General features: G+C 52.2%; 2 protein-coding genes across 6 annotated transcripts; one reads left to right on the top strand and one right to left on the bottom strand.

Moving 5' to 3' along the window:
* Positions 1-2,460: 2,460 nt before the first annotated feature.
* On the top strand, positions 2,461-30,452 carry STRA6 (signaling receptor and transporter of retinol STRA6; the record flags this gene model as incomplete). 4 transcript variants are annotated; one of them, XM_082648429.1, is made up of 19 exons in its annotated part: positions 2,461-2,505; positions 8,982-9,100; positions 14,027-14,093; positions 14,397-14,482; positions 16,021-16,160; positions 16,756-16,779; positions 16,963-17,129; positions 18,486-18,611; positions 20,328-20,395; positions 20,562-20,638; positions 20,911-20,972; positions 21,923-22,085; positions 25,743-25,818; positions 26,856-26,989; positions 28,120-28,237; positions 28,327-28,428; positions 29,055-29,218; positions 29,482-29,631; positions 30,283-30,452. In XM_082648429.1, 19 exons carry the CDS (start codon positions 2,500-2,502, stop codon positions 30,450-30,452), a joined length of 2,019 nt encoding a protein of 672 aa, XP_082504555.1. The 4 variants fall into 4 exon arrangements, with proteins under 4 accessions (XP_082504555.1, XP_082504554.1, XP_082504553.1 ...); XM_082648428.1 differs by lacking the exon at positions 2,461-2,505 and adding an exon at positions 8,792-8,847 and having other exon boundaries at positions 8,984-9,100; XM_082648427.1 differs by lacking the exon at positions 2,461-2,505 and having other exon boundaries at positions 8,985-9,100; positions 16,048-16,160.
* Positions 30,453-33,509: 3,057 nt separating this feature from the next.
* Positions 33,510-36,630, bottom strand: ISLR (immunoglobulin superfamily containing leucine rich repeat). Of its 2 annotated transcripts, XM_082648122.1 has the most exons (3): positions 36,526-36,630; positions 36,380-36,416; positions 33,510-35,550 (listed from the first exon to the last, which is right to left on the bottom strand). In XM_082648122.1, the coding sequence occupies exon 3, from the start codon at positions 35,540-35,542 to the stop codon at positions 34,256-34,258; it is 1,287 nt and encodes a 428-aa protein (XP_082504248.1). In that variant the 5' UTR covers positions 35,543-35,550; positions 36,380-36,416; positions 36,526-36,630; the 3' UTR covers positions 33,510-34,255. The 2 variants fall into 2 exon arrangements, with proteins under 2 accessions (XP_082504248.1, XP_082504247.1); XM_082648121.1 differs by lacking the exons at positions 36,380-36,416; positions 36,526-36,630 and adding an exon at positions 35,748-35,837.
* Between the last annotated feature and the right edge of the window lie 26,294 nt (positions 36,631-62,924).

The raw sequence follows: 62,924 nt of genomic DNA, 5'->3' as shown, positions 1-62,924 counted from the left end.
TGCTCCACTGGCTCCACGGACTCAAACCCCTGAGAGGGAGTCCAGCCTGCTTGGGGGCCAGAGGAGGTAAGTGGGGGAGAGAGGAGGCAGGAGCTGGTAGGGGCAGCACCAAGTCAGCACACAACACGACCCAAGAAAAGGTACCGCCTAAAACCTTTAGGAAGAGAGATGCACTTCACAGTCAGGCTCAGAGAGAGGGAGACAGAGAAACAATACAAGAGCAGGAGAGAGAAACAGAAAGGGAAAGACAGGAAGGGTAGAGAGAGACAGAGATTGACAGCGAAAGAAAGAGGCAGAGACAGAGAGTTAGAAAGAGAGATAGAAAGATAGCAGACAGGCAGACTGAGGCGGACAGAGAGACGATAATAGGGATGAAAAGAGGCGCTAATTGACAGGGACAGACAGGCAGACAGAAGGACAGAGAGAGAGAAAGAAAGAAAGAAGCCAAATAGGAGATACTGACAGACCCACAGAGGTTCTGGGCAGAGGTTCTGCTGTGTTCTCATCAGAGTGCTGAGAGGTATGTCCCAGGTCTACCACTTAACCAACCCTGGGGGCCTTCACCTAGTCCTCGGACTGGGCCCCAGAGGGTGTCCCCTAGCCACAGAATGGAGCAGCATTAAAGCTCTGGGAAAGGAAGTTTTCTGGGGAAAGAACCATGAACTCTGTGTGTGCATGTGGGTGGGGTGGGGGTGGGGGATCTCGGGCAAAACTCCTAGCTCAGTCACTGTCCCTGACACATCATGTGGCCTCTCTGGTCCTCAGTTTCCTCTGGATGTGAGGGTGAGTAGGAGTAGAACAGGGGTCTCTGAGGTCTCCTCCAGCCCTAAGATCTGGTCTTAGCTCAGACTTCTCCATCTTTGCAGCTCACTTACTGCTCTATCCTATTTAACTCATGACCTTCACCTCATAGTCCAAGATGGCTGCTTGAGAGCCAGCCATCACAAGCACATTTCAACCAATTGGAAGGAGGAAAGACTAAAGAAAACACCTCTCTTTTAAAGAACACCTCTTTGGAAGTTATGCTCAACATTTCTTTTTCCATCTTATTGGCTAATACTTCGACTCAGGGCTGCATCTAACTTCAAGGGAGGCTGTGGAATGTGCAATACTAGGTTGGAGACAATGTATTTCACACAGTTCAGTGATGCCATCACAGCTCCTCACAGCAGCTTCAACACAGCCTTACAATGTTTTCCTTTTGCTTACTAAAGATAGATAGATAGATAGATAATAGATAGTTTTTACTAGTGCAAATCTCCTTCATTTCCCCAAACTCATCCCTCCCCTGAGTGTATCACTGTGAACAGTTTTCTGTGTGTCTTCTAGATTCATTTTTTATGTATTTACACACACACACACACGTATACCTAGTTTAAAGGAACATAGGTGTGTATTATTCTGCAACTTGCGTTCTTGGTTATTGTTACATGGCATTATGTCTTGGAGGTTCTGCCATGCCAGTCCACAAGGAGGTACCTCATTCTTTGTGACAACTGAATAGTGCCTTACCATATAGACTTATCAAAGCTTATTGATGGATATCAGGCTTGTCAAATTTTTACATTACTAACAGCCTTGGGTATCTTCTCTGCATATATATGCAAGTGGTACTTGAGGATAGATTCCTAAAAATGGGCCAAAGTTTAATTCGCTCCTAGTGTCGTGGGTTTAACTCTTTGAAAATCCTTCTTCTCCATGGGGAAAATTGCAGTCAGCTCAGAGGCCCCTTCCATCTTGGTTTGGACTGCGCCCTCTCCCTTCCTCCCTCCCTCCCACTAAGCAAACACAGCCCTGGCCCCATCCTCACGGTGCCCTCTGTTTTGGGGTCTTTACCATCACTGGAAGCCCATCTCACATCTTAATGCTGCCTGGCGGCCCCACCCTTTTGTTGACTGTACACCCTTTCTCCTTTGAGGAGGAAGAAGACACCTCCCCTGGTATCCTTCTCTTGGGAATTTAGGGCCCTTCTTCTGGTCCCCACCTTTATCCCTTCCCTCCCTGACTACCACAGCACCATGTTTTAGCACCTTCTGAGCCCTTTTCTCCTCATTTACCCCCCTCCAGGGCACCCCTGCTAGGATGGGGAGGGAAGAGCATGGTGAATCTAAGCTAATCACCTCCCCTTCCAAGTTCTGGGATGGTGATCGGGGCGACTGTCCCTGCAGACCTGGGGGTTGTAGGAAGGTGCTTGGGGTGAGTAGCAGGCCCCAGAACCCCAGACTTCTTCTAGAGACAGACTGGGCTATGAGGAGTTGAAGAGAAAGCTCTCTGAGAGAGCTTTTTGGCCCTCCCCCTGGAATGGATCATACCTGAAATTTGAGCCCCAAAGCCCCATGAAAGTGTGACAACTTCCCCCCTTCCCATGGTCAGGGCCCTCAGCCCAGTTGGGCAGCAGCAGGGTGCTGATCGGGTTATTAAAAGCTTAGCTGGTGGTTCCCCTCCGGCTTGGTGCAATTCATCAGGCAATGGCTCCCCGGGAGTGATGGATGGTGACAAATGAAGGTAGGTAGGGGGTTCCTTAGCCCATCCTGGGCCACAGCTGGGGAAACTCAGCCATTAAAGCCCTGTGCAGGCTTCTCCACTGAGGTGACTCTGAGGGCCAAGGAGATCAAGTTTCGGGCAAACGGTTTGGGGGTTGGAGAGTCTCCGCCAAAGACAAGCCGCCCTGTGTGTTGTGTGGGGCCCCAGCTGGGCTGTGGCCCTGAGCTGGTGAGGTGGGGGTGGGGTGGGCTTCTCTGATGCTAGAATCACAGGCGGGAGGCCTGGGGGGCGGGAGGAGGGGCAGGGCCAGAGCTGGTGGGAAGGAGGGAGCTGCCTTTCTGGGAGGAGGGGATCAAACACCTTTTAAAGCAGGTGCTGGGGACTCTGCTCAGGGCCGAGTGCTGAGACGGCACAACCAGCCATCCCTCCGGGATCCCAGCCAGAGCTGGTGCTGGCGGCTCAGCGGAGGAGGCCCCAGGGGGCGGGGAGCACCTTGCCTGCCTGGAGGCACAGGACTCCCCAGGGTGACCACTAAGGAGAAGGAAGAGATACGGAAGGGAGAGGTCAAGAGAACGCCTGGTGGAGGTGGGGCTGGAGCCAAGCCTTGCGGGCCAGGTAGGATCGGGACAGGTGAGGGAGCAAGGAAGAGGCACGGCGGGGAGGGGGTACGACAGAGCACAAAGGTGAGGGCAGCAAGGGGGCAGGAATGGTAGGGTTGAGCAATTCTGAGGGATGAGGTTGGAGACCTCGAGATTGCTGTACTCGGGGGACCCTGGGGAGCTAGTACGAGCTCCAAAACGCAGGGAGACATCAGAAGAGTTGTGTCTGAGTAGGGTCTGCTGGTAGGCAAGAGACTGATGGAGAGCCCTGTCCTGTGGTCAGCAGGGAACAAGGAGGGAGAGAACTCAGGGGATCTGCCTGGGAGTTGGTGTCCTCAGTGAGGAAGGAGGGCAGCACGAAGCCCACATCTCAAGACCAGACCGTGGTGGCACCATCCCAGGGAGGACGTGCTGGGAAGGGAGAATCCAGGCCTCTAATAGCTGGGGGCATCTTCATGGCCTTTTGGCCAGTCCTCCTCTGAAGGCATCTTGATGTTACCAGCCTATTCTTGATTGCCTCCTCTGATGGGGGGCTCACTGCTCTGTGAGACAAAGAAAGCTACCTTTGTCCTGAGCTGAAACCTGCCTCCTCTGAGTCAGTTCTAGCTGGCACTCTGGGAGGGGAAGAACACACTGCTCCCCTGGAACAGTTGGCTACCCTCCTTCTCCCCACCAGTGTCCACACTCATACCAGAGCAGTCTGGCTTACATCCCTCATGCTATGATGATGTTATTGGTGAGGGGGGCAGGAGAATTCTAAGAAAGGCATGTCTTAGATGCTTCTGATGCTCCCACATGGCAAGGGAGGTAGGAGGTAGAGAGCCATCCACACTTCCTGTCGTGAGCTTAGCAGCCAACAGCACTGCCTTCCGGCCACTGAATGGGGTCAGGCTGGGTCTGGAGCCAGGGTCAGGCGCCTGTGTGTGCCGGGGGCAGTTCGATATGTGTGTATGTGAGTGTGCTGTGTAGATGGGGGCGGACCCAGAGCTCACTGGTCCACGTGGGGTTGAACCTGCCTTGGCTGTGTATCCATGGGTTCACGGTGGGCTGGGCTGCACAGGCAGGCACGTGGGCCATCCCCCACTCCTGGACTGAGGCAACCCTTGGCCATTCTCTGCTGTGCTGCTGGGAATTGGGGTGTTGCTGAGGCTCTGGGTGTTACTGAGGTTTGGGTGCTGTAGAACTTTTGGGGGGTGCAGTTGGACTCAGAGAGCCAAAAGCTGGGATGGGAGGGTGGTAAGCAATGAGGGGTCTCTGGGCCTTCTGCAACCGCGTACCATGGTTTTGACCATCTTGCCCCTACCAGTGCTTGATTTGCCGGAGTTTGAGGGTCCTTGGAATGTGGGCCGAGGTTCTGAGGTGTTTTAGAGGTTCTGGTGTGTTACTGAAGTTCTGGGGGCTCGTGGCGGGTGATTCGGAAGTTCTGGGAGTTCTTGTGGTGTTACTAACATTCTGGGGACACTGCTGACATCCTGGAGGTGCTCCGGAGGATCTGGGAGTCCTTGGGGGTGTCTCTGAGGTTCTTCCTCACGCCTTCAGGCCCACTGTCAGCTCCTTTTAAGCTGAGCACTTTACCCTTTGAGGATTTTGATAACCACAGGCTGCTGGAGGCACACACGTGGGCCTCTGTTCCTGGACGCCAAAATTCCTCAGATGTAATCAACTTGAACAAAAACATGGGGAGGAAGGAAGCCCTGACCCGAGGGCTTCGTGGTCCAGCTCCAGCCCAAGGGGAGCTCCGTGCCAGGCCCAGACGGCAGATGGCCTTCGTCTGCTCAGAGCCCAGAGGCTTTTTGCGACCCCCCAATCTGTGCTCAGCTAGGAGCCCTGCTGGCGTGGGCTGCTCCCTGGGTGCTGGTGTCAGCCTCATCTGAATGTGCCCGTGTGGGCTCACGAGGGCACAGCCAGACAGCCCTGAGCCCTGCCCTGCTCTCTCCTTGCCTCTCAGACTCCCCTTCTCAACTCTCCTATGACACTTACACCTCATTCTTGCTGCCATTGCTGACTCTGTCTGACCTCAGGGCCCTGCTCCAGGCCCCCTCCTCCAGGAAGCCTTCAAGACTGCTCAGTCCATCTCCTTATTCTTTCTCCTCTCTTCTCCCTTCTCCGAGTTTTTACTGTCTGTCTTCCAAGTAACTCCACCGGCCAGCTCCCCCTCTCCTGCAGGTCTCTGACTTTTTTGGATACGAGTCCCTCTATAACGGGTAGGCCCAACTCCAGAGGGTAGGCCCTGGACTCTGCCGCCAGGTCTTTGGAGAAATTCTTCAGGAGCACATCATTACCATCTTTCTCCTCTCGATACTTTTCCTTGCCAGCTTGCAGTCTGGCCAGGTGGCATCCTTCCTAACACCTCAGAGGCAACCTTCCATTTCACAGATGTGAGCTCTCCTAGTTTCAAGCTGAGGAGGTACTTTGGGCTCAAGGAGTGGGGTCCCCTTCCCAGCCTGAGCTATGCAGCCACCTAGTAGCCATGGATCTTTGACCCAGCCTGCCTCCCTGCCCCCATCAGAGTGTATAGGGGAGCTGGGGGCCAGGAGGGTGGGTGGAAGACAATGGGGGACTCCTGGGCAGTCACAGCTGCTCTCTGTAGCTTTGAACTTCTTACTACAACCAGTGCCTGGTGTGTTGGCTCCACATTCCTGGGCCGTGAAGTCATTGAGGGCAGGGAGTGGGGGCCTTGGGGAGAGGAGAGCCCACAGTCAAAGGATCTCCTGGCTGGATAACCTATTCCTCCTGGGAGAGAGGCAGGGCTGAGACTCAGAGAAGCCAAGGGAATCACTCAAGGTCACACAGCCAGTCCCAGGGCTCAAACCCAGGTAGGCTGCCTCCCCAACCAGGGCATTGCTCCCTGCCATATAGAAACCCAGCTCTAGAGGTACTGAACAAAAGACTGCCCTCTGTGCTTGTACCTGGGGAGAGAGACAAGCTCACACTTTCTCACCTCTGCTTAGGGCCTCCCTGAAGGTGGCCTCTGCATCTCCCCAGTAAGGAGGGAGGTGGCACCATGGGCACTGGGCTGGCCCGGGGTGGGGGATGGGGGGAGGCGCTGTCTCCACTTGAGATCTCTTTGGGGGCAGAGCAGGGTTTGGGTCGGGGAAGAGTGCAGTGGGGAAAGGACTGTGCCTGGACTTAGCTTGGGCCCCTCCCTGCTGGCCTCGCTGTAGCCCCTGAGGCTGATGGAGTCTCCTCCAGGCGCCCATTTGGGTACCGCCCCCCTTCGTTCAGGGGTCTGCTCAAATATCACCTTCTCGACTGTGCCTGTCCTCACCATCCTGCCTAAAATAGCCAACTCCCGTCTGTCTGTCTCTTCTCTCGTATCCCACTGTATTTTCCCTCTCAGCACTCATGACACATGTTTTGTCCCCCCCCACCCCCCACTACACATGAGGTTCCCTGGGGCACAGGACTTTATCTATCTTGCTTGCTGCTATATTCTCAGCGTGGAGAACCTTGCCTGGCACGTAATCGGCATGCCGTCAACATCTGTGGAATAAATGAGGGAATGAACAAACCAGACCGAGGAGGCAGACTCGCTCCCTGCAGGGTAGAAAGCAGTTTCCGACAGGGATTTATCCAGCTATGAACTTCTCCACCTTGTAGAGGGAGTGAGCTCCCCGGCACAGACTGGACTCCAACTGTTGGAGGAATCATGAGGGGGATTTAAAATCAGATAGTGAGTTGCTCCCTAAACTATGGGTCTAGGACTCCTGAGCAGTGAAGGGAATGCAGGGCTCTGGAAACCTGGCTGGAGAAACAGCAGGCTGCACGGGACAGGCCCATGGAGGAGCGATGGTCACCAGAACAAGCAATGGCTTTGCCAAACCCAGTTTAGAAAGTCCCTGTGGCCCCAGTGCTGGGTACTGTGCATCAGGGGAAGGAGGCATGAGGAGGAGAAGAGGTAGAACTCTGCCCTCAGGAGATCCCAGCCAGGTCTGATCCCTGGGATCAGATGGGCAGTGTGGGCTCCTGCGTCGCATCAAACAAAGTTCAGGTTCAGCTCTGAGTCAGCAGATGCTGACATCTCTGTGGGGTGGCAGAGGGGAGGCCAGAGCCCTCTTCCTGGAAGAGGGGTCATTTGGGAAGGAGGGGGAGGAACCAAAGCCAACAGAGCCCTCAGACCCTAATTCTGGAAGGCCTTGTGAGCCTGACTACAGAATTTGGATGGGGAGCTTTTAGGATTTCAAGCTCTGTCCCTCTGAGCATCCCTCATGCTGTTCCCTCTATCAGGAACACGCTTCCCTCCACTACCCACCCCACCCACCAACTCCACCCTCTGCGCAGCTGACTTTTCCCTGCCCTCGGATCTCCACTGAAAGGTTTCCTTCTTCAAGACACATGCTGCACCACCCCCGCCCCCCATTCTTTCAGACCAAATTCCATTTCCTGTGGTGTACATCAGGGCAGTCTGTGCCTTCCCTTTGTAACCCTCAGATCCGAGGTCATTTACCTACTTGGCTGTGTCCCCCTGAACTGTAGACTCTCCCGTCCCAGGACCTCAAACAGTGCTGGCACTAAGTAGGTGTTCAATGAATTTATGTTAAAATAATAAATGGATGAACGTCCTTTTGAAAAGCTTGTTGAATGAATGCCTTAGCTGGGTAGGGCCATGGCCCAGGCGCCCTGTGGGGTATTGGAAGGACAGGGACCCTCAAAGTTTCAGGGGGCCTGACTCCCACCCAGGGATAGGGGGCCTGAGAACTGCTCTCTGTCTCGTCTGCATCTTGCCATACCTCCACCCCCGGTTGGGGGCCAGGAGGGGGAGAGGAACCTCCATCTCCTGCCCTCACTCTCACCCCACACTCCGGGAGGAACAGGAGGCAGGCAGGGTTCTTGCCTCCCCTTGGGTCTGGTTCGTGTTTAAAGGACTAATTTCTGCCTTGTGGGGGTGAGTTATCTCCTTGTGAAATCAAGTTGGAGAAACAAAAAGATTTTACCAGTGAGACACATGTTCCTCCAGGAGAAGGAACGGACGGGCTCCCTCCCCTCCTTCTGGCCCTGGCCCAGTCTCCCTGGGTTGCTGGAATGCCTGACTTGTCTGTAAGGCCCTGCAGATGTGTGGGCGATTTGGGGCAGGCGCCGAAGGCAGGTATGTGCGTGCAGTCAGGTGCCGGCCCTCCTGGCCGCACTCCTCCCAGGCTCAGGCCGCCAATGGAGCCGGACCTCCACCTCCGGAAGGGGGTCTTGTGAGGACCACGATGTGTTCCCATCACTGAGGCCCAAGGGGGCCAGCGAGGGGCAGGCTGAGGCTGGGGGATGGTCTCGAGGGAGCCTGAACAAAGAGGGGGGATTGGACTGGACCCCTGAGAGCGGAAGGGGCTGGGAGTCCAGCTGGGAGGGGCCGGCAGACGGTGCTGAGCCCGCCCGCTGCCCGCTGCCCGCCCACCCTTTCATCTCCGCAGCTCCTTCCTCCCTGGTCCTTCCTTGAGTGTGTGTCTGTGGGTCCATCTGGGTGGGCTTGAGGAGGGGGAAGGAAGGGGGTGCTCTCTGTGGGCAGCTTGGATTGGACAAAACTTCTTTGAAAATGGTGCTTTGAGTCAAAACCTACCGGTGGCCAGTCATAGAGAGACAGACGGGTGCCCCAGCAAAAGCCCGAGGACCCTGAGGGGGCACCATCCCCAAGGGATAACTACCTCCTGCAGGACCTCGCGAGACTGGGCGGGAAGGGACAGGAGGGGACAGGAGAAGCCCTTCCCCTTCTCCTGTGCCAGCCGGCCCAGGCCCTCACTCCCAGGAGGGCTTTTCCCAGAGAGCTAAAAGCAAGAAAGTAACCTTTAGGATTAAAGAGAAACGTTTCTTTGTTTGAGTTTTCTTTCTCCCCCCCCCCCCCCGCCCCAAGCCTCTTTTCACATCTGTAGTGGCTTTTTCCCTCTGGTTTGGGGGTCAGAGGAAAAGCACTAGAGAATGTCGACCCAGGTAGCAGGGAACCAGACCTCGTCCGGGGCCACAGACGACGATGACTCCTACGGCAGCTGGTACATCGACGAGCCCCAGGGTGGCCAGGAGCTTGAGCCGGAAGGGTGAGTCGGAACCCCTGGCCCTGTCGGCTGGCGCATGGGGTGTGGCAGAGGTTACTGATGGGGGGGTGTGGGGAAGACCCTGAGCGAGGGCTGCTAAGAGGGGCTCTGCCGCTCATTTGCTGTGTGAACCCTTGGCAAGTCACAGCCTCTCTGGGCTTCAGTCTCCTCGCCTGTTAGGTGAGAACAGCCTTTGTGCTGGTGTTAAGAAACTTGAGGTGGAGGACCTGGGCCAGGCTAGTCACCTAAAAAGCACCTGTGTGGTGTGTTTGTTTTTTTGACTTTATTTTATTTTGGGGGCATGTGCCACGCGGCTTGTGGGATCTTAGTTCCCTGACCAGGGACTGAACCCCGGCCCTGGCAGTGAGAGCACTGAGTCCTAACCACTGGATCGCCAGGGAATTCCCTGTGGTGTGTTTAAAAAACAGATTCCTGGGCCCCATCCTTGCAAACTCAGATCCAGCTGGGCTGTGGTGGCTCCCTGGGTGACTCTGGCCTGTAACCAGGGTGGAGAGTCCTGGGTGAGTGGTTGAGGGAGTCGGGCCTGTCTTCAAGGTGTTACTGGCCCCTGTGGTGACCATCTGGGGTGTGCTGTTAGTAAGCGTCAGGTTCTCTGGGCAGGCCTGGGGCAGGGGGAGGCCTGAGGAAACATGCCGCCCCGGTTGGCTTTGGGGTCTGAGGCTCCGTGAAGCTGAGGAGGCCCTGTTCTCTTCAGCAGGAGTGCTCGGGCAGCCCAGGGGAGGGAGGCGGCCTCAGCCCAGCCCAGAGTGGCCTGAGGACTCGGCCCACAGCCGCCTCTGCCCAGACCCCTTCTATCTTTGTTTAGTCTGGGTACCCTGGTGGAGGAGCTGGGCTTCCTTGTGCCCCCATGCTGCCAAGGACGCCTTGCCTGCGTGGGCCCCAGAGCCCAGTTCTCCCCTTGTTGTCCCTGGCCCCGGCCCCATCCCCTACCTCCCTTCTCTGTCTGAAGGTTTGCGGAACTAGAAAGGTGAGGCTGGGGGTTGCCGAGCCAGATGTGTGCACATCTGTTCTCCATCAACAACCAAAACCGGAGAAGGGAAAAATGCTCGCGTGCCTCCCCAGAGGCCAGGGCTGTGGCCTGGCCAGGCTGGGGTCACCCGGCAGGGATGGAGACCCCACCCAGGCCTAGGGGAAGGAGATGTTGTTTGGAGGACTCGGGGTTCTGACCACCTGGAAAGCAGCCCTGCTGTCAGCAAAAGGGTGCCCTCTTCCCCTTCCCTGGCTGACCTCGAAAGCCCAGGGCTCCCCAGGTTCCTGCTGTGTATGTGTGAGGTGGGAGAAGCAGCAGAATGGAGAGGGGCCTGGGAGCCCCAAGAGGACACAGAATCTGACCTGAGTTAAGGCCCTGATTTGAAGCTGTGTCCTTAGCCACTTCAGGGCCCAGGCATTGGCTGGGGCCAGGTGCCTGCAGCCAGCTCTGTGGCTCAGGTATTTAGATATGGCCTTAGAATAAAGCTGGGTGCATGGCAGGGACTAGGTGATGAGCAGTACCACTCCTAAGGTGGGTGTCAGCTAGAATTTGTAGCTCTCTTCTCCCACTGCAGGTAAGAATGAAGAGCTTTGTTTGAATCTACTTACTTGGCCAAACCAAGTCGAACTTCCTGCCAAAGGTGGGAGTGGGAAGCTGGGATCCCAGGGGAATCCCAAGGAGGCAAGCTTGGACTCACTTCTCCCTGTGTGAGTCAGACACCCCGGCGAGGTGGTGCACCAAAGCTTTGAGGAGCTCTGCACAGTGGTCCCCCTTGTGCCTCAGCGCGCCCCAGCAGGCTGGAGTCGAGGTTGTGGGCACTGGTGACAGTGTCTGGGATGGACTCAATCTCCTGGTCACATTTATCCAAGTGCCCCCTTGGCACCAGGACCTGGTTGGAGAGGTTGGGGGTGGGGGTGAGTCTGATGGCGATGGGATGCACACTGTCTGGGGTCTTCTGTGGACATAGGATTGATGTGTGTAAGCCGAGCTGGCTCTTTTCTACCCCCAGAGGCTCCTCTGGTCAGGTTATGGGCCCTACTTGCCATGTGCTCATGTGTCATCCACTCTTATCATCAATACCGGGCTTCCCAGCCAGAGCCTGGGGATACAAATACATCTGTGGCAGCTGTCCAGGATGTCAGTCACCTCCCCACCACTTCAAAGGGCTGCCTGGAAGGCGGAATTGGGAGGCTTCCTTCATGGCCTGCCCTCCCACCAAGAGAGGTCAACGCCAGGGTGATCTGCAGGTTCTTCTGCTGTGGGAGCAGGGAGAGGGTGAAGCAGCAGGGCTCCAGGCCCCCCGGGGACCACAGGCCCACAGACCCCCGCCCCAGACAGTCAGCCTTTCCCTCTCACCCACACAGATGTGTTCTGCCCTCCCCTCTGGATGGGGCCCTTTGCAACCTCTACCTCAGAGCCAGACTTCTAGAAACAGTTGCCTTGCTTCTTCTCCGTCTCAGTGTCCTCACCATCCTGCAGTCCGGCCTCTGTCCCTGAGTGCCCATCACCACCTCTGAATTGCCCAAGACCAAGCCTCAGCTTCCTTGGGTTCCATTGGACTCTGTCCTCACTCTTCGTCTTGTAATAAGGCCCAGAACCCTACAGTCATCCCAGAAACTCCCCTTCTCTCTGCTCCGCTACATTAAGGCATGTAAAGTCTTCCACCTAAATACCCCTGAGATACTGCCTGACATTCCCGCTCCCCCTTGACTGTTTACGCTGAGCCATTTGAAAATGCCGATACTCAACTGTTTTTGATGGAAAGAAGTGGCAGTTTCACGTGGTTCAACTTAATATCTTCCTCCACGTACTCCTTGCCTCTCACATCCTGGTCACACGCGGCTGCTGAAGTCGGACTACCTCAGTTCGAATTCTGGCTCTGGTGCTTTACTAGCTGTGTGATTTGGGCGAGATACCTAGCCTCTCTGAGCCTTGTTCTCCTTATCTAGGCAAGGGGGATACTAACAGCACCCACCTCTTAGGTAATTAACTGAGTCAATACATAGGAAGTGCCTGGCGCTCACTCGATGCTTAGTCAATACTAGTTACTGTTGTTGTTGTTATTCAAATCTAGCCGCAGAAATCTCCTAAAATCTAGAACGCTGTCCCGCTCAGACGCCCTCAGTGGCTCCCTAGTGCCTCCCATGCCTGCTATTACCGGCTCTCAGCCAGCCCTCTGCGCTGTAATCAAGCTGAAAACCTTGCCTGGCCCCAGCCTCACTGTCTACTGCCTGTCACTCCACTTTCTCATGCTCTTTCCTCTACATGGAGCTCCCTTGCCCCTTATTTGCCTAAAGAGATGCCACCATCTTTCAAACTCAAATCCCACCCCCTCTGAGGCCTTGCCCCAGATTTCTCTCCTTCTTCTGCATCCTTTAGCATCTGCGTGTGCCCCCTCAAAGATCGAGCGCCCGCCCTCCCCGACGTAGCATCCTCTGTGTCTGCGCCATCCGGCCTGTCCCACAGCACGAAACATGGGTCCACGAGCTGTGAGCCAAACATTTGCTCAGCTAAATTTCTGTCGCTCAGACCTCGAACATTTGAGAGTCCATGAGCCTCCGCCAAACTGAGCTAAGTAAAGGGTAGAGGGGGGGCCCTGGGTGGCACAGGAAGGGCCAGAGCTGCCCCCAGACAGGGCCCTGGAGGGGGTCCGTGGAGGTGAGGGTGGCTCCTGGTCTGGGATGAGTGGGAAACGGTCAGGCTGCTCCAGGGACGGTTTACGGAGCCCCTGCCCTGGCTGGGCCTGGTGGGGGCCGCAGGATTGAGTAGGACTTTGTCAGGTGGTGAGATGCAGACTGAGCGGGCCTGGAGTGGTGGCTCTGAACTCTTGGGGCTGGTGAGGGGCCCTGCCTCACCCAAACCCCACCCCACATACTCCAGTAAAATGCCTCAGAGTTGCAAGCGCGGAGCGTGAGGCCTGGGCTCAGACAGCAGGAACCTGATCCCCTGCATGGCACAAACTCTACTGCTCTGGGAAGAGGCTGGCTCTGCCCTGGCCAAGAAATCGCACAAAACAGACTCCTTCTGTCCCTCCACCCCAAGGACAAGCCCGCGTGACCGGGTTCTCTCCTGCTTCTCACTCTCTGGGATTCCCAAGCTCGGGGTGTTCCAGCACAGAGTACTCAGGCTCACCCTTGGGATCCCTCTTTTCCACACAGCAGGAAGGAGCCCAGCTGGGTGGGTGAGCCCCGCCTGCGGCAGGGAGGGTGCAGCTGCGGGGCTTCCTCTGATGCCTCACCCACCAGAACTTGGTGGCCTTGCCCACACTGGTTACCTCCTTCTGGCGCTCCCAGGCTCCATCTGGGCAAACCCAGAGGTCTACCTCTCCCCCAGGAACCCAGTCCTATCAGCTGTCCTAGGTTCACGTCCAGCCCTGAGCTCGGGGCTCCTACCTGATACCTTTCTCTGCCACGTTACTCAGCCCTTAATAAAACAGGTAAAGAAGAGACATAAATCCTGGAAGACCAAGGTAGATTGTTCCAGTCAGAGACACAGACCAAACTTGGATTCCAGTGAGTGAAAGACAAATCATAGGACCCATTGCTGATTGCCGGACCCAGGCGGTACACTCAGCCACAGTTCTGAGGAGAGATCTGAGGCCTGGAGCAGTCAGGGAGGCTTCCTGGAGGAGGGAGGAATGAAGTGGGCCTTGATGGATAGAAAGGCCGAGCTGGCCCATTCTGTTTCTCCCATGTCTTCCCCTGGGAGCCCCCTGTCTCCTTCAGCCCTGTAACCTCAGAGCTGGGCGTGGGACCGGCACACTTCAGGGTCATCAGAGGCCCAGAATGGCCCTGAGCAGGTGAACTGTCTAGGAGACATCAGAGGGTCAAGGGAGGTGGTGGGTGGAGCCCCAGTATAGACAGCTTGGAACCCCAGACTGGGCTGCACACCTGGGGTTTCCCTACCTCGGCCTGACCCAGCCTTCACTCACTCTGCAGGCTGGTGCCCTCCTGCCACCCCAGCGTGCCACCCGGCCTCTACCACGCCTGCCTGGTCGTGCTGTCGGTGAGTCCCAACTGGCTTGCCGCCTACTGCCAGCCTGAACAGGGGGATGTGTGTTCTTTGCTGGCGCTGGTGAAGGGAGACTCGGGGAGCCCACATATGGGAGTGGGTACCGGGAGTTCTCCCAGGGTGGGGACCCAAACCAGGATGCAGACCAACCTTTCAAACTTCTGTCACCTCCTAGCCAGTCCCCAGTTGCTGCAGGAGTGTGCACTGCGGGGTAGGGGGTCCTGGGATTGAGTGCCCTGACTCAGCCCCTCGGGGAAGGCCTGGGCACCCGAGCCCTCCTCTGTGCTCTCCTTTCAGATCCTCGCGTTGCTGCTGCTGGCCATGCTGGTGAAGCGCCGCCAGCTCTGGCCCCACTGTGGGCACGGCAGGCCTGGGCTCCCCAGGTTGGTGCCTTGGCCTGGGCACCCCCGCTCAGGGGGCCCAGCTGGGAGGGTGGTGGCTTGTTAGGTACCTAGGAGCCAGCTCTGGCCTCTGGGACACCCCAAACTCTCTCAGTCTGGGGGCTCTCCCCATCCCCACCCAGATCTCCAGGCTTAGTTGGGACCCCCTGAGGGAAGGGGAGGGACCCACTCAGATGCACCCACTCCTGTTCCAGACCCCAGGGAGACCGAGCCCAAGAGGGCCCAGCTCTAGGACACACCCCCTCAGGCAGTCCATAGTCTCGACAGGCCGTGGTCACTCCACACTGTCTTTTTTTTTTTAAAATATTTTGGCTACGTTGGGTCTTCGTTGCTGTGCGCGGGCTTTCTCTAGTTGCGGCCAGCCGGGCCTACTCTTCATTGCGGAGCCCGGGCTTCTCGTTGCGGTGGCATCTCTTGCTGCAGAGCGTGGGCTCTAGGCACACGGGCTTCAGTAGTTGTGGCTCGCGGGCTCTAGGGCACAGGCTCAGTAGTTGTGGCGCACGGGCTTAGTTGCTCGGTGGCATGTGGGATCTTCCTGGACCAGGGATCGAACCTGTGTCCCCTGCATTGGCAGGCGGATTCTCAACCACTGCGCCACCAGGGAAGCCCCTCTCCGTGCCATCTTGACCCTCATTTCCCTGAGGGTGTTACCTGGACCCTGATGCTTCGAGGCAGATTTATGAGGGATTGCCCTCCAGTCCCTCTGGCTGAAATTTTCTCCCCGTCTCCTTCAGCCCAGCAACCCCAGAGTCTGGGATGGGGATGACCCTGAGGAGACAGGACCGGGCAGCCTTGTGTGGGAGAGACCAAAGGCCTGGGGTGAGGTGGTAGGTGGATCCCCAGTGTAGACAGCCTTGCACCCCAGGCCTGGGCTGCACACTGAGGTGGGGCCTGCCATGTTGGTTTTGTGAGGAACTAGCCTAGGGTTTCTGCCACAGTGGCTGGCCCAGGAGAGAGCATGCCCCGCCTGGGGGAGGGCCTGGGAGAAGCAGGATGGAGCCCTCAGGGCATGAAGGCAAACTGGAGCACAGAAGCAGAGCGTCTGAGTGGCTTGCCCTGAGCCCAGAGGGGTGATGCCTGGGACAGCCATGCCCGCTGTCTGCCCTCTGCCCCAGGGCCACTCCCAGGCCAGGGTGGCGGCTGTTGCATAAGGATGTTGTGACTCTCCAGCTCTCTGAAGGTCAGCCAGCCCAGACAGACCAATTAGCGTGGAGGCGGCTGTTTCCTGAAGCTTCCAGAGTGGGCGGAGGGAGCAGTGCTCAGGCTTCTTCCTTCTGTGTCTGCCTGTTGCAGGGGGTGGGGCAGGGGATGTTCCTGAGTCACTTTGCCACAGGGCCCAGATCTGGTTTCATAGGAGGCACTACACAGACATCTGTGGAATGAATGCATGAAGGGACCTCAGTTTCCCCATCTGGAAAGTGGAACTGACTCACCTCCCCGGTTTATGGAACTCGGTGTGTGGTAATGGGCGTGCAGGGCCTGAGCAACTCCCCCCTGTCCTGTCCCCGCCTCTGCACCAGCCCTGTGGACTTCTTGGCTGGAGACAGGCCCCGGACCGTGCCTGCCGCCGTCTTCACGGTCCTCTTCAGCTCCCTGTGCTTGCTGCTCCCCACTGAGGACCCACTGCCTTTCCTGACTCTCGCCTTACCACCCGGCCAAGGTACCCAGCACAGCTGAGGCCCTGGGCTGGATTGATGGGAGGGGGCAGGTGGGAATCCAGAGTACTGGGGCTCCCCATTCCAGTCATGAGCCATAGACCAGAAGACGCTGTCCCATTGCCCTCCCCAATTGTCCCACCACAGTGCCTGAAACCTCTATTGCTCTGTCCTGAGTCAATACTGCCCTCTCTGCTCTTGTGCAAATCCCACCCTCGGGAGGGAGGGAGCACAGGCTGAGTCCCCCAGACAGCCCAGTCCCGTGTGAGCATGAAGAAGGGTGGGGAGAGGTGCGGGGAGGGGTCCTGGAGACTTGAGCTGGGCTCAAGGAGGTGATGGTAAAAAGGACAGCTGCCACCCAGAGGAGCCACTGCCCTGCAACATGACCTCCTTAGATGATCCGATCCTCACAGCAACTCCACAAGATGCAGATATTCGCCCCATTTTACAGTGGCAGGTTCCAAGGGTCAGAGAAGGGAAGAGTAATAAAATAGTAGCCTAATTTATTGAGTACTAACTCAGGCACTGGGCTAAGGGACTGTACACATACCTTCTCATTTTACCTTTGCTAATGTACTATATATTATTTCCATTTTACAGACGGGGAAACTGAGACTCCAAGAGGTAACTTGCCCAAGATCACAGAGCTGATAATAGTCAGAGCCTGGATTCGCGTGCAGGGCTCTTGCCCACGGAATCAGCTGAGGGGCTGGGAAGATGGAGACAGGAGAGAAGCTTGGGTGGGTTGGACCCAGGCCCCACATCTGCCCCTCCATCCTGTGTCTCTCGGCCTGTCTTGCCTTCCAGGGCCGTGGAAGATACTGGCTCTGCTCTATTACCCTGCCCTCTACTATCCCCTGGCTGTCTGTGCCACGGTCAGGCATAGAGCCGCACACCTGCTCGGCAGCGTGCTGTCCTGGGCTCATCTGGGGGTCCAGGTCTGGCAAAGGGCAGAGTGTCCGGTGTCACCCAAGGTAACCGCTGACTTACGACGGCCTGGGGCGGCGGGGCGTGGAGAAGCTGCTTAAACCAGTGTGGCTCCTTTCCTCTCTGTCCTGCTTCCCTGTTGCACAGGATTCCACGCCTATACACACATGCTCATTCCAAGCTCTGCCCCTCTGTGGGAGAGGCTGGGGACCAAGCAGCCGTGCCTGCCCTCAGGAGCTTCCAGTCTGGGAGGGGGAAGGAGGGGGGGAAGGGGCAGAGAAGGAGGGAGAGGAGGCCTGAAATCCCCCCATTATTGATCTCCCAGACTTCCCTTGGCCAGACTGGAGTGGGAGTGAAGAGAGCTGGAGGACGCAAGTGCTGAGCTGGGGGATGGTCTCAGAGGGCTAAAAAGAGAATTACAGAACCTCAGAACCTGGTTCACTGGAGCTGGCTGGGGTGTGAAGCTTGACCAGTCCAGAGCCCAAAGGGTGGGGGTGTGGCCTACAGAGTCAGACAACCCAGGTTTGAATCCAACTTTATCCCTTCCTTCCTTTGGTCATTCCACAAACATATCTGAGCATATACTCTGCACCAGGGACATTTCCAGGCACTGGAATACAGCTGTGAACAAGACAGATGACGTCCCTGACATCCCAAGAGCTGCCATTCCAGAAGGGGACACACAGTCAAACAAACAAATATACGAAATGGTGCCAGGTGGTGCTAGGTGTTTTGAGGACCCCTTACCACATTTCTGAGACTCAGGTTCCCCCCCACCCTGCCCTGCCCCCATAAATGAAGTTGTAACACGAATCCCTCAGGGTAGAGTTGAAGATTAGGTGGTTTCCGTGAGAGCAGGGACTTCGTTGGTCTTTTTCACCAGCCAGGACCTGGCACATACTAAGCTCTCAATAAAAACATATTGAATTAACAAATAGATGAATACATGTTCAACCCTAGGAGGGCCTCAACCCCGGGAGGCAGAGCATGTACTTCCCAGATGCCCAGGTTGCAAACTGTAATAGAAAAAATCAGGCCCGTGTCAAAGCACCAGGAACGTAGGGACATAGAAGGTGGATGTCCCCCGTTTCAGGCCCCATCCCAGCCCCCTGGGGTGGGTAGGAGAGGATTACAAAACATACTCCCTTTGGCTCCTGTAAGGGACCTGGGAGTCCAGGGGCCTGGGAGAGGGGCAGGCACCTCTGCAGGGCCTGAGAAGGGGAAGTAGAAGTTGGGGCCAAGTGGCCCTGGCGGGGGGGTCGTGAAAGAACCAGAAGCCTTTCCATGCACCCTAGACCACCCTCAGGGACCCCTGTGAGCTGGGAAGGGAAATGAACCCTGGTCTTCGGTTGGGGGAAGGAGGCAGAAGGTAGGTGTGTCTAGGCGTTGTTCTGTCCATCCAGATCTACAGGTACTACTCTCTGTTGGCCTCTCTGCCTCTCCTTCTGGGCCTCGGATTCCTGAGCCTTTGGTACCCAGTGCAGCTGGTGAAAAGCTTCAGTCATGGGGCGGCAGCAGCGGGTTCCAAGGTAAAGGGGCAGGGCTGGGGTGGGCTCGTACTCAGCACCCAAGACACCGTGGACTTGCCCATATCTATTGTTCCCCTACACGTGGTCATGCCCGGTGTGGAGCCTAGAACATAACACGTGCTCAGAAAATGTTTGCTGAGTCGCAGAGGGACTGGTGGGTCCTCCCTCCCCAGGCAAAGGCCAGGCCAGGCCCTCGGCTGGCACCCATGGCAAGAGAGAATTCTTACAAGATATGGCAATCTTATTTGAGATTAGGTAGACCTTCTAAGCACCTGCCCTGTGCCAGGCCCTAGGCTGGGTTTGTGAACTTAGCTGCGTGACTTGTGTCGGACCTCCAGGACTCCCAGTGTGCTGGGGGAGATGGATGCAGCAACATATATTTACAGTGCGCTGTGAGAAGTGCAACCAGGGCTCATCCAGCTGACCTGGGAGCATGGGTGGAGGCGGGGCCCAGTGCTCTTCCTGGCGAGAGGGGAGGAAGAGGGAGACTGCTCCGCAGAGGCCCTTGAGAAAGGTTAAAGACACAGATGCAAAAGGCTGATTGCTCTGCGGATGTGGAGGGTGAAGGAAAGGCTTGAAGGGTGGCATCTAGGACAGACAGCAGGTGGGTGGTGGCGCTAGTTGCTGACATACACAAGGCTGGATGAGAGCAGGTGTGCGGGGGACGATGTGTAGCTGTAGGTGTGTGGCGCTGAGGGGTCTGGCGGGCAGCTGGACTGTGGGCCTGGAGCTCAGGAGAGGGGCTAGGACTGAAGCCAGAGAAGGAGTGAGGTCCCCATGGAGGGATGAAGAGTGAGGGGAGAAGAGGCGGGTGGGCTCAGCATCTCCGGGGCGACCCTGGGTCCCCCACAGGCCCACCTGACTCCGGGTTTCGCTCTCACAGGGTAGCAGTAGGGTCCTCAGTACTTGTCACTACTGCCCTCCAGATGCGCAGAAGAGGGGAGCAGCTCCCCAGGACACACAGCACCTCGTCCAGGCCCTTCCCTCCCCTTCCAGGGATCTTCTCGGCCTCTCCCTCCATTGCATGCCTTTCCTCTTGGGAAGTCTGAGGAGAACTAGAATCCTCTTTGGCCCTTGGTCAAAGAGTTTTAAGCCTCAAAGGACACAGTCAAGCTTTGAGCTGACCCACACCTGCCCTGGATCCCAGGGTTGCCATGGCAACAGGTGACCATGGCCTATATTTTCCTAATCGTCAGGGGCCAGGGGCTCACTGCATCTTACTGTGGGCCTCTGCCACTTGGCAGGGAGTTTAAGGCCTGGAATGTGGCTTAGACAAATCAGGTCACCCTTGTGATCTCCCTGGAGTAGGCGAGGGCTGGGGGGATCTGACCTGAAATGGCCCTATCCTGTGTCCTGGTCAGGGATGTGCTCGTGGGACATAAGTTCCCTTTTTGCTTCAGTCTTAGCTACTAGAGGCCAGAGGGCCAGGAGGAAAGCAGTGATGTGATGTGACTGAGTAAAGCTGGAGAGAGTTGGAGATAGACCTTAGGAAGAACTTCCCTGCATTGAGAGTTCTTAGATAGGAGACTGATTAGTCTTTTATTTACGGAGGAGGGAAGGGCAGCTTTGGGGGGCATGGACCTCGTCCCCACGGGATGGCCCTTCTCTGTACTCCACCACTGCCAAGAGGTTTGTACGCGCACCTACCCTGGGCCAGGGCCCCAGGGATGGCTTGAGACAGGTCCCATCTGCTTATCCATTTGTCTGTCGCCACAGGGGCTGCAGAACAGCTACTCTGAAGAATATCTGAGGACCCTCCTTTGCCAGAAGAAGCTGAAAAGCAGGTGAGGTCCTAGGGCCAGGGGACAGGTCTGGGCAGGCAGGCTTGTTTGGGAGGCTGGCACTGGGCAGCATGGTGGGGCAGAGATGAGGAATGAACCAAACCCTGGGGCCCAGGCTCAGGGCAGGGGCTTCCCCTGAGAGCTCCCTCCTGCCTGGGTCTTTCTGCAGCTCCCACACGTCCAAGCAGGGCTTCCTGTCCCGGGCCTGGATCTACTTCAGACACTACGTCTACACTCCACAGCGAGGTATGGCGTGGGGAGCTGAGGTCAAGAGTGACAGGTGACCTCACCCCTCTTTTGCATAGAACAGCTGCAGTAGAAGGTCCGCTCCTTTCCCCAAAACTCTTGTCATCGGGAAGAACAACCCCAGCTTGGGACAAGGGGAAGCCCCTGGCCTGGCCTTGGTGGTCCAGGGTCCTGTGAGCCCTGACCCTTGTCCTAGGCCTCTTGGGAGGGATGGGGCTCCCGGGGCTGGATGGCGCTGGGGTTCACCACACCCCTCCTTTTGGGGACTGCAGGATTCCGACTCCCCCTGAAGCTGGTGCTTTCAGTCACCCTGACAGGGACGGCCATCTACCAGGTATGTCCTGCCTCTGTAGTGCCACTTGCCTCTGGACCCCTGCTCCCAACCCTCAAGGCTGAGATGGCTCAGGCCCTCAGCTCAGCTCTCCAAAAACCCCGACCCAAATCCTGTCCAGCTGCTTCTGGCCATCTTGGGAATGCTGGCCTACCCAGAGGAGAGGGGATGGTAACTCTTGTTGGGCTCACACAGGGTCAGAGCACGAGTTTTGGAGTCACATAAATGTGGATTTAAATCCTAGCTCCTTTATTTACCTCCTGAGTGACCTTGGGCAAGTTACTCAACATCCCTGAAACAATTAGCTTAGCTGTGAAATGGAGGAAATAGATTAATTCCTTTTAGTTGGGAAGATTTAGTGAGATAATATATGTTTGATAAATCCCCACCACCACTATGCCCCCCTCAGAAAAAAAAAAACACACAAAAAATCAAAAACCCTGGAAGGCAGGTATGATTTTTCTCCATTTTACAGATGGAGGAAATTGAGGCTGAGAGATGAACTGTAGGAACTTGGCCAAGTTCCTACAGTTAATATCTCAGGGTAGCCAAAAGTTGAATCCAGGTCTGTCCAGCTTCAGTGCCTGTGCTCATTTTTAGGACACTTTGCTTTGTCCAACATGGAAAAATTGGAAATTTTATATTCTGAAGTTTTAGATAGATAGACGATTGATAGGCGGTCAGAGATACACACGTATACTTGTGCTGCTTGAAAGCATATCTGAGGCCTATGGGGCTAAAGTCGTATCTGTTTGTAATGTGCTGATTTTTGGCACGAGGATGCTGCTCTAAGGGACAGATAAGAACACTGTGAAGGCTGATGGGCACGTGGAGGCAGCCCGTGTGCTGCCAGAGTTTCTTCCCTGAAGTCTCAGAGCACACTATTCCTGGGATGGGAGTGTCTGGTGTGAGCACAGCCAGGCCCTGCCGCCCTGATTTGGGGGTTCTTCCAGGTGGCCCTGCTGCTACTGGTGGGCGTGGTACCCACCATCCAGAAGGTGAGGGCAGGGATCACCACGGACATCTCCTACCTGCTGGCTGGCTTTGGGATCGTGCTCTCAGAGGACAAGCAGGAGGTGGTGGAGCTGGTGAAGCACTACCTGTGGGCTCTGGAAGGTGAGGCCTCTCGGGAGCCCCTGAGGGCCGGCAGTGGGGACCTCAGCTGGGATACCTGAGCTCTGTCCCAGGTGCTGCAGACAGGCGGGGTGTCCTTGGGCACGTCCCTTCCCCTTTCTGCATCTTGGCTGCTTCATCTCCAAATTGGGGTGGTTGGAGCTTCCAGTTCCAAGTCTCTGAGACCTGAAGGTCACCTCAGCAGGCCGCTGTTAGCTTGTGTGGTGTCTCCCACCCCCACCCCTAGTGACTTTGCCCAGTTCTGCAGGCGTGGAGATGGGGGAGGGTGTGGTATGTGTGAGCTGAGGGGACAGCCCGGGGCCTTTGCTGCGGGTGGGGAAAGGGAAAAGGAGGCAGTGAAGTGGGACAGTGCGCCAGGATTCTGAGCTAATCCTCATGGCAGGTGGGTGGGGTCAGGCAGGGCGGACGCTTTCTCTTCCCCAATCCCTGTCCTCCAGGCACCTGCTTTCTCCTTCCTTCCCTTGACAATGAGCTCCTGGGCCCGGGAACTGTCCTAGTCTCCCCTTCTGTGGTCTGATGCCTCCTTATCCCTTAGCCCTGTTTCCCACCTACGCCACCTCCACAGCCCTGTGGACGAGACTGAGAAGTATCCTCACTTGACACACGGGGAGGGAATCACCTGAGGTCGTACAGCCAGGCAGATGGGAGCCAAGAGGAGAACACAATCTCCTGATGCCCAGGCTGGGGCTCTCCATCACCTTGAGACACAGCCAGGAAGCCATGGAGCTGAAGGCAGATGCCACATTGGATGGAGCCTCTCACAGGCCTGCACCCTCTGCTGGCTTGGGAGTCCCTGGCAAAGGCACAGGCAAAGGCACCCTGGCTCTGGAGGAGTAACATGTGATCGTCAGAGTCTAGGCTGCCAGTATGGCAGGTGGAGGTGTGATTGCTCTGCAGCTCTTTCTTACCATTACCATCAGGGAGGGAGTAGGAGTGCGCAGGGGTATATGCAGTGACTGCTTCCTTCCCCAACTACCACTCCCACCACTTTCCTGAGTGCGTCTGCTCCCTGGAACTGTGGCCAAAGCCCACAAGATAGACAGGTGACAAGTTCTGGATGGGCTGAAAATGACATCTCCAGGGAGATTTTCCAAGTTGGCTGCAATCTGGGCCACAGGCAGGAGCAGACATGGCCCACATCAGTCCACATCCAAGCTCACACCTTGCTCACTGCAGCCCTGTTAGGTCAGCATCATTGATCTCATCCCACAGAGCAGGAAATCAAAAGGCAGAGGGAGGAAGTGACATGTCCAGGACAATGGATTTGGTTTCTACTCAACACACCTGACACTTCTAATCACATGTTGCAGTTTCCAAGCCCAAAGGCTCCCACTTTGGATCTCCTTGGATGCAGGGGTCAAACAGATCAGTGTTTAACAAGGCAAACTGAGGCCCAGGAGGATTAGAGATATGCCCCAAGCACTCAGCAAGCCAGGGATGGAACTGAGATAGGTCTGAGCTTGGGGACCTTTTGGTCTGTTCTTAGCCTAAGAAGCGAATGTCTTCTGAGCTCCAAGAGCCTGTTTTAGGGCTGCCCACCTAGCACCTGGACTATAAGGTTGGCATCATTCAGAGAAATCTCACACTCTGAGTCAGGCAGACTAGATTAGAATTCCTGCTCCATCACTTAGCAGCTGTGTGACCCCGGCAAGCCACTTTTCTCCTTTGGACCTCCATCTTCCTACCTGCAAAATGGGTGCTGAAGCTCTAAGGGCAACCTTGTCCTAGAGGCGCTTGATTGAGTAGCGGAGACAGACGGATCCATGGAATCAGTGCCCAGGAGGGGGCAGGTGCAGAGTCCCAGAGGAGGCAAAGGGCAGGAAGATTTTATGGGTACCAGGTTAGGAGGGACCCAAGTTTGGACACATTTGAGGTAGAGAGGAACAAGAGGTAGGCAAATGGAGACCAAAGGCCAGGCTGGGGCCAAGGGGGCTGGCTAACCCTTCACCCCAATTAACCTGTTCACTCACCTGGGCAGCCTCAGCAGGCAGGCTCCTCACCTCCTGGCAGAAACAGTCCAGAATGTACCTTCGCTGGTACCGTGTTGGCTCTAGGAGGGCAGAGCTGCGCGTGTCCAGGGCTTTCTCCTAGCCTTGCCTTTCAGAAAAGTGCCCCCTTCTGCCCCCAGAGGAGTGAGCCAGGGACAGGCAGATCGGCCCCGGGTTTCTGTAGCGGTCATCCTCAATACTGGCTGTGCCTGAGAATCACCTGAACTTGTAAGGAATCCCAAGGCTCGAGCCAGACTTCAGAAACCTTGAGGGTGGGGTCCAGCCTCTGTGATTGGACAAGCCCTCCCCACGGTTCTGATGCCAGCCTGAGTTTGAGAACCACTGTAGCAGGAGCTCTACACATGTCGGTTGGCTGATTGATTTCAATCAGTTGCTGTTTGAAATAGATCATTAGGACTCCCTCTTTGAAAAAAAAACACAACAACCCAGTTCAGTGGTTCTTAACCCTGACCGCACATCGGAATTACTGGGGTTGCTTTCCCAAAAGCTATGGCCTGGGTCCTATGCCCAGAAATTCTGATTTAATTGGTCTGGGGTACAGCCTGGGCCATGGGAATTTGAACAACTCCAAGTGATCCTAATATGCTGTCAGTGCTGAGACCCACATCTCCAGAACCTGTGGCTGCAAGGACCTAGCGCTTGCCTTTCCCGTGTGTGTTTGCTCCCCTCCTGAGTCTCTGATGGGAGCCAGGAACACTTCCCTTGGCTGACCAGTGAGATCAGAGTGCAGACACCCTGGGCTCATTCTGGGTCTGCTTGGAAATGATTGCACCCCCTGCTCTGTCACTTCCTAGCAGTGTGGCTGGCGGGTCAGGCCCTCTCTCTGAGTCTCAGCTTCTTTGTGGGTCCCATGTCTCCCTGTGCCTCTCCTGTGGGGTTACTATGAGGGTGTTGAGTAAGACTAGATGTGGATATAGGGTGGAAGGGTTGTAGCCCTGCATCCCCGCTATGCTAAATGCCAGGCTTGTTCACAACACCATGCATTCTCCTCCAGCCTGGTGATACAGGGAACTCATGATCTGTGCAAATGGACAGGGTGGGTGGCGACCCGGGGAGGAGATGGGTAGCAGTGGTCACTTCCCTCATTCTGATGTTCTGATGGACTCAGGCCGCACTGACGGGCGCTCACATCTTAACAAAGGCCACTGACGCAGGCCCTGATGGGGTTTTATGGCTCACAGCATGCTGGGAGACGGGCAGCCCAGCAGTGTGCCCAGCATGGGCAAGCTGAGGCTGGGAGATGAAATGACCCCCTGAAACCCACACAGCCAGGAAGCCATGGAGCTGAAGGCAGATGCCACATTGGATGGAGTCTCTCACTGGGGGTCACACAGCAATGGAAGCAGCAAGACCAGGGTGAGGGCCAGGTCTGCAGCCTCAGAGCCGGCCTCTGTCTGTCTTGGCCACCAGATGTCACCTGGTATTGGTCAACCAAGGTCATCGACTTATACTGGATCTGAGAACAGGGGATGTGACAAGAGGATCTGAGAACAGGGGATGTGACACCCCTCAGAGTGGGGTGTGGGGCAGGGATAACTCCCACCCAGGTACCATCCTGGCAGCAGTTCGGGGTCCCCCAGGAGACCCCCCAGGCCCTGACCTCCCACTTTGCTCCTTTTCCACCTTCCAGTTTGCTACATCTCGGCCTTGGTTCTGTCTTGCTTGTTCACCTTCCTCATGCTGACCCGCTCGCTGGTGACACACAGGTGAGTGACAGGCTCTGATTCCCCCCGGTGCAGACGTGGGGAAGGGGTCAGAGCCCTGTGGGCCTGCAGGACCCCTGACCCAGGAGGCCTGTGGGGAGAAGCTAGGGGCTGGAGGGAGGGAGAGTCCCTGCAGGACCAGGCTGTTACTGAGCCCAGCTGCCCAGCTGCCCTGTGGTGGGTGGAGATGGTGGGGCATCCCTGTCCGGTTGGAGAAACATCTGCGACTGATGTACGGCTGACGAAGGGCTGGCGTGGGGCCACCTGGGAAAGCTGGCATGCTACCTGGGAATGGAGATGAGGGAGGAAGGGTGCCACAGGCGGGAGGAACTGTGTGGGCAAGAACAAGTGTGAAGTGTGGGTGAGGAGTGGACTGGCTGGCGCTGGGGCACCAGAGAGATTATTGTGGGACATGGAATGCCAAGCCGCCTACCTTGCCCTTTCATGGTGAATGGTAAGGAGCACTGAGGAAACGTGGGCAGAGAGGGAGAGAAGCTTGTAGCTGGGAGTAGAGTGGGTGGGGAGGGGAGGGCCAGGGACTTGGCAGGGAGCTGGTCCGTATGCTGTACGTTTATCAGGCCTCAGGGTTCCTGCCCCAGGATCTTTTCTCACAGGGTTGGCTCTACTTAGGCTGGCATATCAAGGCCCTCAAGCTTCTGCCTGCCTGGAACCTTGCCTCCTGCCCTGACGGCCGAGCTGCCAATCACTTTCCATCCCTACTGTTGTGTTCCACGTTCCTGACTTGGCTCAGGTTGAGCCTTCTGCCTTAATTTGTCTCCCTTGATCCCTGCCCCGCCCCCCACCAGCTTAGTCTGATTCATCCTTTAAGACGCAACTCAGACATCACCTCCTCCGGGAAGCCCTCCCTGATCTCCCAGGCTGGGTTAGTAGCTCCTCTGGGCTCCCACAGCTCTGGGCTTCCCTGCCTGTGGCCGTGGGTTGTACTTAGACTGGGAGTTCAGCCAGAGGCTGGCCCAGAGCAGGAAATTAGGGAGCGTGTGTGCTCCCTGAGATCGCTGGCTTCCTCACTCCCACCCCAGGGCCAACCTGCGAGCTCTGCACCGAGGGGGCGCCCTGGACCTGGGCCCCCGGCCCCCGAGCCCTCGCCCCTCCCGCCAGGCCATATTTTGTTGGATGAGCTTCACCGCCTACCAGACTGCGTTTACCTGCCTTGGTGAGCGCCCCCTTGCCCACTCCACCTGACCTCGGCAGGCCCCACGGGCCCGAGTGGGGGAGGGGAGGGTTCCCAGCAGGTCTTGGCTGCCTCTTGGGGTCTGCCTGTGCTGGAGCTGGCTCTGGGGCTAAAAGCAAGAGGAGGGACCCACCTTGCCTTCCCTGCCCTCAGCGAGTCCACACAGGTGGGGTGGGGGGGCAGGTGCAGGGGTCCTTGGTAAAAGGTTACCCGTCACATGAGGATGGCTCCTGGGTGCCACCAGGGGTTTACACAGAAGGTGACCCAGGGCTGGAAAGTTCGAGGAGACATGTTCCTGCTTTTGTAAGGGAGGGCAATATCATGATGGGCTGTCTCAGGAGGTCATCCCTGTCACTGGGAGTATTCAAGCATGGTTATGCGGCCATGGTTGGGCGCCGCAAGGAGGGCCCTGCTCTGAGAGAACTGGACTAGATTAACTTCAAGGACCCCTCCAAGCTCCGAGTTTCTGATTCTCCCCTTGGGCACTGCGGTGAATAAAGTCCTTGCAGATGTGAGGGGGCTGGGGCCACTGTTGCCGAAGCAAGGGCCTGATTTCTCCCTCTGCTGCTGGTTCCTTCAGTTCTCACCTTGCTGGCGGAGGTGGAAAAAGATGATAAAGGGGTGGACGAATCACTAGCACTAAAAGTCATAATTCCTCGTATAGGTAAACTTTATGCCTCTGAAACCCTTTTGTACATATCCCATGTAAACAATTAGCCGACTGTTTCAACAGGCAACTTTCAGGTACCTACCATGTGCCAGGCTTTGGCCAGTAGGAATGCAAACATTAATTTCAAATACTGTCTTGTCCTCAAGGACTCGGGAGCAACTGGGGGAAAATGACATTTGCAAAGCACTCTGTGGTTTTCAAAGAGCCGCCACAGATACTGTCTCATTGGATCCTCACAACAGCCCTCCTGGGTAGGGGCTGCTTATCCCCTTTTTACAGAGGAAGAAACCAAGGCTCAGAGAGGTAAAATAACTTGCTCAAGGTGGCACAGCTAAGCAGCAGCAGAGCAGGTATCTGAAACCAGGTCTGCCCAGTTCCAAAGCCTGGGGCTCCTGGGAGGGTGGGCTGATGCCTTTCCCTGTTCTCCTCCCCATGCTGGCAGGGCTCCTGGTGCAGCAGATCCTCTTCTTCCTGGGGACCTTGGCCCTTACCTTCCTGGTGTTCATGCCCGTGCTGCATGGCAGGAACCTTCTGCTCCTCCGATCCCTGAAATCCTCATGGTGAGTGAGGCAAGGGACCGAGGGCTCTGGGACCACTTTCCCGAGGACCACTAATAGTGACACCCGCCCCATCCCCTCACCCCCCACAGGCCCTTCTGGCTGACCTTGGCCCTGGCTGTGACCCTGCAGAACATGGCAGCCCACTGGATCTTCCTAGACACTCACCATGGGCGCCCAGAGCTGACCAACCGGTGAGGCTCTCCTGGGCTTGCGCCTCCCTTAGGCCCTCAGCTGCTTCTTCGGTGTCTTCGTCCTTGTGCCCTCTCCCTCGTCTGCCATCTTTCCCCTTTCTCTAATGGGGAGCCCAGTGAGCAGTAAAAAGAGCTTGCCTTAAAAGGGGTCAGTGACCCAGCTTAGTCCAAAATACCTCTCTGTTTACCTGTCACACGGCCAGAAATACCCCCATGAGCCTTTCCTGTTTTGGGGATCAATACTGCTTTCCCCTTTGCAGGAAGGAGGTTAACAGAAATATTATTTCCGTGCTAGCCCCAGGAGAGACTTAGAGTCAGTGGACAAGGGACCCAGAAGAGGGAGGTCGGGGCACCAGGGTCATAGAAAGATCCAGGTGGACCTGGACTTAAACCCCACTGACTAGCCAGACAGCCTTAGCAAAGTCTCGCAGACTCTCTGGGCCTCTGTCTCCCAGATGGGTGGGATGAGTGAGCTGGGTTGAGAGAGCAGACCCAGCCCAGAAGATGGGTACACAGAGGTGTAACCAACCAATACACGGCAGTTGTGGTCAGCTAGGTCTGCCACTGACCCTGAGGAAGGGATTCTGTGTGAGGACCTGCCTCAGCTCTCTTCTCCCTGACCCCAGGCGAGCACTCTATGCAACCACCTTCCTTCTCTTCCCCATCAATGTGCTGGTGGGTACCATGATGGCCGCCTGGCGAGTGCTGCTGTCTGCCCTCTACAATGCTGTCCACCTTGGCCAGATGGACCTCAGCCTGCTGCCACCTAGAGCCGCCACTTTCGACCCCGGTAAGGTTACTGGGCAGGAGCTGGGGGCAGGGGATGCTCAGGCTGCCCAAGCAGTGCGGGAGGGTCTGCCCTGACCTGGTCTCTGCAGAGGATGTCTGTAACCCCAGGCTGTGGGTATGTGTAGGGGGCCATGTGCAGTGCACGTGCGACACGCTCAGGTGCCCACGAGCTCGCATGCAGGGTGTGCAGGGCACTCCCTGTGTCTGTGTTAGGTGCCGGCTGGGGCCCCCCCGCACTAGCACGGCCATTCCCCACCCACCCAGGCTACCACACATACTGCAACTTCTTGAAGATGGAGGCCAGCCAGTCACATCCAGCCTCGACGGCCTTCTGCGTCCTGCTCCTGCGAACTCGGAGGCCCCAGCCCCTCACGGCCCCCCGGGATGACCTCAGACTGGGGGAGGAAGAGGAAGGTGAGCCTTTCCAGTGGGAATGGGGGGAATTGAGCCTACCCGGCTTCTCCCAGGAAGGAGGCAGGCCCGCTCTCCAGCAACGCAAGGGAGACAGGGCTAGGAAAATGCCCACATCCTCTCTGGGCTGCCTGTGGGAGAGAAGAAGTGAGAATTCTCCTGGTCCGTCTCAGGGTAATTTTTCCCATAATACTAACATACACACACTTTCTGTCACGTGTGTGCACACACACTCACTCCTCACGTGGAGAATGAGACAGCTGTCTCAGAGCTAAGGGGCTCCGTCACCCCTACCACCCCAGGCCACCCCCTGCCTCTCCCAAGCAGTACGTCCTCCCCCGCCCTGCTGCCTGGGAAGTGTGTAGTAGGGAGGGGGACCCTTGTCCCAGCCCTGCCTCCAGTCCCCTCCACAGAGCTCATCCTTTCCCTCTTCTGCTGGCCACCCAGAGGATGACACCCTGAGCCTTAACAAACACGCTTCTGCACCGCACACTCTCCTGGCTTCCCACCCTGTGAACGGGCACCTGGAGCCCCAGTCTCGGCCTCCCTCACCCTACATACACAAAGGGTTTACAGACTCTGCTCAGGTCTCGGTGCTGGGGGTGGGGCTTGGCTGAGTGTGTGTTGAGTGACTCACGGAAGGTCTCTTTTCAGGGATGCAGCTGCTGCAGACCAAGGACCGGGCGGCCAAGGGAGCGGGGCCCCGGGTAGGCCGAGGCAGGGCCCGCTGGGGTCTGGCATACACGCTGCTGCACAACCCAGCCCTGCAGGCCTTCCGGAAGACAGCTCTATCGGACGCCCGGGCCAACGGTGCCCAGCCCTGAAGGCGGGGAAGGCCACCCCGCCGTGTCCTTGCCTGTGCTGGAGCACTTCCCATCCTCCCCGCCCACTCCCTCCCCAGCTCTCCCAGCATCTGTCACTCCAGCCATGGCAGCCTCTCTGCTTGGCACCAGCTCTGTCAGCAGGTCCCGGGGGTTCAGGGCCAGCCGGGGGTTGCTTTGCTTGGGTGGAAGTCTGTCAGCACTGTGAACCTCAAGCCTTGGGAAGGCTCTGGTCTGCCCCTTTGACCCTGGGAAGCCAGCTAGGGCTCTGGAGAGAGCAATCGGTGGTTTAGGCCCTCGGTCCAGGAGCCTCCCGACGCTGGCTCTGCCGCCAGCCTTCAGGCTTCACGGAAGCCTTCTCCTGATTGGGGCTGGTGATGCAGGCCGGGACAACCTAGGATTCCAGCTGGGCCCACTCAGCCTTGGAACACACCACTGTGACCAGACACAGCGCTTCCTCTCTCCCACAGCTTTCTCCGCTCCTCCTGGGGGTCCCTGTGGCCTGCAAGGCAGCCCAGGAGGAAGCCATGGGCTCCTACCTGGCAGCAGTCACGGCTCAAACCAGGCCCCACACTGAGCTGGCCACACTTGACAGCCTGATATTTTTGTAGCTGGTATGCCTTTAGATATTATGAAAGAGGTTAGTGTGTTCCCTGGAATAAACTTGTCCCTAAGAAACAGTCTTCCTGAAGGGGAGGGGTACGTGGGGAAAACCACCCAGCATCTCAGTCAATCAACACTGTGTTTATGGGGCTTGGGTGGGGTTGGGGTACTCTGGTCAATGCTGGACTGGGCACTGGATGGGGGGCAGAATGGGAACCGTGGCCACATCCCTTGGGGTGGTGGAGAGATTGGGGGCCTATGGTGCCACCCCTGAGCCGTGTGAGCACTGGCTTTGGAAGTAAGACTGATTCTGGGTCTTCGAGAATGAGCAGGATTTGGGGAGGAGGAGAGATTTCAAGAGATGGGGAGACAATATGAATAAAGGTATGGAGGTAGGAGGAGACTAGTATGCAGAAGGGAGGGCAACTGAGGGGGTCCCTCCCCTTGCTGGGGACTGAGGTGCGGGCATGTATGAGTGAGGGTTTGGGGGCCACTGTGGGGCTGGGGCTACCGAGGGTGGGGCAGATGTGGCCACCCCACACACCTGGATCAGTGGGGCCTCCAGAAATAATCTGCACAATTACATCACATTCCTGCACCCAAACGACAGCCTCAAACTTGCAGGAAGCCAGGCAGGGCCAGGGAGCGTCAACCCACCTTCGAGGATGCCCAGGAAGAGGGCAAAGGGGGCAGGGTCTGATCCCACTGCAGCCCACTGAAAAATGTCTTCCCAGCCCTGTGTTAGTGATTGACGGGGTCTCAGGAATGAGAAGGCAGACTGGGTCTCTGCCCTTAATATGGAAACAGAGTCATAATAAAGTGTAATCAGGCTGGGACACTGGACACTCAGGACTGTGTGAGCCAGAGGAGGGGGGGGTGGTGAGGGAAAAGCATCCAGGAAGGCTTTCTGGAGGAGGTGGTACCTCAGCCGACTCTCAAAAGCTGACTTAGCCAAATGAGGAACAGGAGAAGGGTGTCCAGACTGATGGAACAGTATAAGTAAACGTACAGAGGATGACACATCGCAGACTGTTAAAGGAACAATTAATTAGCCATTCCAAGAGAGGTGGGGAGGGGTGACTTTGGAGAGCCAGTCAGAGGGGCCACGAACATCTGGCTGGGGAACTTGGGCTTCACCATGAGGGCATGGGGGGCCATGGATGACTTTAAAACAAGCGAGTAGCTAGTTCATTCAGAGCACAAATGTTCCCCAGCTGCCCCCGACTCAGGTCTTAGGCCCACATCCTACTCCAAGAAGCCAAGCCTGCTCAACTGTGAATGGAGCCAGAGATGTCAAGGGGTCCAAGCTGGGTTAGGATTATCAAGCCTTAGATAATCAGAGTCAGTGGGTCAGAGTCAATGAGTTACCATATCCTAGCCCATCCTTTGTTTTCTGAGGAAACTGAAGTCCAGAGATGGGCAGTGACTTACCCAAAGTGGCACAGCACAGGGGACTCGGCACCATCCTGCTGCTTTCCGTCATCGGAGGTGCAGTCATCCTTGACATGTGCTCTGGTGACAGCAGCTCAGCAGGAGCTGCAAGCTGACCAGGGGGGATGGGGAGGTGCTGTATGTGGAAGGAGGAGGAAGCGGGGCTGGCCAGCCTCCAAGGCTCACAACTGCTACCCCACGTTCCTTGGCCTCCCTGCCTCCACTTTGCTGGGCTCAGCAGTTCTGGGGGCTCTAGTCAGAGGCTTCAGAGCCTCTCTCATGGGGTCTTGTCCCTATGCATAGCACCATTTGATCAGGAAAGGGGCAGGGATAAAGGCAGTAGGGAGACATGTCTCTGACCCAGCACAGGTTCTAGGGTCTCCAGGTTCTGACCCCATCCTAAGAGACCCACAGGTTGCTGCCAGGCCCTCCACCCCTCAAGTCAGTTCCTGATCCCCCTGCTCTGTGAGGAAAAGACTTTCCTCCAGGAATACTATTTCCTCTTTCTGGAAATGTGGGAGGAAGTACCATTCATTTCCTCTGGCTTCTCCTTCAAATATGTTCTCTTGTCCTCAGTCTCTCTGGGTCTTTCTCTTTCCTTCTCACCCCATCCTACATCCCCTCTCTCTTCCCTTCTCTGTCCCCTCCATCTTGCCTTGCCCGTCCCCGCTTTCCTCACTGTTCCCTAATATCTCTTCCCGGAGCAGGAATGGGAAGAGAGGCCACAACCCAGGCACTTGATTTCCCCCATGCCCCCTCCAAAACACCTCCTTCAGGCCATTGCTCAGGGACCCCAGGGAAGCCTTTGCAGTGGTTGTCAGGCTCATGCCCCCATTTGTGCCGTGGGCTAGGTGGGGGGTGGAGGAGAACATCTGCAGCTCAACCCAGCCCTGAACCCACCACCGGGCCACCCCTCCCTGCCTCACAGGCCCCAGAACATGTGGACAGGCAGGCTGGCTGTCCTTCCAGTCCTATCCTCCACCAGGGGTCCCCTAGATCCAGACAAAACACCAGGCAGATGCAGGGGAGCACCAGAAATGCTGTTTATTTCTCTGCCGCCCCCAGGCTGCCTGGTCTCTCTGGAGGGGCAGGCTACAGATGCATACCTGGAGAGGAAGACAGGGCAGGTGTCCAGGGTGGAGGGGCACACTGAAGGAGGAAGGGTGAGGAGATGAAGGACATTCTGGACACTCCAGTCCTGTCTGAGACGAGGGCAGAGCCTCCCAAGCCCCCAGGTCGTCAGAGAACGCCAAAGGTCAGCAGGAGCTCAAGCAGGTCAGAGAGCCTCAAAGCCACGCCAGCCACTTCCGCTACATCCTAGTCTCCTGTGTCCTGTCTGCTTCAGCCTACCTCCCTGCCAAGCCCCAAGCCCCAAGCCCCACCCATAGCCTCCGGCAGCTTGTCAGTCCCAGTGCCCAGAATTCCATCGGTGAGTCCCCCCACCCAGCTTGGTTAGGGCGCCGCCCTGTCAGCACGCTGCCCCCAGAAGGGAGCCTGGGCATTGTGGTTAGCAGCAATTAGCACCGTAGACGGTGAGTTACGGGGTCAAATTCTGTCCTAGTCACTAGCTTTGAGCAAGTCTAGAAGTTGGGGCAGTGAGTGTTCCAGAAGAGATGAGAAAGGGAGGTAGGAAGATGGGAAGTCCCCGATGCAGCCTTCAAGAGTTGCCGAGCCCAGACCCCTGCAGCACTTGTAAGGGACGGCTGCAGAGTCAGGGGCAGGAGTCAGCGAGGCCTTGGGCCTCCTCCAGCCCAGCCTGGGTGGGGGTGGGGCTAGAAGGCAGTGAGGAAGAGGAGGAGGAGGCTCTGGCCCAGCAGGAGCAGCCCTGGGGGCTGCTTCCCAGAGACCCCTCCTCCTGCTGCTGCAGCCTCGGGGCCCCCAGTACGGCTGAGGTAGATGATGACGACGTTGTCCTCAGGACCTGACGGCTGCACCTCATTGTCAACTGTGTAGCAACCCTTACCCTCGGCCGCTTTGCCGTGGAACCTGCGCCCCAGTGCATCCTCGCCACCCTCGCCTGGTGTGGCCAGTGCCACGTTCACCGAGCTCTCCGCACTGCCCAGCTCGTTGGTGGCCAGGCAGCTATAGGTGCCCTCCTCCAGCTTGCCGAAGTCGGGGATGAGCAGGCTGCCGTTGGCAAAGGCCTGAAAGCGCGGCCGGCTGCTGGCTGCCAGGACACCGGGTAGGGCACGCCCATCGGCACCCACGTTGGGGCTGGCAATCTCCACGGTGCCGCCGGGCGTCTGGATGTGCCAGTGAACCTGGGGGGCTGGCTGCCCGTCCACGTCGCAGTGGAGCGCCAGCACGAAGCCGGGACGCAGCTCGGCGCCGTCCTGGCTGGGCTGGTAAGTGAGCTGCACCGAGGGTGCCGAGCAAGGCAGCGGCAGCAGGCGGTTCAGCCGTGTGCCCTTGAGCACGTGGGGTGAAGTGCAGGTGATGTTATCCTGCTCTGGGATGGACACAGCAGTGGTCAGGGCCCACGTCTTGAACCACACGATGCCACAGGTACAGTCGAAGGGGTTATCGTTGATCTGCAGGTGGGACAGCGCGGTGAGCGGCGCGAAGGTGCCCTCTGCCAGCGTGTGCAAGCGGTTGTGATTGAGCTGCAGTGAGCGCAGGGCGCGAAGGCTGCGGAAGGCGTCGCGGGGGATGAAGGTCAGCTCGTTGCTATCCATCTTGAGCAGCTGGAGGGCGCTGAGGTTGTTCAGATCGCTCCAGGCAAAGTCAGAGATGAGGTTGTGGCTGAGGTCCAGGCTCTTGAGTTGGCCCAGAGGGGCCAGGGCGCCAGCGGCCACCCTGCGGATCTCATTGTGCGCCAGCCACAGCGACTGCAGCAGGGGCACCTCCCTGAAGGCGCCCTCTGGTAAGCTCGGCAGCCGGTTGGCCGACAGGCTTAACGTGGTCACGTTGGCCGGGAAGCCGGGTGGCACGGCCTCCAGGTCACGGTAGGCACAGTCGGCGATCTGGAAGCCGTACTTTTCCCCACAGTCGCAGGACTCGGGACAGGCCTGCACCAGGCCCACAAGGACCACCCAGCACAGCAGACGCAGCTCCTGCATCCTACCTCCTGCAGAGAAGGACATGCCACCAGGGTGACCCCGAGGACACACAGAAGGCACTCGTCCCTCTCAGCACCCTGACCCAGAGCTCTTCCCCATCAGAAGGACCTGCCAGCATCATCCAGCCAAGACCCAATACCACCTAGCCCACCACCCCCATTCTATAGGAGGGGAAACTGAGGCCCAAAGAAGGTCCAGGACTTGCCCGAGGTCATGCAGTCAGGAGCAGGTGAAGACCGGACGGAAGAGGACCCCAGCTCCTTCTCTGAGCAGAGAGCTCTCCCTGCATCGGCCAGCTCTGAGCTGACTTTATGGCTTGAGATCTGTTTTCCAGCCACCTCCTCCCCCCAGCACTCGGCGGAACCTCCCTCCTGCCCTCCCACATCCTGGCCGCAGTCCCTCCCACTAGAGCCCCCCATAGGTATGCTTTGCCCCGGCCTAGACAAGGCCCCTTGTGCAGTGCACACCACCCCCATCCGCCCCACCCACTGCTCTCCCGTTCCTACTGGCCCGTGACCACAGCAGACACCAGACCCTTTCTACAGAATCACACCCTTGGCCTATTCGGTTCAAACTACGCCAGGCAGCTGCCTAAATAAACCCCTGCCAGGACCTGTCAGCTGGCTTGGGTGAGGCCAGTGGCTCAACCCAAGTACTGCTGAGATTTCCAGGGCTGCGGTTGTTAGAGGGACTGAGGCCCCCTGGACAGACCCAAGCAAGGGATTGTCCCAAGCACCCCAAACCAACAGGAAAGTGCCCAGGGGAGCCCAGGCCCTGTGCCCGCCAGGCTGCCCTCTCCTCCCACTGGCCCTTGGAGCCCTCTTCCAGCTGGCTTACCTTCAAACTACTCTTTCTTAGTCAAGCAGAGCCTCTTCTAAGATGGGACCAAAAAAGCAACAAAGGAAGGGTTAGCCCTGGACGGTCTGCAGGGCCAAGGGAAGATGAAGATGCTGGAGGAAGGGGCAGCCTGGTCCCTGCCCCACCTTCAGTCTGCACACCTGGGCCTGCCCTTTCCTTATCCGACCAGGGTGCCTGAGACCGTCTGCTGAGAGGAGGCTGCAGGAAGGAAGCCCAGGCAGCCCGTATACTTCCTCCTTCCAGCAAAACAACTGCTTCTCTGCAGCAACAAGGACCCGTGTTTCATAAGTGACACCAGAAACTTGAGGGGGAAAAGATGCCAAATTTTTGGACTTTTTTTTCTCTCTCGCTCACTTTTAGCAGCTTCAACTTCCTTAAAGACACAGCACTAGCTGGACAAGACCCAAGAAAAGATGTGGCCAGAAGGATTTTTATGGGGCGAAGGGTGAGAAACTGAATCCCGTGGAAGGTGGGAGACGTCTAACCTCACCTTGAACAAGAAAAAAATGCGCGGGGGTGGGGGGCATTCTCCAAGCTGAGACGGTGTGAGGGACTGTGTGTACACTTGTGTGCGCATGTCTGAGTGTGGGTGTGACATCTGTATGTGCAGATGAGTTCGTATGTGTGTTTGTGTGGATGTGGGTGTGAGACCATGTATGGGTGAATTTGTGTGTTTGGAAATGTTTGGGGGTGTGTATTTGTGTAGTGTGAGGCTGAGTCTTTGTGTGTCTCTGTGTTTGTGTGTCTCTGTGTTTGTGTGGGTGTATGTGAGTCTGTCTGTATATTTGGGCGTGTGTGTGTGTGTGTGCATGTTTATGTGTAGAAGTGAGTGTGCATATCTGTGACTGTGTGTCTGTGTGGGTGGTGGGTGTGTTCCAGTGAAAAGCTGAGGCCAAAGTGTATAAAACACCCACGATGCTCCGAAGCCTCAGTAAGAAGCCAAAACGTTAGAGATGTTTTTGTAAGAAAACACATCCTCCTGGCCCGCCTGTGTCAGGCCTGCCTGCTGGCTCTGAGGCTGGGCTGCCCTAAACACATGTAATCCCGGAGGTCCCCAGGCTCCAGGGCTCCAGCCCTGGCTCCCCACTGGGCTGGAAGTGGTGGGCGGGCAGGAGGCAGGGGTGTGACTGGGCTCCATGCGGGTAAAAGAAAGCTCCGGACAGGAACCAGCTGGGCTTCAGTTTCCAGACTGGGATTCTGAGACACTCAGGCTCACAGAGATGGTTCCATCACCCAGGACTACCCACCTGGCAGCCAGGTGAGGTTGAAGGACATCGCTCCATTTGGAATAGTCTCTTTGTGGCCTCCCAAGTGCCTGAAACCCCACCTTAGGTGCCGCCTGTCTGGGGATGCAGCGTCGCTCCCTGGGCTCTGCTGTCCCAACACTAGCATCCTCCAGGGAGAGGATGCTTGCGTCCAGTTCTTTGTTTTTTTAAATTTTATATTTTATACAGCAGGTTCTTATTAGTTACCCGTTTTACACATATTAATGTATATATGTCAATCCCAATCTCCCAATTCATCACACCACCACCACCACCCCGCTTTCCCCCCTTGGTGTCCATACGTTTGCTCTCTACATCCGTACATCTATTTCTGCCCTGCAAACCGGTTCATCTGTACCATTTTTCTAGATTCCACATATATGCATTAATGTACGATATTTATTTTTCTCTTTTTGACTTATTTCACTCTGTATGACGGTCTTTAACTCCATCCACGTCTCTACAAATGACCCAACTTCGTTCCTTTTTATTCCATTGTATATATGTACCACATCTTCTTTATCCATTCCTCTGTTGATGGGCACTTAGGTTCTTTCCATGTCCTGGCTATTGTAAATAGAGCTGCAATGAACATTTTGGTACATGACTCTCTTTGAATTATGGTTTTCTCAGGGTATATGCCCAGTAGTGGGATTGCTGGGTCATATGGTAGTTCTATTTGTAGTTTTTTAAGGAACCTCCATACTGTTCTCCATAGTGGCTGTATCAATTTACATTCCCACCAACAGTGCGAGAGGGTTCCCTTTTCTCCACACCCTCTCTAGCATTTATTGTTTGTAGATTTTCTGATGTGCATCCAGTTCTTGTTTCATGTGTATATATTGTATTTCTCTGACGTTAATAATAGCTTTTTTTTGAAAGCTTCATTCTATCTGCATTGCTGGTTTCTTCAAGTTGCATTTTTTTTTCTGTTAGCTTACTTATTTGGAACTGTCTTTCCTATTAGAGATTTTCTCAGTTAATTCACTTGACATAACTTTATTCTCATGTGTTTAATGGGAGACCCCTCTGCTAGAGAGGAAGCCTGCTCAAGGCAGACATTTTGTCTTCCCTGTTGTTGTTAACCCCTGGCACAGGGAGGATGCTCAGTAAATACCCCTTGACTCAATGAATGGGTGAGTTGCGTGGGCCTCAGCTGCCAGAAGTGAAAGCACTTTGGAGGTCACCTTCTCCACCCCCTCATTTTACAGATCAGGACCCTGGGCCCAGACCGGCTTCCTCAGAACAGGACATTTTAAAATATTTCATACCATGTGGGAGACCCACCCTCTGTCGGGTGAGTGAGCACATTACCAGACTTCCTGGGGGTCCTTTCACCCCCATTCCCCATCATCAAAGACCTTGATGGCAGCCCAACACTAGGCTGCCCTTGGAATCCCATGCAGAACAGCCGGGGGTGGAGGCAGGGGGGAATGGGGTGGCGCTATGGCTGGAGAAGCAAGAGGGACCTGCCCACCCAGGCAGAACTGAGTCTGCACACATTGGTCACTGACAGCTCTTCCCCATCTGCCCAGATCCCATCACCTCCTGAGGGTGCAGTGTGCCCCACCTCTACCAAGAAGGACAATGGGACAAGGGCCGTCAGGGTCCAGTGGGCCTCTACGAAGAAGCATGGTGTCCTCCAAGGCGCTTCACAGTGGGCCACGCAGAGCCACTCCCTGCTGAGCCTGAGAAGCGGTGGTACAACTCCAAGGACTGGGCTTATCAACTCCTAGGCAGCCACCCCCCACCCCCACCCCTCGCTCTCCCTGAACCATCATCCCCTCATCGACTGAAAGTTCTTCCTGAAAAGCCCATCCCACAGGAGATAATGCAAGCAGGCAAGGACACAAACTGGAGGTCGGCTCCCCTTCCTCTTCCCAGCCGGGAGCTCCCTGTGGACCTGGCTATGGGGGTCCTCGGTGAGTATGTGGATACCTTGACAGTCCCCAGATCACAGATGGAGGCCCAAAGGCCTAGGGCTAGAGAGCTTCTCTCAGACCCTAAAACCCCTCCACCATCCCTGGATCCTCAGCAGCCCTGCAACGGTGGAAGGGAGAATTAGGAGGTGGAGGAATGGAGTCAAGTCTGGGAGCCCATCCTGCCAGCCCCATCCTGGCTCCTGTGGGTCTCAGGGTAGAGTGACCAACAGTCCTAGGATGCGGGGCTTTCAGTGTTAAAATCCAGACAGTCCCAGGCCAACTGGGACAGTTGATCACCGTAGCAGGGGAGGTGGTGCTCACTTCTTCCCACAGAGTTTTTCTTTCTGCTCCCCCTTCCCCAGCCCTCCGCAGGAGCCCAGCCCTTTCTCCTCCCATTCCTCCTGCCTTCCCCTCCCACCAGGGCGGCCAATCCCTTTCCTGCTGCAGAGGCTCAGCCAGCCTGACTCCACCACCCCAAAGAGGCCTCACTCCAGCTGACCAGGGGGCCACGTCAGCTTTTCCTGGAAGGCAAAAAAAGATCCTGGAGAGAGAGAGAAAATAGAGTGAGAGGGACAGAGCCCAGCACAGAGGGAACTGGAGAGAAACCGAGAGACTGAGAAAAGGGAGACAGAGATGGGGGAAGAGAGAAAGAGAGCAATCACCGACAGCCAGGGTTAGACCTGAAGGTAGAGAAAGGACGACACAGAAAAGGAGATGGAGAAAGAGGGTCCGCTGGGCCCTGAAATTGGCTCTGAGAAGAAGGAGACCATTGGTGCTCAGATGTGTGGCCAGCCGCGGTTGGGGGCTGTTGCCATCATGCGGAGAGGGCAGGTTGGTCTTGATTCCAACCCCACTTTCCCTCCACACAGCTTGCTGGAATAATTGGGAGGAAGCTCAATGGCTCCTGGCGGGACTTGGTGAAGCCTGTGGGTCTCCCAGGAGGAAGAGTCTTGCCTGTGCCATTGAGAATACAGTTTCTCTGTCCTACGTGGGAGTCAGATGAGATGGTCTGATGTCCTTCAGCCCTGATGTTCTAGAATTTCTAATGCCTACCTTCACATGAGGAGTCTGCGTGCACTCGTGCGTTCACGCACAATCATTTCTGTTTGCACGCACGTGAGCCTGTGCTGATTTTCCATATGTGCTTGTTGGTGCACGCACACTGCGAGTATGTGGGGATGGCTCGAGCGTCAGCGCGTTGTGTGGGCTCCCGAGGCTGTGGGTAGGGCCGGCAGGCCAGGCCCCATCTCCTCCCCTGCATCAGCCTCAGCGCAGAGGCCCCAGCCCAGGCAGAGCCGGCCTGGCCCCTGGCTGACCCTACCACGATGCCCTCACTCCCGTTTCCTTTCCCACCCTCCACCTTCCTCTCCACACACCCCTCCCCTTCGCTCAGGTGTGAGGGCCTCTCGGCTCTTCTCCAGTCTCAGTTCTTCAGAGCTTGGAAACCAGGAGGTGCCTCTCTGATCTGCCCCTGGCTACTTGTCTGGCCCCATCTCCACCCCGCTAACGGTGTCCAGCCTCACGCATCACCTGCTCCCACGTTGGGGGCACTGCTCTCGTTCTTTTCTCAGACTGGACTCTGTAGGGCTCACTCCCTCTAGTCTATGGAGATTTTCAAATGCCAGCTCCCCAGAGAGGCCTTCCCCAACCACCTTACATAATCAGCCTTTGTCACTCTGTCCCCTCACCCTGCTTTATTTGTCCCTCTTCCTTTTTACATTTTTTTGGCCATGCCGCTCGGCTGGCAGGATCTTAGCTCCCCGACCAGGGATTGAACCCGGGCCATGGCAGTGAAATCGCCGAGTCCTAACCACCGGACCAGCGGGGAATTCCCCGTCCCTCTTCCTAACACTTACCTCTGACCTATCTGTGAGTGTAATTCTTGTCCATCTCCCCAGTCTGAATATGAGTTCCATGTGGGTGGGCACTTTTCTGTTCACTGCGATACCCCCAGTGCCTGCCAAAGGGTCAGCCACTTAGCAGGTGCTCGGTAAATAGTGTTGAATGAATGAATGAAGGAAAAGACCTCCAGTCTCCTAGCAGGAAGCCTCTGCCCCCCGGCCCTCGTCCACCTGCCCAAGGCCTCCCCAGCCCCTCCCTGCTGTGTGGCACTGCCCTCTCTGTCACTGGACACTCTCTAGCTGGCATTTCTGGTCCCTGCCTCCTAGTACCATCCTCACTGCCCTCTCCTGACCTTTCCCTTAGTTCGCAGGGGCCGTTTTCAGCAGCGGCACTAACTGCGGCATATTTCATTGCAATTATTTTTGTTCTTCTGCCTGCCAATCCCACAATTTCCAGAAATTCAGACCTCGGCCACACACCCAGGGCACATAGCAGATTTCTAGTTTTCAGCCCCACGCCTTCTCAAAGGCTAGGGGTGGGACTGGGGAGTGCTGTGAATGAGTGAGTCTTTGAATTAAGGTTCTAGACTGGGACCAGAGATATAAGGTCAGGATCCCAGTCCCTAGGTAGCTATGGTGCACTGGAACAGGCCAAGGCCACTTGTTAGGGGTCAGCTTGAAAGGCCAGGATTAAATGCAGGTGTAGATTTAGAGGGTGGGGCGGAGGTAGGTTAACACCATGTACGAAGCAGGGTTTGGGGTCTGAAATAGTAGCAATGGTCCCCATGCCTTGTTGGAAAGTGCAGTAGAGGCAGTTGGCAGAGGACTACAGAGTAATGCAAAGAGACAAAAGGAGAAATAGGGAGACAAGGGCAGAGAGAGAAAAAGAAGAGAGAGGGGAGCAGGTAGGGAGGAGACATGAGAGAACAGGGGTGGGAAAGGAGGGGCCAGCCAGGAGGAGTGTGGAGCAGCTCACCGACAGCAGAAAGCCCTCAGGACACCCGCTTCTCATCAACAGGCCAGGCTGCAGTGAGGTTTCCATGCTATGCTGCTCCACACCAACCTGCAGAAAGAGGTTGCAGTCAGGGCTTCAGGCTTCTCCCAACCCTGAGGGGCTTCCTAGGGTATACAAGTGGGGAGCACCAGCTGGAGATGGAGGGAGGAGAGGAGCTCTGGCCAAGGCTGCTGACCACGGGGAGGCAGGGTCACAGGGCCATGCTGACCTCGGCCCAAGGCTACCTCTCAGGTGAAGACAAGGAGACAGGAGGCCAGTCGGCCTGGGGAGGTGGCATTGGCTGCAAAGACCTCTGGGAGAAGGCCAGGCAGAACAGAATGCTCACAGCATGGGGTGTAGGGGTTGAGAGAAGGGTGTGTGAGCTGGGGATCAGGAAGACTTAAGGGAGGAACTGGGAACTTGAATACTTTTCATAATAAAGTAAAGAATGCGGGCTTCCCTAGTGGCACAGTGGTTGAGAGTCCGCCTGCCGATGCCGGGGACACAGGTTCGTGCCCCAGTCCGGGAAGATCCCACATGCCGCGGAGCAGCTAGGCCCGTGAGCCATGGCCGCTGAGCCTGCGCGTCCGGAGCCTGTGCTCCACAACGGGAGAGGCCACAACAGTGAGAGGCCCGCGAAAATCAAATGGACAGAGAGGCTTAATACAAAATACTACAGTCCTCTGCCTCCCACCCTTCCCTCCCCCATCCATTCCCCAGAGGCGACAACTTGGGATGTTGTCAGTTTTTAGTTCTGCTATGGTTACACATATCGGGCCTGCCCAGAACATATGCAGGACCTGGGGCAAGGGTACATTTGGGGATGCACATAACATATGTCTAAATATTTAAAAGTTGTAAATCCTGCAAGCTACATAATATGTTCTATTCTCCTACCTTTACAAATGTTCCTTCATTACCACTTGAAGGCCAAGTTCAACTTTAGAATTCTTGTACTCCTTGGAGTCCCAGCCTAGAACTAGACAGGCAGGCAGAGGACTCCCCCACCTACAGCTGTCCTATTTCTCTTCCCACCCCAGGCTCCATCCTGTATCACGAGGGGCCCTAGGCATAGGGAAGTGAACACCGCAGCCCTCACACCCAAGCTCTGTCCACATTCCCTACCTCCCTCGAACTGACTCAGGCCTAAGGGTACACACACCCTGGTGTAGTTCTGCTTGGGGAGGAGTGGTCAGGGTGAAAAGTTTACAGAGGCCCTGGAAGCAGGCTCAGGCCGTTTTATTTGGGCAGAGAGCTCCATGGCCCCAGCTCCAGAAGTTGGGGTGTAGGATCTAGGTGGAAAAGTCCCCTTGAAAAGCATGTCTCAGGTAGGAATGCCAGATAAAATACAGGACACCCAGTTAGACAACAATAATTTTTCAGTATAAGTGTGGCCCCAATATTACCTGGGACATACTTATACTGAAAAAAAACCTGGCACTGTAGGCTAGAGTCAGGGCCAAGCTCTCTAAAGCATGGGGCTCAGGGCTGGGGCCGCACTGCCTGGAATGAAGTGATATTGACCTGCATAAATCTAAATTATATGCATAGAATACCTTGTCTTGATACAGAAACTTTTAGACAATATCTATGACTCTTTGCTATGCGTTGAATTGTATTCCCCCCAGAAAGCTATGTTGAAGTCCCCCAATACCTCAGAGTGTGACGTTTGGAAATAGGGTCTTTAAAGAGATAATCCATTTAAAATGAAGGCATTAAGGGGGGCCCTAATCCAATAAAATTGGCGTCCTTATTAAAAAAAGGGACACAGAGGGAACACCGTGTAAAGACACAAAGGAGGATGCCTTGTGAAGGTGAAGGCAAGTATTAGAGTGATATCTACAAGCCAAGAAACCCCAAAGGTTACCAGCAAACCCCAGAAGCTAGGAGCCATAGAGCGGGTGTTCCCTCACAGTCTCGGAGGAACCAGCCCTGCCGACACCTTGGTCTCAGACTTCCAGCCTCCAGCACTGTGAGACAGTAGACTTCTGTTGTTGAAGCCACCTGGGTCTTGGTGCTTTGTTGTGACAGCCTTAGGAAACGAATACACTCTTCTACGGAAAATCACGTTTTAGCTCACTTATATGCTCCCATTCTTCTCTCCCCCATTCCTCCTGAGTTTTGCTAGTTAAAATAGTTTTGGTTCTTCTATCGGTTACATTTGCGCTCTAAACACTGCATCTTCCTTCCTCCTCCATAGAGTGGAGACACCATCTAATGCCTTCCCGCTATATAAAATGAGAAATTTACAGCTCCTATCTCTCCTCTTCCCCTCCCCCCATTCATCTGCCTCTCAACCTGTCTGTAATAGTCTTACATTTTAAAAAATGATAATATTTAAATGCTGTTTTGAAATCATAATTATGACAGTTGCATTTGTCCTTAGATCGGTTTTAAAAGTTAAAAAAATCAATGAACCAATATTACTATGAGTATAGTCCACTGCTGAGTGAAGGAATATGTACCCAAGGATTATATTTCCTTCTCTTCCGATCCAGTGTCGTGATGCCCAGGCCACTCAAAGGGTGGCTGAGAATACACCAAGGTCGCATGTATTCAATTTCCTTAGGCTCCATCAGCTACGCGAAGGCTTGCCATATTTTCATTTGCTTTATATTTGGGTGATGGCTGTTTTGTACAGCTTTTGATTTTCCTGGAGTTTCTAATTGCTTTCTTTATTCTTATTGTCAAAAGAATAATGTGCCTTCACCAAATCCTAAGAATGACCCAGCTTTGCATACATCTCCTTGTGCTGACATTGCCTCCTATTAAAAGCCCCTACTTTCCTAACGCCTCGCTTTATTGACACACGAGCTTCTTCTGTTTATTTTTGCTTTTCAAGCAGCTGGAAGCCCTTTGAAACCCTGAAGGCTTGTCGGTTATAGATCCCAGAATGAGGCGGGGCTTGAGAGGGCGTGTCATCAAACAGCCCATTTGAAGCTTCATGCTCCACCCCGATGCTCCAACATAAAGTTCCCTCTGGAACACCATCAACGCTAGGGAACTTTCTATTCCAAGGAGGCCCATCGCTTTGGAGAATTTTGAGGGTCCCCTTCTTGGAAGAACTCCAACCATCATCAGTGTTTTCTGGAGCCCTTTGCCCAGTCCCAGCTCAGTGACTGCCCTCAGGAAATGCTCGGTCTCTTGGTTTATCTTTGTCTTCCCCCTTCATGAGGGTCTCACATGAGAGAAACCTAACTGTCCACCCGGGAAAATGAGAGCTCTTCACTGGCTCTTCTCCCTACCACGTCCCATTGGGCACTTTGGTCTTTTAGCCCATGAGACCTCCCTCCCAAGCAGGAAGGCTGGTTGGGGGTGGGAGGGGGGCAGAGGGGAGATGGAGGGCACCTCGATTCACCAGCTCCTCTTTAAGGTGTGTGAGCCATTAGGCTGAGGGTTACCCCAAATGCCAGGGTGGGGACATTGTACTCAGAGGCAGCAACACCTACACTTGAAACCCTATCTTTTCCAGGCTGTTCCTCTGATGATTCTAGAGAAGAATCCTCCAGTTTAGGGCTGAAAAGGGGTTTGAAAAAAATTAATTAATTATACCCCTGTTTTTAACCTTTTTTTTCCTACTTGAGGCAGGAATTACCAATGATTTTTGATTATTACCAAAAATCATATCTACCATTCTGTATCTACTATGTGCCAGACCCTTTATACAAACCATCTCCTTGCAACCACACAAATGGTAGGTATTCTTTTTTTTTTTTCTTTTTTTTTGCGGTACGCGGGCCTCTCACTGTTGTGGCCTCTCCCCTTGCGGAGCACAGGCTCCGGACGCGCAGGCTCAGCGGCCATGGCTCACGGGCCCAGCCGCTCCGCGGCATGTGGGATCTTCCCGGACCGGGGCACAAACCCATGTCCCCTGCATCCGCAGGTGGACTCTCAACCACTGCGCCACCAGGGAAGCCCCAAAAGGTAGGTCATTTTATTGCCCATTCTAGAGAAGGGACCACTGAGGCTGAGGTTAAGGAATTTGTCAATGTCCCCTTGCTTAGGAAATAAGGGGACCAGAGTTCAAACCCATCTCTGTCTGGTTCTCAAGGAGCCCAACAGGCTGGATTGGTTGTGGCTTCAGCAGGAAAGGGTAGGATAAAAGACATGAAGGTGGAATTTGACCACAATGTCAAGCCCCCAGAGGGCCAGTGGGAGGAAGGGAGCCAGACCCAGCCTGCCTGTTGGCTTTTCTCTTGTGGATACCTAGGAGCCGGTGCAGAAGCTTGGATGTGAGCGCTGCAGGATAAGAGCTGGGATTTATGAATTCAGCATCTGGTGCAGATGAGATAGGCTAGAAAGGGGGAGAGAAGGGGAAGGCGGGTACAGGGAGAGTTGTTAGAAGGCTGTGTCAATCGCCCAGAGAAGAAGCAGTAGGAAGGTGGGAGCAGTGGAGTGGGCAGGGGTGAGAGGTGGCGAGGAAAAGACCAAATGGGCCACAAGTTGGACCTGGGGTGAGCAAAGGGGCTTTCCCTGGGCTGGCAGAGAGGGCAGTCACTGCTTCTGGGTGAGGTTCACAAAGAGATGGTGAGAGGGAGCAACTTAAGCAGTCCAGAGACCCTCATTCATTCATTCCACTCTATCTCTTGGGCTCCTGTGATAAGACAGTAGTGAGGCAGCTTCTGGGGACAGAGAGCAGGCGATGAGGTTGACAGCAGGCTGCCTTCATGGAGCTTAGGGATGCCTCTGAGAGAGAACTTTCTGAACAAGAGTTCTCCGCTCCCCTCCCCCATCCCTTCATTTACTCTTTGAGAATTTTCAGGGCTGGGGGTGTGAGCTTCTGGGGGAAGGGAGAGTCTGGCTGATTCCCCTTCCTGCTCTTCCCCAAACACAAGCTGACTCTTTACCCAAAATACGCTCCAAGTCACGTACATTCCCCAGGGCCCTTTCCACACCTGTCCCATTCTCCAGTTTCACTGGGGGACTTTTCTTTATGTTTTCTTTTTGTCTCAGTTCCATTCGAGGCAGTTGTGAATGCCCATCAAAATGACTGCTGTAAAATGTTAAAGTAATGAAGGAGCACTATTCATCTATTAAAATGGCTGAAAAAGGAACATTGTTTAAAACTCTAAAATGATCAGGTTCTAGCTGGGATGCAGAGCAACTCATACATTTCTGGGGGAATGCAAAATGGTACAGCCACTTCGGAAAACAACATGGGAGTTCATATTTACTGTACAACCTATCAATTCTACTCTTAGGGTTACTCAAGAAAAATAAAAATACATGTTCATACAAAAACCTGCGTACATATGTTTAAAATAGCATCATTCGTAATCACCCCAAACTGAAACAACACGAATGTCCATCAGCTAGTGAATGAATTAAAAGAAACATCAGGGGTATATCCGTAATACGGAGTACTTCCAAGCAATAAAAAGGATTGAACAACTGATACGCACAACATGGATGCATCTCAGAAGGATTATGCTGAATGACAAACAGGATGACCAACTTTTTAGAAAGACAATCCAAGACAGCTATGCCATGCCAGACAAAAAAAGAAAAAAAATTAATAATATAATATGTAATAAATAGACACAGATGAGCTATTACTTTTTAAATTTTACTATACAAATATAAAAATAGGTGCTTATTTGAAATTATGTATCATGTTGTATTGTTTACTTTCTGCTATATAAATGCTATTATTTAAACAAAACAATTAATAATAGCAATTAGTGGTAATTAATAGTAGAATTAATTGACATATGTATGAGAAAAAATAATATATTCATACTCTTTCTATCCTCTGATACAGCAATTTATTTTAACTTTTAAACTCTATTATATATTTAAATTTTATAGACTAGGGACTTCCCTGGTTGTGCAGTGGTTAAGAATCCGTCTGCCAATGCAGGGGATACGGGTTCGAGCCCCGGTCCGGGAAGATCTCACATGCCGCGGAGCAACTAAGCATGTGCGCCACAACTACTGAGCCTGTGCTCTAGAGCCCACGAGCCACAACTGCTGAAGCCCGCGTGCCTAGAGCCCATGCTCCACAACAAGAGAAGCCATCATAATGAGAAGCCCGTGCTCCACAACTAGAGAGTACCCCGCACGCAGCCACGAAGACCCAACGCAGCAAAAATAAATAAATTTATTTTTAAAAATTTTATAGACTAATTATTGTATATTCTTAAGATACATACATGTAACACTTCTAAAAAAGGAATATATAAATGTAATAGTATCAGTTAAACAGATATTACCTATATTTAATAAAAAGTAACGACATATTTCCTTCTATCCCATGCTATGGTGGCATATTTTTACTCTTTCAGCTTTCTTTTCCAGTAACACCTCTCTGAATTGCCTGCAGCCTTTATGACATCGTTCTTTTCCTTTATGTAGTGGTAAAATGGAATAGAGACAAATGTACACTTTGACCTGCAGCTCTGCTTTTATCAAGCCCGCACTACACTGGTTCCTAGTGTCAGCTCAATGTGATGACATCGTGCTAGACAGCCTCTCAAGAAAAGTGTTTGAGACTGGAATACTTAGGATTTAACTTATTAGCATCAGCAGATTTTTAGACTTGTAGGAATTAATCTCCACCACTCCAAAAATGCCCATGCTCTTTGTAGGTATAGGCTCGTTTTGGGAGACTAGCTGTTTGTCAATCAGGTCCTTTGTGTCCATAAATTCCTCCTGTAAGCTCTCCATGTCTAAAATGTCCATCATTTTAAAACATCTTGAAGCACATCAAATGTCATTGCAAGTTAGACCCCATTTCTCAGGAAAAATGGCTTTAAAGCACAGAGGCAATTTGAACTTGTGAAATTGAACTTGGATTTCAAATAAGTGACAGCAAAGGAATCGAGAAAGTCCTCTTCAACTTGGCTGTCCTTTACTGATGATAAGTTTTTGAGTTCTGAAGCAGTCTTACTTCCAAGAAATGAGTCATGTTTTTCACTGGATGAGTTTTTGTCCAACCTACACCTGAATGGAACTAGTCAGGTGCCCTCAGTTCATCCTTTTTTGCAGCCTCTTCAAAGATCATCAAACAATTTCGGAGAAATGGCATGTAGACTTCCATTTCACAGTAACCCCTTTCTCCACTCTCATGCTCAATGTAATTTTTTTTTTTTTTTTGGCCAAGCCAAGTGGCTTATGGGATCTCAGTTCCCCGACCAGAGATTGAACCTGGGCCGTGGCAGTGAAAGCCCAGAATTCTAACCACTAGGCAACCAGGGAACTCCCTCTCAATGTACTTCTAAGTTAGAGAAGGGTTAGGCCACGGGTTCGTGGCCCCGTCTGGGAAGATCCCACATGCCACGGAGCGGCTGGGCCCGTGAGCCATGGCCGCTGAGCCTGCGCCTCCGGAGCCTGTGCTCCGCAACGGGAGAGGCCACAACAGTGAGAGGCCCGCGTACCGCAAAAAACAAACAAACAAAAAAAATTTCCCCATTTGTTTCCCCAAAGGACATTTTCGTCACAACCTCTGAATCAGGAAATGTAACTTTACTTAGTTTCACAAGGCAATCGAGAAAACAATACAATAATCAGAGTTCATTTGTGTGATGTGCCCAGTCTAATTCAGTGGCTGCTGTGTTCACTTGAGCATTAGTGTCTTTTGGGATATGAAAAGTTTTGATTGACTTAGAAGTACCTGTCTCATCCCAGACTTGTAAACAGATCCCTCCCTCCCCAGCCAGGCTGCTGCACTCAGCCTGTAAGGTACTCCCCATTGCAAGGACCACAGAAGACCATCTCTTGGAACAAAACAAGAGTGTGTCATCTCCCCAAACTAGAGCTGGGTTTCAGGGTGACTTTCCTAGACTCATGCACAGCTGGTCAACCGTGTAGCTGGAAAGGTAGGAGGTGATGCTGTAATCAGTGTAGCTGCTTCTGGGCCTTACACATGACGGAGAGAAGAGGATTTCACTAACATAGTATCCTCAATTCTCTGCGTGGGGGAGGTGGGCAAGGAGAGTGAACAGATGCAGCTACTGGAATGCAGCCCACATTCATGGAAGAGGGAGCACGTTGGGTGCACAGATCAATTGCACCTTTGTCATCAGTTACCCGTGGGCAGGTCTCTCTCTGCTCCATTCAGCTGCTCCTCCCCTACCATCCCACTGAAGAACAAGAAGATGCTCTGTCAGAGTGAGTTGGACCAGGCAGAGGTCAGCTGTTTGGAAACAGGCTAGGCCACCAGACTACAGGTTAGCTACAAGTGAGGTCAGTGGGAGGAGAAAAGTAAACCCCAGCCTGCGGGCTGATCACAGAGAGCCCACACCAGATGACGGGGAAATATCTCTTGCTGTTAATAATTACATTGTCTCTAGCTGTTCTAGGAACAGCTCAGAGAAGGAATAATCAGCTAAAATGGATTTAAATGATTTTTTTTTTCATTTAAATCGTCTCATTTAAATCAAGTAAAGGGGAGAGAAAAATCATCAAAATTAACATCAGAGCATAAAAATGCATGGAGATGGGTGTTTGCAAAACCTCTCCGTGGGGAAAACCAGCGATTGGGGATGTTTAGTGACTAGGGACATTCATGTGTGCTCAAATTGCTTTGGACAAATATACTTTTTTGCCACAGCGGAATGCTGGTTCAGTTGGACAATGTCATTTTTCCATGCCTCTCAGAGTTACAGACACCAAGGAGCTGGCGGAGATGTGGGATTTGTCAGAGGACAGATATGGGATCCAGAAATAGTCCAGAGCCAGTCAAGAGAGATGAAAAGATAAACAAGGGCTGACAAAGCCACCAAGGGAATGGGGACTTGCCTTAGCAGCAGCTCTGGGGGAAGGGTGAACAGATTTTAGCCCACGGGGCTATGTCAAGAGCAGCTGAGACTAACAGACCAGCTTCCTGCCTCAGTCACTAGGTTGGGCCAGGCTGCTCCTGAAACACACGTATGCAATCTAGTTGCAAGAAGTTGGAGACGGTAAACATGGAGAAAGCAAGGCAAAGGTGACAGGGAACTCAAGTAAGTGGCAAAAATGTTTGCATCTCTAGCTATTGTTTTGGCTTTACTTGAGACTGTCATCATTAACCGTGTGACTCCATTGTTGTCACCCAGTCACTGTCTCCTGCAGGAGCAAGGACTTTAGAGATCTTCTTCCAAACGATGTAGCTCTTTTAAGTAACAAAATTTCCCACTCTGTGACTACGCATATTTCCAAGGTAGAGGATGTGTTTCCAGATCTCTGGTAGTTACAGCTGTGAACGGGCAGAATCTAGCTTCTAGGGAAAAGAAGGACGAGGGACCAGGCACCAGGTCTCCCAGCCTCCTTCTCTGTCTCCTGAGTTGAGCAACTGTTCATTCGTTCATTCATTCATTCATCCATTCAGGAAACACATATTTAGTACATCATGTTTCAAGAGCAGTCTAAGTTCTTGGAAAGAAAAGTAAGGGGACTATTCCTTCTGCCCTTAAGGAGTATACCTTCCAGGTTTCTGATGTTATCCAGGATTTTGGTCTCAGCAAATGATGACTATATCTTGTCAAATAAATGCAAATCCATGGGCTTCTCCAGTGGCGCAGTGGTTAAGAATCCACCTGCCAATGCAGGCAACACAGGTTCGAGCCCTGGTCAAGGAAGATCCCACATACCGCGGAGCAACTAAGCCCATGCTCCACAAATACTGAACCCGCATGCCACAACTACTGAGCCCGCGTGCCACAACTACTGAAGCCCGTGCGCCTAGAGCCTATGCTCCGCAACAAGAGAAGCCACCACAATGAGAAACCCACGCACCACAATGAAGAGTAGCCCCCCACTCACTGCAACTAGAGGAAGCCCATGCACAGCAACGAAGACCCAACGCAGCCAAAAATAAAATGAATAAATTTATTAAACAATAAATAAATAAATTAATTAAATATGCAGTTTAAAAAACACACACACACAAATCCAGACTTAGGTAAGAGACTTAGATAGAGACTTTAATTAGAAAGACTATTGCAATAGGGAGAACACTCACATCTCAGAAATCTGCAAACGTATTAAAATCAAACAGAAAAAGGGTTTTCTTTTATAGGGTAGAGGAGAGGCAAGTATAGATAAGCATAATCTTTGGAGGGAAGGCTGAACATGCAAGGGGAAATACCAGTGAGGTTTGGCAGGAAAAGTGTTCCGTTGTGGTCGGGCAATTCTCAGGAGAGGCTGATGGTGGGGGGCATATCCCAGTGTTTTTGTGCTTGCTCAAGCTTGGGGGAAAGCAGGGTTCAGGGGCCTGGAGTGAAGACAGAAGCCTGCCTAAAGTGTGGTCAAGGTAAAGCAGAGGTTAACCAAGAGGCAATTGTGGACCCTTGGTCCATCTGCAGACACTTTTTTTTTTTTTAAATGTTGGGGATAGGAGTTTATTAATTAATTAATTAATTTTTGCTGTGTTGGGTCTTCATTTCTGCGCGAGGGCTTTCTCTAGTTGTGGCAAGCGGGGGTCACTCTTCATCGCGGTGTGCGGGCCTCTCACTATCGCAGCCTCTCTTGTTGCGGAGCACAGGCTCCAGACACGCAGCCTCAGTTCTTGTGCCTCATGGGCCTAGTTGTTCCATGGGATGTGGGATCCTCCCAGACCAGGGCTCGAACCCGTGTCCCCTGAATTGGCAGGCAGATTCTCAACCACTGTGCCACCAGGTAAGCCCTCTGCAGACACTTTTGATAAGTGTCGGGTGGGTGGCCGAAGTCCAAGACCAGTGCTGATGAGCTGCCCTCCTGCCATTTTCCAATCAGCATCCACTCACACACACACACACGGACAGACCCATAGGGCTCCTCTCCTGTGGTGATTTTGATTGCTTTACTCTATATTTTATATTTTTCTAGGCCACAAGCAGTAGCTTTGCTTCCAATGGGTAAAATTCAACCTAGTTATCCCCAAAGCACACCCTATAGCCAAAGAAAATGAGGAAACAGGTTCAGATATATTCTTCTGTCTCCTGGATAGAAAAGTCAGAAGCATGAGAATAGAATTTGTAACTTTCAAATCATGAGACGAAAAATAAAATAAATAAAACTTGACCAATCTAACAAAAAGCAAGAAATAAGGAGGGGAAAAAGGCAAGGAAAAAAAAAAAACATGGTAGAGAAAAAACTCAAAATAAGGTATTAGGAAGAGATATGAACATATTAAGTACAATAAATTATGAACAATTTGTTATCAAAGAAAAGAAAGGTGTTCAATCTGAATTTTGAAAATCCAGTTACATGGAATTGTGTGATTTACAAGCGTTCAATTATCTATTGCTCCATGACAAACCACTCCAAAACTTACTGGTTAAAGACAAAAATGTTTCTCACAGTCTCGTGGGTTGGCGATCTGGGCAGTTCTGCTGGTCTCGCCTGGGATCACTCACGCGGCTGCTGCGTACCGCAAAAAAAAAAAAAAAAAAAAAAAAAAAAAGGAGACATAAATAAACAGCATTAGGAGCAATACTGAGGACTTGATCATGTGGATAAATAAATACAAGAATTGGCTATAAAAACAACATTAACATATCACAGAGGAAATCCCAAGGAATCTGCAAAACATTCTTAGAATAATAACTGAGTTCAACAAGGTTGCAGAATGTAAGACTGACACACACAAATCATCACATTTTTAGATACTAATAACGAACATGTGCAAACCGAAATTAAAAACACAGTACCTTTAATGATCACCCCAAAGAAAATGAAATACTTATGTATACACTTAGTAAGATATGTACAGAATCCGCATGCTGACAATTACAAAATGCTCATCAAAGAAATCAAAGACAACTGAAACAAATGGAGAGACATATCATGTTCATGGATTAAAAGACTTGACATAGTAAAGATGTCCGTAAGTTTAATACCATTCCTATAAAAATCCCAGAAAGTTTTTTTTTTTTTAAACATAGACAAGCCTATTCTAAAATTGTTAGGGAAAGGAACAGCCCCTAGAATCATTACAAGGAAAAGTAAAATGGAAAAAAATCACTCTACTTGACAGTACTACTGTCTAGCTACAATATCATAGAGTACGGTATCAGTCAGTGGAGGGATAGATACATAGATCAATGGAAGAGAATAGAGAACCCAGAAATAGACCCATTCCAATATGCCCAACTGATTTTTTTTTTTTTTTTTTTTTTTCCGGTACGCGGGCCTCTCACTGTTGTGGCCTCTCCTGTTGCGGAGCACAGGCTCCGGACGCGCAGGCCCAGCGGCCATGGCTCACGGGCCCAGCCCCTCCGCAGCATGTGGGATCTTCCCGGACCGAGGCACGAACCCATGTCCCCTGCATCGGCAGGCGGACTCTCAACCACTGCGCCGCCAGGGAAGCCCCCCAACTGATTTTTAACAAAGGTGCAAAAGCAGTTCATTGGAGGAAGGATAGCCTTCTCAACAAATGGTGTTGGAGCAATTGGATATTCACAGGCAATGGGCTCTCCGCCTAAACCTCCCACTTTATACAATAATTAACTTAAAATGACTCATAGATGTAAATGTAAAACCTATAACTAGAAAACTTTGGGGGAAAAATAAAAGAAAATCTTCAGGATCTAAGGCTTGGCAAAGAGTTCTTCAACTTGACAGCAAAAACACGATTCATAAAAGGAAAAATTGCTAAATTTGACCTCATCAAAATTAAAAATATTTGCTGTATGAAAAACTCTGTTAAGAGGATAAAAAGAAAAACTACAGTGTGGGAGAAAATATTTACAAGCCATATATCCAACAGAGGACTAGTATATGGAATATACAAAGAACTTTCAAAATTCCACAGTAAAAAAACCCAAAAAATCTAATTAGAAAATGGGCAGAAGACATGAACAGACAGTTAGCTAAGAAGGATATGTAGATAGCACATAAACACATAAAAAGATGTTCAGCATCATTCACCACCCAGGGAACTGCAAATTAAAACCATACAATGAGATATCACCACACATATATCAGAATGACTAAAATAAAAAATAGTGACGGCACCAAATCCTTGCGAGGAGGCAGAAAAACTGGATCACTCATTGCAGTAGGAAGAATAAGGGCCCTCCAAAGACATATATGCCCTAATCCCTAGAACCTGCGCATACGTTAGGTTACACGGCAAAGGGGAACTAAGGTTGCAGATGGAATTAAAATAGTTAATCAGCTGACTTTAAAATGTGGAGATTATCCTGGATTATCTGGGTGGACTCAATGTGATCGCAAGGATCCTTAAAAGTAGAAGGGCACAGAAAAGAGACACAGAGATATGATGACAGAAGTAGGATCAGAGAGTCTAGAAAAACACACACACATATATATGTGGTCACCTAACCAATGACAAAGGTGCCAAGGCCTTATACTGAGGGGAAGATCATCTTTTCAATAAAAGATGTAGAGTCAACTGGCTATCCACATAGAAAAATATGAATCTGGACCTCACCTTACTCCACACACAAAAATAACTTCCAGATGACTTGTAGATCTAAATGTAAAAGGCAAAAAATAATGCTTTTAGAAGAAAACATGGGAGAATACTTTCATGATCTTGGGATGTGCAAAGATTTCTTAAACATGGTCCAAAAAAGTTCTAACCCTATAGAAAAAAATCAATAAATTGGAATACATTAAAATTAAGAACAGCTTTTCATTTAAAAAAAAAAACACATGAAAAGAGTGAAAAGAGAAGCCATAAAGAGGGAGAAGACATTTTAAATACAAAGGCTTCCTATCCAGAATATATAAAGAACTCAGGAATCAATAAGAAAAGTATAGACAACCCAACAGAAGAATGAGTAAAAGACACTTTACGTAAGAGGATATCCAAATGGACAATAAATAAGTGTTCAACTTATTAATCATCAGCGAAATGCCAATTATAACCACAGTGCAATGCTGCTGCACATCTAACAGAATATCGAAAACCCAAAGCAGACAGCGCTGAGTGTTGATGAGGACTCACTGCTGGTCCAAGTGTCAGTTGGTATATATTGCAAAACTGTTTGGCAGTATCCACCAAAGCCAAGTATATGCACACTGTATTGACTTGCAATTCTTTTATTTATTTATTTATTTTGCGGTACGCGGGCCTCTCACTGTTGTGGCCTCTCCCGCTGCGAAGCACAGGCTCCAGACGCGCAGGCTCAGCGGCCATAGCTCATGGGCGCAGCCGCTCCGCGGCATGTGGGATCTTCCCGGACCGGGGCACAAACCCGCGTGCCCTGCATCGGCAGGCGGACTCTCAACCACTGCGCCACCAGGGAAGCCGTTTTTTTTTTTTTTAAAGAAAGTATTCCCTCTGCTTTCTCGTTTTCATTTTTTTTTAATTGGAGTGTAATTGTTTACAATGTTGTGTTAGTTTCTGCTGTACAACGAAGTGAATCAGCTATATGTATAAACATATCCCCTCCCTCTTGGACTTCCCTCCCTCCCCATCCCACCCATCTACGTCGTCACAGAGCACCAAACTGAGCTCCCTGCGCTATATAGCAGGTTCCCACTAGCTATCTATTTTACACATGGTAGTGTATAGATGTCAATCCTAATCTCCCATTCGTCCCACCCTCCCCTTCCCCCCTTCCCCGTGTCCACATGTCTGTTCTCTATGTCTCTATTCCTGCCCTGCAAACAGGTTCATCTGTCCCGTTTTTCTAGATTCCATATATATGCACTAATATACGATATTTCTTTTTCTCTTTCTTTGCCTTGTAATTCTGCTCCTATAAAAATGTATAAATTCTCCAAAGATATATACAGGAATGTTTATAACAGCACTATTTCTTTTGTTTTCTTTCTTTCTTTTTCTTTTTTTTTTTTTAGAAAACTAAACCAACTCTCAAAAAGTTTATTCATATTAATTTCTTTTAATTTATTGGAGTACAGTTGATTTACAACATTCTGTCAGTTTCAGGTGTACAGCAAAGAGATTCAGTTATATATGTACATATATCCATTCTTTTTTAGATTCTTTTCCCATATAGGTTATTATAGAATATTAAGCAGAGTTCCCTGTGCTATACAGTAGGTCTTTGTTGATTATCTATTTTATATATAGTAGTGTGTATATATAACAGCATTATTTCTAATAGCCCCAAGCTGTTGCATAAATGTCCATCAACGGTAGTACGAATAAATGAATTGTGGTATATTCACATGATGGAATACTATACAACAGTGAGAATGAATATATGCAGTGATGTGGATGAATCAATCTCACAGACACTATAAATACAGGCAAAACTAATCTATGTTGTTAGAAGTTAGGATAGAGGGGGAAGGGGAGTGACTGGAATAGAACATGGGGAGGCTGCTAGGTGCTAATAATTTTCCGTTTGTTGATGTGAGTGCTGGTATACATGCTTTCTCTTTGTGAAAATACATTTCTGTATGCATGTTATACTTCAATAAAAAACTGAAAAAGAATACATCTTCTGACATGCCTCAAAAATACACAATGTGAAATGAGCAAAATACAAGGAAAAATACATAAAGCCACAATCATAGAAGGACATTTTAATACATCTTTCTCAGAAATTAATAGGACAAGCAAACCAAAAAACTGGTGAGGAAATAGAAGATGGAAACAATAAAATTAAAAAACTTAATCTAATGAACATATAATCATGAACCCAACAATTCAATAGTAAACATTCTTTTCAAATATATATAAACATTTACAAAAATTAACTACATACTATTCCTCAGAGCAAGTTTTTTTGTTTTTTTTTTTCGGTACGTGGGCCTCTCTCACTGTTGTGGCCTCTCCCGTTGTGGAGCACAGGCTCCGGACGCGCAGGCTCAGCAGCCATGGCTCACGGGCCTAGCTCCGCGGCATGTGGGATCTTCCCGGACCGGGGCACGAACCCATGTCCCCTGCATCGGCAGGTGGACTCTCAACCACTGCGCCACCAGGGAAGCCCCAGAGCAAGTTTTAATAATCAAATAACCAACATCATACAGTCCTTATTCTCTGAATATAATACAACTATTAGCATCAAAAACAAAAGTGGTGGGGAAAAATACATACATTTGGAAATTTAAAAGCGCATGTCTAAATAATTCATGAGTCAAGGAACAAATCTCATGGAAAGAAAATATTTAAAACTAAATGACAACGCAAACGCTCTCTATCAAAAATTGGGAGATGTTGTTAAAGTGGCACTTAGGGGGTCATTAATAGCTATAAATGCATACATTGAAATGAACAATTAAAATATATTAAAATGGAGAAAGTTTTAAAATTAATGAATTAAGAATGGAACTCAAAATGTAAACACCGCGAGTTGTATTGGTCTGATTCCGAGGAAGCCTGTGCCATGAGTCCCTGCTGTGCTGCTCAGAGAGAAAAGTATGTCGTTGGTACCAACAGGATCCTGGGCAGCCTCAAAAAAGAGTTCCGTGCTCCACTGTGGTGTGAAAGCAGCAAAAGACCTTTGTGCGAGGCCCCAGTGGAAGCTGAGTCCTGCCTGCAGACCTCCCAGATTTCACCCTAGCAAGCACCACCATCAGTCAGGCTGGCCCTGGGCCACAGGCTAGCTCCCTCTCCTGGGAGCACCTCTGCGCTGAGACTGTGCTTGGTCCCCTGTCTGACCTGCCCCAGGTGACATTTGTTCTTACAAAACCCTGGACCACAGTAGCTCAAGATGGAGGGGAGTAGAGCCCTAGACCCCTGGTGGGGTGTGGATAGTGGAGGTAACACCCTTCACAAGCACTGGGGGAAACTGAACTGAATGAGATGGAAGCTCCCTGAGCTGGGGTTGTGTTAATGACACTGCTTATATTTCCATACAGATACATACATGTTTACAAATACATGCAAAAAAGGTCTGAAAAGATACATGCTACCCCAGTAAGAGTGGTTATCACTGGGGCGAGCTCTGAGATTGTGGGTAGTGGTCAAGGGGTTTCAGTTAATCATCATTTAATTTAGGGCAAGAATGCATTCATATGTCACTTAATTTGTCACTTTAATTTCATAAAAATTCTTTCAGAATGAGACTGGATGGTTTTCGTTCGATGGGGTACTATAAATAATGCTATTTTTCTATATACTTCTGTATTTTTCAATTTTCTATTGAAACACTACCAATAGAACTCTCTGTGATGATGGAAATGTTCTATCTCTCTGCTGTCCAATATACAGTAGCCGCTAGCCATGTGTGGCTACTGAGTACTTGAAATGTGGCTAGTGTGACTGAGGAACCAAAATTTTCATTTCATTTCATTTGAACTAAGTAAAATTTAAATCTAAATAACCACATGTGGCTAGTGGCTGCTGCATTGGACACTGTGGTTCTATAATGACATATGACTTTGTTGCTTTATTTCCAAGGGTTATTTTTCCACTTTTAAAAATCGAGGTATAGGGCTTCCCTGGTGGCGCAGTGGTTGACAGTCCGCCTGCCGATGCAGGGGACACGGGTTCGTGCCCCGGTCCGGGAAGATCCCATATGCTGTGGAGCGGCTGGGCCCGTGAGCCATGGCCACTGAGCCTGCGCGTCCAGAGCCTGTGCTCCGCAACGGGAGAGGCCACAACAGTGAGAGGCCCGCGTACCACAAAAAAAAAAGAAAAAGAAATTGAGGTATAACATACAATAAAGTGCACAAATTTTAAGTTTGTAGCTTGATGAATTTTGACAAACCACCACCTAGATCCAGATATGAAACATTCCTTGCACCTCAGAACACTCCTTTGGTGGCTCTCACTCCTAGTCAGTGCCTTCCAATACTATTCTGACTTCTTTCACCAAAAATTAGTTTGACCCGTATTTGAACTTCATGTAAATGAAATCATGCATTGCATATTCTTTCACTCAACATTATGACATCCATGCCATTGTATGTAGTTGTAGCTTTGTTCTTTTTCGTGGTTGTGTGGTATTCCATTGTATGAATGAATATACCACAGTTTCCTCTCCCCACCCCCAAATCTACTCTTGGTAAATAGGGGGTTATTTCTAATCTGGGGCTATTACAAATAAAGCCACTGTGAACATCCTTCTACTTGTGTCCACCAAAAGACTCGTTTGTCTTTGGTGGACCTAAGCGTTCATTTCTATTGGGTATATGCCCAAGAGAGAAATTGCTGAATCACAAGCTATATGTATCTTTACCTTTAGCATACTGTCAAAATTTTCCCAAAGTGGCTATAACCATTTACATTTAGTCATGCATAACTTTTATAATTGGGGGGAAGCTATTTTGAGAAATGAGAGAGACAGCAAGAGACACCCTTTTTCTAGACAAACTCCATAATTAGCAGCAAATTTAGCAATACTATGTAAAGTACATCATCCCTCGCTGAAACTGATTTATACAAGTATTGGGAGGGAGTTTGGCTTGGTGTCTAAGAGCTCTGATGTCGGAGTCAGATAACCAAAGTACAAACCTCAACCCTGCAAATCACAGCTGTGTGACCTTCAGCAAATGACTAACCCTCTTTGCTCTTTGGTCTCTTTGCCTGAAAGTGGAAATAATAATATCACCTCACAGGATTATTTTAAGGATTAATAAAATAATGCTTATAAGTTCCATAGTATGTGTCTTAAATATGGTAACAGTTCAATAAATGTTAGCTACTATTGGTATTATTTGGTTAATTTTTTTTTTTTTTTTTTTTGTGGTACGCGGGCCTCTCACTGTTGTGGCCTCTCCCGTTGTGGAGCACGGGCTCCGGACGCGCAGGCTCAGCGGCCATGGCTCACGGGCCCAGCCGCTCCGCGGGATGTGGGATCCTCCCGGACTGGGGCACGAACCCGTGTCCCCTGCATCGGCAGGCAGACTCTCAATCACTGCGCCACCAGGGAAGCCCTGGTTAATATTTTTATTAACATTTGGTGACCAGTAGCATTTTTAGCCAGTCTTAATACATGATAGGCCACTTTTATTACAAAGTGTTGTTAATTAATTCTCCATTCCCATTCTTTCCCCATTTCACCACTGACCAATTCTTATGAAGTTCCTATCTGAGCTCTATGATTGTGGCAGTTTTTCTCTCAAATGGTTGGATGCCTTGAATGGCTTTTAGACTCAATTTAAGGACCAGTTTGCTCGAGTGTTGCTAAGAGAGAATGCATCTAATTTGCCAAAACCAAATTAACTCCTAATACACAAGGGGAAATGTTTAAGTAGTAAACAGTTGATAAAAAATATAAACACTTTTATTCTCCTTATTCCATGCGGGCTTAAACTTAATTATTGAACTTACATTCACATGTCCAGACAAAGCACATGCAATTACCACAATTTAAAAAATCATACCATCTTCAAATTACCTAAATTACTTATTCAACCAACGGATGATACAAAATCTTTCCAACTAATTTAACCCAACAAGTCTTCCCATCATGGGGTCCTTGGATGGCTCTTTTCTTTTTTTTTTTTTAAATCCATATCAAGTCTCATGAGGAATACTGGTCATATTTTGAAACAAACACTAAGATTGTAAGACATTTTATAATTCAATCTCTTTTATATGCCAGTCACAGTAGATCTTTCATTTTCAATATAACGTTATTCTCTATTGAGTCATAAGGCAAAATCTTGTCACTGAACACATACGCATGGGTGGGAGTGTCGTAAATGCAATCAATTAATTGACACATTACAACTGAAGTGGCTCTGCTTGCTCCATCCTCAATTTTCCAGAATTTCTCTTCTCAATATCTTTATGTTGGAGATTTACAAGGTAAAGGTATTTGTCAGGTCAGACTTGGCAATTGATGGTCTCTACTTGGGGCCTTTCTTGGGGCTTGGCTTTTTCAGGAGAAAATGCATCTAATCCCTAAAAGAACAAGGTCTCCCAGTTTCTTTTGCTCAGTGCTCTTGCAGTCATGGTTCTTTCTCTGCAGATGATGCCTCCTGTTGTGCAGACAGAAGGTTCCTCTTTCCCTGTGGAGTGTCTCATAACTGGGGCTCTGATATTGACAAACCTGGAGCAAGGCAGTGGTAGCAAGATGCTACCTCCCTTTCCTCTGTGTATCAAAATGCATCATTCTGATATCCCGGAAGGAAAACCAAGATTAGCATCACAACCAGGGAATAGCAGTCCAAACATTTACTGACCCAAGTAAGCTTCAGAGATGTTAGCTTTAGTTGTGGTTGTTATTAAGGTGTCGTGGGCAGGGCTGCATTCCGGACACAAGATCAGGAAGCAGAGGACCCTACACCAGCTGCTTCTTCCTCGAAGAAGCCCTGCCTCCCTTTGTCCTTTTATTAATGGACTTTCTCAAATGATCTTCAAGATGATTCTCATTCCAGCTGATTTTTAGGAGACACTTGCTGGGGAGGACTCCTTTCAAATCACCTTTCTGCAGACAGTTTTCCAATCTGATTCAAGGCCACATCCTGGGCATCTGGTTTCTGTAGCTCAAAGAATTACTGCTCCTGACAAATTGCTCTGAGTTCCAAGGCTACTGCTGTCATATTGCATTCTCTGACCATTTTCCAGGTCCCCTCATACACACTCAGATTCTCTCTCTCTGTCTCTCTCTCTGTCTTCAACCCATTAGACTCCATTCCCATCCACATAAGTTTTATGACAAAATACACTGGAGAGAGTTAGCTAGCGCAGCACCTGAAGCATATAGCAGA

Source organism: Grampus griseus (genome assembly GCF_964374135.1).
Source record: "Grampus griseus genome assembly, chromosome: 2".
NCBI classification, from domain to species: domain Eukaryota; kingdom Metazoa; phylum Chordata; class Mammalia; order Artiodactyla; family Delphinidae; genus Grampus; species Grampus griseus.
This window is presented reverse-complemented; position numbering and strand designations above follow the sequence as displayed.